The sequence below is a fragment of the Saccostrea cucullata genome, unplaced genomic scaffold (genome assembly GCF_032062105.1).
Source record: "Saccostrea cucullata isolate Sc308-1 unplaced genomic scaffold, CSIRO_AGI_Scuc_v1 ctg2402, whole genome shotgun sequence".
Taxonomy (NCBI): Eukaryota; Metazoa; Mollusca; class Bivalvia; order Ostreida; family Ostreidae; genus Saccostrea; species Saccostrea cuccullata.
Genome location: NW_026941647.1, coordinates 1 through 60,366, shown reverse-complemented (window position 1 = coordinate 60,366; position 60,366 = coordinate 1). Strand labels below are relative to the sequence as shown.

The window sequence follows — 60,366 nt, the reverse complement described above, 5'->3', positions numbered from 1 at the left end:
CTCTGTACTGGCCTCTACGGGCTACTGTAAAAATATCACAAAGACTGAAATTATTAGCCGACTAAAAAACATGCTCACACTAAAAATGACAAAAAAGATTGTTTTCTCATATGCAAAATTTTTCAATATAAGTGGGTCTTTGCTCCATTTTTTAAAAAAGATAATCCTAAAAGTTTTGATAAAATATACAGTCTCTGTTTTACAAAAATATGGAGCAAGGACCTACTATACCTTAAAAGATCACATTTATGACAAAACATTTGCATCTTTCCGAGAAATACTTAAAGTCTCTTAAGTCTAGGGTCATATCACAAACATGACTTAAGGTAGGATTCTTCTCTGGTTTCTGACTAGATGAAACATTTAAAGTATATTTGCTTATTTGTCTTATATATTTAGGTCTAAGGGATTTAAAAGACCATTTTTTTCTTTCCTCATCACAATTGTACTACAATAGAAATGGTAAATTGCGTTTGAAAAATAGCAGGGACCATATTTTTGGCGGAATGGTGGCGTATGAAAATACCTTCTTTTCTGCCTCTCAGAATTATAATAGAACAATGAATTTAGTTATACATGTAATTTTTAGATAATTAAAGACTAGCAGAAATTTTCAAATGTAAGTTAGATTAATAATAAGGGACTAAACTTTCACAATATATCAAATAAATATGATTTTTCAAACAAACTAGTACTATATTAGCTTTTAAACACTTCCAATCAAAATACAAATTTTAACTAAAAATCAATAGAAAGTATTTTTTCTCTCTTAGTAAACGATCAAGACTTTTTGTTTTTGTATCATTTTGTACATTTATAAGACTACTTTATTAAATGTGAAAATATGAAAAAGTTAAATATAGGAAGCATATGAAAATAACTAATATATCCTTAAAAAAAAATCAAGAAAAACAGAGAAAATTCGGATTAGCCAATATCCAGTTTAGTTAGATTATTTATGTAAATTTGGTAATATCATGCTATAGACCCGATATAGTAATATCTTTCAATGCAAAAAGAACAACCTTTAAACCCTTGAAATAGAAGTAAGCAACACATGATTGGCAACAGTATTTTTTATTCATAATGTCAAGGAAAAAGATAATGACCTTGACCTGACCTTGCCTCTTATATAATACCGTCAAATTTAATCCCACTGATGCTATCACTTACTGATATTGTCTTCTTGATTCTGTGAAAATTTCATTAATATTTAAATACAACAAATATGAGAAGAATCCTACCTTTTAAATGATCCGACCAGTTCTTCATAAACTGTGTATCGTAGTGGCTAGTACGTTAATCTGTCTGCTAAATGTTGTGTGACGCGTCTAGTGTGTTGGTGTTGGTGTCTGTGTGCTTGTCACCTCTCGCTTTCAGCCCTCACCGCTGGCTAGCAGCAATGCGAAAAGGGAAGCAATTTGTAAGTCTTCCCCCGCCAGTACATAGCCTCTCCACAACAAGTCCTATGCGATGCCTCCACGTGGAAGCAGACGGATACTGGGCACCTTTCGGCCCCAGGCTAACTTCGCAAGGACGCACGGGAAGATGAGGCTCGAGAGCCTTGGTCGGCAACTCATCTAGGAGAGAAAACTCTGATTACAATCCGGATTAGTAGGAGACCGTTAACAACTACTATGTTGGCCCCCAGATTTAAATTTGGAGGTCAGACTTGAGGCTAATCACCTCCTACAAAATAAAAATTGATTTCGGAAACCGTTACAACAATTAGTACCACTTAAGAAAGGACAAGCGCGACATGCGAGATTCCGGATGAGGATTACCTTCATTGGGAATTCGAGAGAATGACGGCAATTAGGAAAAGCCGAGAGGACCCTAACGGCCTGAAAGGAACGCAGATGCCATCCATAACAACACCTAAAAACATCATTTAGATCGGATGTTGGAATGTAAGAACAATGTTCCAGACTGGAAAAACAGCGAACATCATAAGAGAATTTAGCAGATATCAGTTGGACATAATGGGACTGAGCGAGGTAAGATGGACAGGCTTTGGTGAGCTTAAAACAATGTCTGGAGAGACCATATTGTACTAGGGAGCTGAAGAGCATCATAGAGGAGTAGGACTTATACTTAGCAGGAAAAGTCGACAAAGCTTGATGGAATGGAATCCTGTTAATGACAGAATCATCAGCGCACGCTTTTTCTCCCGCTTTGCTAAGCTAACAATAATACAATTATACAGCCCAACAAACGAAGCAGACGAAGCGGATAAGGACACCTTCTACGAACAGCTTCAAAGAGAGATTGCAAAAGTGCCAAAACATGACATACTGATGGTAATGGGAGATGCAAATGCAAAAGTGGGAAAGTCAAATGAAGGATGGGAAAGAGTCATGGGACAAGAGGGCATTGGGATTATGAATGAAAACGGCATGAGGTTAGCAGAAATGTGCGCTCTTAATAACTTAATCATCTGCGGAACCCTCTTTAAGCACCTTGACATACACAAGCTTACATGGGAGTCACCTAATGGAAGAGATAGGAACCAAACTGACCATTTAATAGTGAATTGCAGATACAGGAACTCTGTATGTGATGTAAAAGTTATGCGTGGTACGGATGCCAATTCAGATCACCATTTAGTACTGGCTAAAGTAAGATGAAGCTCTGCAGAAAATTAAAACAAAAAGAAAGCAACAGGAAGATGTATGATGTAAACAAGCTGAAGGATCCAAAAGTAAGCAAAGGATTCCAACTTGAACGAAGGAATAGGTTTCAACAGCTGGTCGATGACGAAAGCACAATTAATGAAAAATGGACTCTTGTAAAAGAAGCATACAATGAAACAGCAGAAAAGATCCTGGGCCAGAAGAAAAGGAAGCACAAAGACTGGCTAACTGCTGAAACTTACAGAGCCATAGATGAAAGGAGAAAACTAAAGGAAGAAATAGGACGATCAAATTCAGAGAGAATAAAGGAAATTAAGAGAGAAGAATATAAGACCAAAGACAAAGAAGTGAAAAGAAGAGCAAGAGCTGATAAAAGGAAAAATCTGGAAGATGTAGCCAATCAAGCAGAGAATGCAGCAAACACAAACCGTCTGAGTGAAGTTTACCAACTGACCAAGCAGCTTTGTGGAAGAAAAAGAAACAGGACAAGCGGCATAAGGTCCAAGGATGGTGAACTTATCATTGAGGATGGAAAAATATTAGAGAGGTGGAAAGAGCATTTTGAAGTGGTCCTTAATGTCCCAACAGAAACAACAGATCTACCGGAAGGATGCGCCATCCAAGAGAATGAAATAGAGGAAATAGACACAACACCAATTAGAGAGGAAGAGGTGAAAAAGGCAATCCAAAAGATGAGGAGGGGAAAGAGTCCTGGCATAGATAACACTAATGCGGAGCTACTAATGGAAAGCATAGCACTTTCAACATCAGAGCTAACACATTTATTCAACAGAGTCATCAGTGAGCAAGAAATACCATCAGACTGGAAGAGATCACTCATTGTCAAAATACCCAAGAAAGGAGATCTAACAATATGTGACAACTATAGAGGAATATCACTACTGTCAGTGCCATCTAAAGTATTTTGCAGAGTAGTGATTGACATAATTAGAGATGGATTAGAGGACAGACTAAGACCAGAGCAAGCTGCATATAGAAGAGGAAGAGTAACATCAGAACAGATTTACATTCTAAGAAATATTCTAGAACAAACTATAGAGTGGCAAGCACCATTGTACATCAGTTTCATAGACTTTAAAAAAGCCTTTGACAGCATAATAAGAGAGAAACTGTGGGATATACTTAGGTAGTATGGAATTCCGGGCGTGTACGTGGATATCATCAGGAAGTTATACGATGGTAGTTCTAGTTGTGTCATAGAGAATGGAAGAACAACAGATTGGTTTAAAGTACAGACAGGAGTAAGACTAGGTTGTGTTATGTCTGGGTTCCTGTTCATCATTGTGGTAGACTGGATCATGAGAAATACCAACAATAAGAAGAGAGGTATACGCTGGAAATTTATGTCCACTTTAGAAGATCTGGATTATGCAGACGACCTTGCACTTATTTCCAGCAAAGACAGCGACATGCAGGAGAAGATCAGGAGATTACATGCTGTTGCAGGATATACAGGGCTAAAAATTAACGTTGATAAAACAAAAAGCATGATAATAAATGTGAAGAAGAAGGATGCCATCAGGTTGAATGATAAGGAAATAGAAGAGGTTTGAACATTTCTCTACTTAGGTGCCACAATGGACAAGACCGGGGGAACCGAGGCAGACATTGGGAGAAGGCTAGGCCTAGCCAGGACCACCTTTGCATCCCTCACCAAGGTATGGAAGTCAGCGCAATACAGCACAAAACCAAACTTAAGATCTTCAACACGAACGTTCTATCTGTGTTGCTGTATTGCGCTGAACTATGGAGAACAACAGAAAAAGATGACGAAAAGCTTGATACATTCCACCGAAAATGCCTTAGGAGGATCCTTAAAATACACTGGCCTGAAAAGATTACTAACCAGCAACTATATGAAAGAACAAGATCAATACCTCTATCAAGCACTATCAAAAGAAAAAGATGGAGATGGATAGGCCACATCCTCCGAAGGGAAGAGAATTCTCACATTAGAACAGCGCTCACATGGGCCCCTGAGAGAAAGAGACGTAGAGGACGGCCAAAGAACACCTGGCGACGCTCTGTCGAGAGAGATAGGGAAGAACTGGGCTGGAACAGTTGGAAAGAGGGCCAAGTTGTTGCCAGTGACCGCCGTAAGTGGCGTTCGTTGTTGAACGGCCTCATGCGTCCTCAGGGGCACGGAGAGGATAAGTAAGTAAGTAAGTACGTTAATCTCAAAGTAAAATGATACTCCGAATTTTTATTGGCAGACTTCGAATTCCACAAAAACTTACTTATATTTTAATAAAAGAATAATTTTTTCCGAGAATTTTTTTCTCGAAAAGGTTTGTTTTTCTTAAATTTCAATAATGCAACCTTAATTTAAATACTTAATATACAAAATGAATAATATTTCCTAAATATCTGAAGCTATAGGCATTCTGCATGCCTTGTTCCCCCATCTTCTTTAATTTAATTTCTATATTCGTTTATTGGCATATGTAAGGTTGTATTTATATTTTTTTTTATACAAATTCCATCGATTGATAAGACTTTCTTCCTACCTTCTGAAGTAGAGATGATTAATATGAAAGCGTACAGTACAATCATAATAGCGTCCTACCTCTCTCAGAAGTGATATCTTTATGTTAGACAAGTTTTCATATCTTACTTATAAAGTAAATAACATGTACACGTTTAATCATGAGTCATTGCTCTTTTCAAATAATATTTCAGCATATTGCGTTTTAATCAATTTATATTAAAAACCTACTTTGTTTCTGTCATACTGACCCATCTTACACAGGTGTTAACAATGACTGTTAGAGAAATCTACTGAATTTCTTTCTTTTTTTAATTTCAAAATGTCTCTTTTTCAAAATTTCAAAATTACCTCTTTTTTTAATATTCAATTAAAAAAAACCTTACAATTTTATCACGTGTGGAATGTTTTTTTAAACGGTCTGATATTGAAGTCTCAGGTTGATATGGGGTGTGATACAGAATTTGTTATGTATTATTCTTTATAAAACATAGCATTTTTAAGCGGTTAGCTAGCTAACCGCTTTATGGCATGGGTGCTCCAAAACCGGAAACTTCCATAAGGTGCTACCTATCGACATCGCTTTATGGCACGTAACCTTATCCTTCTGCAACCAAAACCGGAAACTTCCACAAGGTGCTACCTATCGACAACGGTAACTTCAGCAAAGCGCTTCCTATGATTTGTATACTGTTGGCGTAATACGCCCCCTGGTGAGAGATTGACAATATGCTGTGTACGAAGATTGGCTTTTATAACTATCATATCGAATTCTTATTAGTATTTACCAAAGCATTGACAATACTTAGAACACTAACTTCAAAGAACTGAGAATTTGGTCCTTATTACATGTACATCGTGCGATCGCAATTTATAGCAACTGTCAGTTTATTTTTGAAAGTTGAACGATACGGTTAATTTTACAGCAGGTTGAAGGTTATTACAGACTGCAAAAACATCAGCAAATCTCTTGATCGAGTTTGATTTTCCTTGCCAAAGTATTAAGAAACACCATTTATTAAGTTAAGTAATACCTGAAAAACGTTTTTATAAAAACAACGAATACATTTTTACACTTTTTGTAATGTTTTTATGGAAACAATAGGATTACCTCCACAATGAAACGTTTGTTTTCTTCTCTTTTCTTCTCTGTCTAATAAACAGATTATAAAAGCTCTGCTCCCAGGGGTAAATTCTCTACTCCGTCTTTAATAATTTATTACATGTACAAACGATCATAAGGGATCACTTACTTTTAGTTTAAAAAAAAATAATGGGGCACTTAAAGTAGTAAAATTAATTTTGAAAAAAATGGATAAATATATATTAAATTTAATCGGCATTGTGATCCTCTTCTAAAAATCAACCGATATTATTATTCACAGAAGAATGAGGTATGAAAAATCTTGGCAATTAGCAAAAATTTAAAATATATACTTAATGCTTATTTATAAGTTTTGAACATTTGATCAATTCCTAGGGAACGTATTATTAGCTGTGAAAATACTTTTTAAATTTGAATTTGTCCAATTTGTCGATTATTATTTTGAGCGTTTGAGTAGAATTAAATTAAAATACAGGTGTTTAGAGGCACATTGATAGAAAAGAAATCAGTGTATATTGTTTAACCGACATACTGAAGACAGTAACACTGATAACTTCCTAAGTTACACTGACTTTTAGTGTACATTTGAATTTTTAAATACACATGTACTAGTATTGATTGATTAGACAACTTTCCTTTTCACATGTTTTATTTGAGAACAATATTGCATGAAAAGTATATGGCAAATACACAGTATATGTCCTTATCTAGACATATTGTGCAAGACTTCTTTTAAATGATTCTCATATACCATTTTCTTTATTCGAACATTTACTTGTTTGAAAAGTCAATAAAGTACATTTCATAAAGCTTGATAATCTTGTTTACTCGCCAGTCTGCCCGTAGAAGTAGTATTTCATAATATTACTAAACGGAAGTATTCAGTATCTGTATCAAAATACAGAATGATCAATGATCGATTTAAGAAGAAAAGCTGACTCCTGAAAGTTCAAGAGGTAGGATCCGTTGCCTAGAAGAAGTAAGCATCCCTCGTTGACAGGTTATACCCGCGATGAGCCTACACAACTGGAGTTCTCTGATATCAATTCATTTACAAAGTCTCTGCTCAGTCATCCTTTTTCCTCTGACTAGCCAGCTGTAGATCTACACTACTCCAAATCCATTAACCTAAAGAATTTAATTTGTCATTTTTTTTAGTTGTTTGCTATAGTAGGCTTTACAATTACCTAACTTCAGATTCAACAGAGCATAAAAGACAATTAAATTTTCAACATCAACATAATTGTTTTCATCCAGAGAACGATTGGATGCCACCAAGACAGAACTTTTAAAAATGCACTTCCTGTCTTTCAAACTGAAGAAATCTCATGTTTAAATTTTGAAACATGCATTTCAATCTAATTAAAATTTATTTAAATGTTCCAAATCCGCTACTGCTTCTCAAACATCTAACATCCCATTCGGGGTCACATCAGAGAGACCTTTCGATTATGAATACATGTACTAGTAAACACAAACACTTTGGCCATGTAGATTCAAGCCTCGGTAAACAATTCTCAAATTAATTCCACGGCTACATATCATCATTATTGATACTGTCTTACGTTGAATTAAAGTAATTTTGGAATCAGTTTCATGTATAGTCTGCAGTCTGGCATCTGAACGTGAATAATGCAAACGAAAGAGCACAAACTATACAAGATACCCACACGTCATACATAACACAGCTTATGCAATGCATACATGTATTTTGTTTACTACAAAACTCCTCTGGTGTTTTGGTTCGGTGGTGAAAACAAGAAACCCATCTGAACTATATAAGCCAAGATTTCGGAGGAACCATTTTCTTTGGCTAATCGAAGATTCACTCTTACATGACCCCAAATAGGATGTTGTTAGATGCTTGAGAAGCAGTAGCGGATTCGGAACATCTAATTTTAATTAGATTGCATCCATCTGTGACATCAGTTTGGAATGTTATTGGTTTTACTATTAAGTAAAGTATTACAAAAACAGAATGTCTGTTTTTTTTTCTCTGATGACATTGGACAAAGATATGCATACTTAAATATCATCATTTCATGCACTTTTTTCGGTACATATTAGATGAAAGCATGCTAACCGCTTTTCAGTACTTTCAGTACTTTGATTGATATCACATCCTGTATCATCCTCTTGGCTGATATTGGTGTTTATGACTTATACAGGATGTGATATGGAAAAGGGTGTGTTTTCTCTATGCATTCTCTAAATGATGAAATCAAAAGTTATAAATCGACATTTAAATGTTAAATTTAATGGATCAGATATTGACAACACTATTACAGATACTAAAACATTAACTATATATCCCCTCCTCCTTTGTTAATTCACTACAATGCGTTAGTTGAGAAGTTAATTAAGATCTTCATAGAATTAAGCAAAAGACACGTCTCTGAAATCTTAACATACACGTAAATGATATCGATGTGTCTTTTCTGATTCGTATACTTGTTAAATTTCACACAATAATATCAGGACTCTATTTGAGCCTCTAAAATTTAGACGCCAACTGGCTCCTAATCAAAAAAAAACAGCCGATAGTTAATTTTTTTCTCAGGCATCGATTCAAAAAAATGATATTAGTCAATATATAGGGACATGTCCATTGCTTCCTTTTAAGCCTTTTTTCTGCCCTTTATGAAAATTGAAAATGTTTATTGTTCAGTAACATGATGATCATCTATGCAATTTTAAAATGGTCGCAAATTTGGCGATTATGAAAAAAATATTAGGCATCAATCATTATTTTTAGGCGACATAGAGACCAAAATAACCTACAGTGTATTAGAGCCCTACACATAATATTAAAGCAATTGAATGGTTTTAAAGGAAATTCCAAATATGAATGCATCTTTTAAAATTCAATTTGATTTTCTTTAATTTTGTTATGATTTTTTTTCTTATAAATTGATTTGATAGTTTGAATTTTCAGTCGATATTTTCAAAACATTAACTTTTGTAATCAACTATAATGGTATGTTAGATAGAAACTTTAACAAGAAAGAATTTGGTTTTATAAAATTTAAAAATATCTATATAGATTCATTTTTAACGTAGACAATTGATATGGACTTTAAAATAATTAAATACTTTGAACCACATCCAAATAATTCATCACTGCAAGTGTTGTGAAGACCAAAGGAACATCTTACAAAGACTAAGAAGTGCAGTTGATAAGAAATTCCAAAACCTCTTAGTTAAAGAATTTATTGAACTGCTCAGGCAATTGCAATTCTCGGGTGCTACTGAATCAAATTCAAATAAATCTTATAAGGAATGTCCTCATAATTAAACGCATGATTGAGGAATGTCCTCATAATTAAATGCATGATTAAGGAATGTCCTAATAATTAAACACATGATTTAAATCAGATCTTGATATTAGAAATGACAATATAATCCCTGGACATATATTTTCAAAGATAGGTATAGTTTGTATAACCTGCGGAATATAAATTATAACGTCATGAATAAGAAGAAGGTTAAAAGCACTAGTAAGCTCTCCGTTTTTACTTGAACTTGTGATTAGTAGTTAAGGACTGTCATTCAGTTAACTCTGACATAAATCCGTGCTTTTAATTTTTGCTAAAGGTCAGAACAAAACAACTTGTCGTGAAGTTTTCAAGGCTAGACATATCAGTTTTTTGGAAAAATTATTTTATAATCTGTTTTCAAATTTGTTTTGTTAAAGGATGGAAGTCAAGATTTTTGTGGCAGGATGAAGTGAAGAAACAATCAATTGTTCCTGGATATTTCTTACCTATATAGCAATACCTGAAATTGTCGACAATGACCCAAACTATTACTAAACTAAATCTTTTCACAATGCTTAACTAACCCTTTTTTGAGGAAGCGGATCCCGGTTGTAGCATAAAAAAATAAAGTAGTTGTAAGTAAAGTTTGAAAACGTAAACCTCGTCTACGTTTCAAAAGATTTAAATAATTATTTAAAAATAGGTAAAAACTGGTCTAAACCGAAAATTATGTTCTTAATTCGGGGTTCATGTACAGCGAAACGCATTGATTAAGAAACCCCTTAAAGGAAAATAATTAGATATGCAACTATGATTACATAATGATCACTAACCAATTAGATTTGTGGAATACTAGTCGTGATAATTATAATAATTAATTTTTTTTATAAAATCATTTCTAATCGTTATCTTTCTTTATATACATGTATTTGACACTTAATGTTATATTATAATAAATAACATGATATTTAATATTATATTAAGTATGATACTAAACATGCTAAAATGTAATTAAACATTTCAGACACAGAAACACGTATCTATGAACTTAAAAATCAACTAGTACATAATAAATTGCATTGTCCTGACCAAGCAAACCATCTGAATTTATTCAAATATGTGAACTTTTCACAAATTATAATTTAAAGAATTTAATGCAAATAAGATTTAAAGATCATATTTAATCATTTTTAAATTATTTGAAAACAATATTGGTGAAATTACACAACAATTGCAATGACCTAATGACCATGTCTACTACTAAAACCCCAGTCACATTTCCAAAAACGACCAACGGCCGACGGGTTTTGAAGCAAAAATGAGATTCTTCGGGTGACAGTCGTCAGTTCATCGGCCGTTGTCTTGGCCGATTTTGACCTATTTTTTTGTCGGCCGACCAATTTTGTGTCCATCGGTCCAAGTTATAATTTTTCATGCGTTGGTGGTCGATTTCTTCAACCGCAGTTATCCGTCGACCAACCCTCGATCATCGTCCGACCATCCGGTGTCAGTTTATTAAGTCGGTCGTCCGTCGTTGGACAATAAGGGTGTTGAAAATTTCGGCCGACGATTAAAATCATACTGTAGCTCAGAGCTCGATGATCGGGCGACGATTGGCCGACTTGTGAATATTTAACCTATTAAGGATACATAACACAAACAAATTTTTTATGCATGGACTGATATAAATTTTTTGAACGGAAATAACATAAATAGTTAATCCGTAAGATCTAAAGAAATCTTAAGTATTCTTTGTCGTTTTTATGCAATTCCTTGCAAATTTTGCACACATTTTCAACATTGAGTCACAATTTTATAAGATTCTGCCACTTTGCCTTGCAAACATTACTCACGTCACCTATCTGAATATAGATCTATGAAAAAAATATTGCTGACTTCTAAAGAAAAAGATTTTTTGTGCTATATTCAAGTCGTCGGTGTCCCTAGGAAATAATGTGACTGCTCCGTGTCGCCCGATACTGTGTCGGCCGATCCTGTTCTTTCAGCCGACAAGACCAGAAAAATTTAGTCGCCCGACCATCGGCTTAAATGTGACCTAGGCATTAAGACCTGCTGACCATTACCTACCAAAGACCTGACCAACCATATGTTTAATTGAATGACCTGACCGACCATTTCTACTAAAGACCTGACCACCCATGTCTATACTGAAGACCTGACCAGTATATTCTTACGTCCTGATCAAAAATATACAACTTTATTCAAATTATATCTTTTTCTTAAATTTTGCAGGCAGAGTGCAATAATCTAAGTTTAATATGATATTTTATATACTAGTAAATATTATTTTCAACCTTTTTCACATATTCCAACGTTTTAAAAATAAGGAGTATTAAGATTGAAATTCATGTAATTAAAATTACTATTAAAAGTGTCAGATACACTTTGATATATCATCACATTACTTATCAATTTTTATTAAAAGAATTACAACATTTATAAATGCTACTTATTTGGCGGGTGTGACCGATCAGCGGGGATGCTCACTCCTCCATGGCACCTGATCCCACCTCTGATGTTTCGGAGGTGTTTGCTCTGCTCCAATTTTGTATTATTCGGAGATGTTTGCTCTACTCCAATTTTGTATTGTTTTATGGACTTTGATGTTGAATACTGTTCGTTATCTCCATATCCTTCTTGGCAAGGTCATTTCTAGTCATATGTGTTCAGGTCATCAAAATTTCGTGATATGCACTAATAAATTTGGTAAAACTGTTTCTAAGTCATTTTTTTTTAAATATTGACCATTTTCATGAAGAATATCTTCTGGAATGTATCTTATAATTAAAAAAAGATAACTATTATTTCATGATTTCTATTTGGTCAGGTCATTTCATATTTGGTCAGGTCATTTCTAGTTATATTTTGGCCAGGTCATTAAAATTTCATGAGATGTACTAATAACTTTGGTAAAACTGTGTCTAAAACCGTTTGTATTTTTAAAAAGTTTTAGATATCATAATGAAAAAGATCTAAAATGTGTCTTACATTAAAAAAAGCGATGATTAATTATTTCTATTTGGTCAGGTCATTTCATATTTGGTCAGCTAATTACATTTTAAAGAAATGAACAGATAAAAAACGATAAATTTTGCTTAAATGTGTACATTAATATTTATTCAACTTAATTTTATATTATTATCGACAAAGTAACCTAAAGAATACGATAATTGATCATAAAATATTGATTTTAAACGAATTTCATGTTGGTCAGGTCAGTCAGGTCTTTAGTATCTTCTAAATTAAGGTGATGAAGGAGATTCATAAATAAAAGATGGCCAGTTTTAAAATCATGCATTCGTTCAAATGTTGATATCTTCATTAAAACTGCATTAAAACTACCGATTGAAATATCGTATGATGAGAACAGTCAAACTTGAACACTTTTCTACTTAAAAGCGTCTGTATCACTAAGACATTGAATGTTTACATTATAGTTACAATGTATCAGATGTTTGTTCAAATGTAAGAGTAATGACACAGGAGGAACCTATACATTTTATCCATTTTGTCATTTGAATTTGATCTCTTATCTAACATTACAGTTCTGAAATCGAATGTTAACACTTGTTGTCAATTGAATTGCTATTATTATGTTAATACGCTCAAAGAAATGCAATAGAAGAATGACAACAAATTATAATAAATGCCTATATTTTATTGACTTTGATAAAAAGGTAATGGTTTTCTTTGGCAAGATGGTGATGATTCTAGTTTTCATATTGATTGTCTTTTCATTGGGATGTGGACCGACGCTCAAGTTTTTTACAAGATGTTACTTTAAAATTCAATAGCATTTGTCATGGCGTGCTTCATGAAATACATGAATGCCTACGTGACAAGTCTGCAATTCACATAAAAACTTTCAAAATTTTAATTCCATTTATCAAACCAATGCTCTGTTACCCATTTTTGCATATACTAAAACACATATAGAAACAGGATGTGAAACTTTAATATTTAGGTGCTATATTGCAAAAATGACTACATATACTATGTTTAAAATTAATTCAAAAAAGAATTGTCCCTGAATATTTAAGTAATATTGAACCAAACAAGCATGAAAATGTTTCAAAATACAATACCCGCAATAAGGAGCAGTTTATTATTCCAAGATGTAGATTAGAATTATTCAAAAGGTCATTTGTGCCAGACGCTGTGAAAAAAATGATCTTATTAAAATTAGAAACAAAAGAAGCCATTTTAATTAATTCATTATGTAAAAAAGTTAAGAGCTTGTGCAACTTATTTTTTTTTCTTTTGGCAAACGCAATATTATCAGCAGTCCTCTTTGTTCACGTGGAAAGTAAAAAAAAAATTTTTTTGGCTTGTAAAAATTATGCAGGTACTAGTGCTAGAAACAATTTTTTCAATAAACTGTTTATGTTTCAAGAACTGATTACAATTGACACAAACCTGTTATTATGGGGTTATAAAGATTTGCCTGTATCAACTAATAATATTTTTGCTACAGTCCATAATTTTTTTGATAAAACACATAGATTTTAAATTGACTTGTTATTCACTCATAACACTTCAAAATATTTTTTGGGTATTATTTGCATGACATTTTGTTACATATAAGGAGAGTAAGTTGTAAGAACTTATTCCAATCCTTTTGATTTATTTAATGAAATACGTTTAAAACAAAAAACTTTCAAAAACTACACAAAAATCTCTTCTAATTAACTATAGTAAAAATTTTAATACTTAGATTATTGTAGTATATACTCGCCTTTAAGTCGGTCCGCCTATAAGTCGGTTGTATTTTTGACTTTTTTTTTGGTGGAATTTGCTATTGACCCGCTTATAAGTCGGTACAATTTTTTGCTAAAATCTGGTGACAGTTTCAAGTAATTCCATTGATGTTTTAATGTGGTTTTAATGAATATTTTTCGAAATGACACTGTTTTTAATCTTAAATTATGAAAAAGGGGCAATGCTCACTTAACATACAAATAAAATTTTTAAAATATGTAAATACCTGTACTTTATGTATTTAATCTAAGAATACATAAATTATCTTATATATCCAGACATTTTCTTTGATAATCGCCGGACATGCCAATAAGATACTACCTTTTCACCTCTGGAAAAATATCAATATCTTTATGACTCGCCTATAAGTCGGACATGGAGTTTTAGACCAATAAATAACTCCCAAAATACCGACTTATAGGCGAGTATATACGGTACCCAGCTTTAAATAAATATTATCTTATCTTTATCTTACTCTTTAGTATATTTTTCATCAACATACCTACACAAAAAATTTCAAAAGTTCAGAATCAAACAAATTATGAGATTTTATGTTATGTGTTGTATAACCTTACGGTTCACGGATGGTAACGTCAGTGCCTGTTGCAATGCCCTATGCGTTTCTCTTTAATTAAAAAAACCTTGGATAGGTTCAACTTCAATTTAGGAATTTCATTAATGCACATACTTGTGTTTCCCTTTATTCCTCCATAAACAGTCGAGGAACCAATCTCGCACTCACAAGGGACCTTCAGAAGATTTATAAGTAAGTTATGAACAGTATAATCATATATAATATTTTTGAAGAAGTTTTCCCATAATATCACAAATATAATATTTTTATCCATATGCCCCGAAAAACTGCCGAATCACGCCGGATACAGTTATGTTCCCCGGAAACAGTTATGTTGCCCTCCCGAACACAGTTATGTTCCCTCGCGTGCAATCATTCTGCATATTAATTACGTCGGGTTCGAAATTAACAGAGGCAGTTGCTAAGCAAACGTAAACAGTTCCGCGAAAGTTAAAAAGTCGAGACAACGTCTGCGATTTCTTTATTTGAATTCAGAGGAATTAAATAATTTATTTGAGGAGAAAAATTCTTTAAATACAACAAAGGTTATCAACACAAGTGCCAGCATACTGAAAACATTCTGCCATGAAACAGGACGGGATATTTCGGAATATTATACTCAACGTAAATATGTGTACATAGTGTTAAAAATATGTTCGATGATCGATTTGGTTTCAATGCTTAAAAATGTTATATACCATATATTACATGGCTTAATTCTCGGGCAGCAATACCAGAATATTTGCACCTCGGTGACAGGAAAGCCCTGGAGTGTTATGTCGCCCTCTGCCTGCGGCATCGGGCGACATAACACTCCAGGGCTTTCCTATCACCTTGGGGCAAATATTCTGGTATGCTGCCCTCGAAGCCATGTAATATATGTATAATAGACATCTAATATCGACGGTCTAGTCAAAGCGTCATTCGCTATAACAGTAGCTGTTAGTCCGCTTCTTTTTTCTACCTGGGGGCTTAGTCAAATAAGTTTGTATGTATCCCTCTCGAGAATTTTTCTAGTTAAATAAGATTTCGCTAATAAAACTCCCATAAAAAAATTTCACATGTATACTATAGATCTGTTTATATTTTTTTCTTCTGTACTATTTAACTTCTCTAGGGCGTCATTACTACGTCTAAATCAAACTTAATCTTTCTTAAAACATTGCTGTGACGTCAAGCCTTTGTTCTTGCAGTCTCAAAATTTACCTGTAACCGTCCGATAATAATAATCACCAGTCTGATAATATATTATCGGACGGCAATGATAACAAAATCGGACGGTATTTAAAAAACAAAAAGAAGAGTGAAATTAAGATTAAATATGTCCAGAAACCCCAAATAAAAATGTTAGGAAAAAAATTCAGGGAAACCAAACGCAAGGAAATTAAGTTGATCACAATACAAAAAGCAAATCCATGAAAAGAAATCCGAGTTTAAACCTTCCAAAACATTAATTTTCACTCTTTAAAAGAGTTTTTGATTCAGCACTTTGAATAAGCGAATTTAAATCCATTTCTGAAAAAAGATTCTGCAATCTCTTTTTATGTTTGTTCCCCGATGGCCACACTTTCAAAACATGAGAATTTCCATTATATAAGCTAAAAATTCAGCTAGGGTAAAAATCCGCATTTTACTTGCCATGGTGATGATTAAAATATCACCCAAAATTATGTCAGTATCAGTGTCAATTTATGTACATCATAAATAAAAATGTTCCCCCAAAAAATCTTTCACCACCGTACCCCTGTCCTGCTAAACGAAACGACTGCCATTGAATATGAATGAAATTAATGAAACAATAGTTCACTCACTTTTTTACCGTTCACTCATTTCTTTTATCTACTTATCAGACGGGTAGAAAACAATGGATGCTTGAACTCCCATTGTGTTATTATCGGACTCCTCTAGGTAACTTTTGGACATTTAAAAGGCAATGTTTTAAGTAAGATATATGCCTCATACTATTCTATATGTAAAATTATCAGACAGTTTTCGGCCCTTACAGGCCTCAAACAGTCTGATAATTTTACATAATAGAACAGTATTCGGCATATATCCATAACGTACATTGTGCTAATCATTTTCACATATGGAATGCTTAGAAACTGACGAAAATTAAGCAACTATCTTGAAATTTCCAAAAGACGACACAATAAAAAGTGGATTCAAAATTCTATGATTTTTATCCCAATCTTGTCTAGTTAATACTTTTATTTCTGAAAAACAATCGCGTTTTATCTGATGAAACCTTCTTTTTTTATCGTGCGAGGTAGGACAGTATACTCCTCACATTCAAGTATAATAAAATATTATTATTTGTATGTTTTATTTTTAAAAAGGGTGCATTTGATTTTGATGTACTGTAGCATAAACATTTGCTAAAAATGTTAAATTAGTGCACCCATTATATATATTGAGAAAGACCCTTTGTCTACGATTTTTCCGGTCAAACCTTGAACAAGTACAAGTCTGTCATTTACTGTTTAACTCAAAAATAGAAATTTAATCTTAGCCATTCTTGTTCCATTGTTGAATTGCTTAAATCATTTGATTCTTACGGTATGCAAAATCAATATGCAAAGTTCTTAGATGTGTCTGTTTAAGGTTTTCATTCTTCATCTGATGCCACCATTGAAACAATCTTTCGGCTACTACAAGGTTTATTAAGAAATCTTTAATTTTGTTGGCTTTCTGTTCCTAAATAGAATAGATTTGAAAAAAAAAGAAATTTCAGAGGTTCTTTATCCGTTATTGAAATGGTTATGATAGTAAATTTAAATAAAGATAGTAAATAAATTTAAAAAAAAGCATACCAACAGAAAATGTCTCTAATAAAAAAAAATGCTTGCATTTCAATTGCCATTTTTTTCAATATCAAACACCTACTCACTTTATGACAATATATTAGTGGAAAAATCCATCGTCAGCATCTGTTGTGTAGAAATGACATTTCAGAAACATATAATTCTTACATATCAATATTAAAATGTAATATGTTGAAATGATATATGATATAACTATGACTCATGATAAACGTGTACATTTTCTTACCTTTATAAGTCAAATTTGAAGTATTACTAGCATAAAGGTATCCTAACTGTCAGGGGTAGGCGGTTCCTATGATGATCCTACTGTACGTTTTCATATTAATGGTCTCTTCTTCAGAAGGTAGGAAAAAAGTCCTATCAATCGATGACATTTTTAAAGAATAGACATGCATCTTTCAAGAGAAAGCGAAAATAAATTTTATTCAATGATTGTGCCAAATTTGATTTTATTTGAAAATTTTATTTATTCATAAATTTTAATGATTTTTTTTTAAACTATTAAATTTTTAATTTGCAAAGCCGTCAAACGAGAATGGGCTTCCGAAGTTTTAGCATTTTCATCAGAGTACAGCTCAACAAGGTATATTCGTGTAAATTTCACAATCTTATCACTGTTGTAATCTAAATTGAAATAATCACTGTATTTTTTTTACAAGATCACATCCATAGTTTAATGCAAATTTTCTAGCTACTCAGCAAAACAGATATTGGGGAAACCAAATGTTTATCCTAAATATGGTGCTAGTTCAAAGGCATGGACACAGGGGTATGGACAGACGAATGCAAAGCAATACGTAGAGGTAAACTATTATATATAAAAACATAAGTAAATTCTGAAGAGTGTGTCTTCTTTCACTAGATATTGATTGAATTTTTTTTTTAAACATAGACATAAATTAAAAAAAAAAATCTTCCGCACATTATATTAAAATAATCTGATTCCATACTTTTGGAGACTGATAACAATTCAGTCTTAATCTTGACATTTTCATTACATAATTGTTCAAGATTATGTTTTTCAAATTCTTGATTTTATCATCATTTTCATATTGAGTATCTTTTCCATCATCAGTTGAAATTTCCGGAAAAGATTTGGTTAGCTCATGTTAACATATATGAAGTTTATAACGCTGGAGCTGTGACGAGAATATTGGCGAAAAATGGAGAACATGGATGGGTTGAAATAGCTAGAGCTCCATATGCACATTTAATCAAAAGGGCTAGAATATTTTCCCCCGAAATTAAAGTGAGTATTTTTCAAAGAATTGAGTGCACCGGGTATTTCTTATAAAGTTTCTGTTTGGAAAACATTCGCATTAAATTTTAACCTTTTAACTAATCGTATTTTTTTTAAGACGAAAGATCTTTCAACAATATCATTTTTGATAGTCATTAAATAAAGATAAACTTTTGAATACATACACATAACGAATCGAAAGCTGGAAAATTACTAGTATATTCTGTCACTAAATAATACAATTTTAAATGTTTCATATGATTTTTAAAGTAAAAATAATCACTATTCTACCCAGAGAGTGGACTTTCCTGTGAACGAGCTGAGAATAGAAGTGGACTGTACTGTTTCCCGTTCATATGTATATATTGACGCAGTTGAAATCGTTGGAGGTATTATATTTATCTTAATTTTTTTTAAAAATTCATTAGATACATATTAAATTCAATATTTCAGTTCAACGATTGTACGCAGAGGATTATGTTGGACTACTTTTCAATCCCCTGAATTTCAAAGATTCGATGTTTCTCATCAGAGTTTGATAATTGACGTATATTGTTCAGCCTTTAAAAATTGTCACCTGTATAAATCTATACTTTAAAAGTCTTACATTTTCTGAGCGGTCCGTTCTGTATGACATTGGACTACGTCACACCGTGGGCGGGAATCAGCTTTTCTTTTCTTTCTTTTGGCTTTTGTTGGTGTTTTTTTACATTGTTTTAATAACTATGAAGGAATTGACCGATTTAATTGCAGTGCGGTAAAGGAACTTTTACACCATGGCAGCCAACATAAGATACATATACATAAATAAGATAATTTAAGGTATAACAAATCATTTCTTGAATGTGTTGACTGTTCTTGGGCAAATTGCGTTTTGTAGATCCTCGAACCAAACTGTTACAGTTTGGTTACAGTTTGGTACTTGTAAGCCACAAAACGCATTTTGCTCACAAACCCAGTCCAAAAATGTATAACATTTGGTAAAATAGCCTGTTGAATAAATCAATTAATCGACCATAAACGAGGCCAACCCTCACCCCCATTCAGTAAAAATTCATGGTTACTTCCGTATAAAGTATATTTAATGGTCATTTTTTTGTATATGTAAGTAGTAGGCTTCTATTGTAAAATACAACTATAAGCAGACGTTAGGATACGAGCTCCTGAAGGAAATGAAGATTTGGTAACTTGTGAAAGATTACTCAAGTCTTAATTATTCTTTAAAGTAGATGAAAATGGAAATTGAGTATAAAATTTTATAATTTGACTATTTGTATTAATTGTATTAACGCCCAATCCAAAACATTTAAAATGTACCACTTTTCAACACTTTATACAACCATTCCACAAGATAAGGTTCAAACTCTTTAACATCAAAGACAATTACTTCTTCGGTTAAATTTTTGAGCTCGTAAATTTAAAAGCCTTGTCACTGGTCGTCTTTAAATTGTAACCCCCCCCCCCCCCCCACAAAAAAAAAACAAACAAAAAAAACCAAAAAAAAAACCAGAGGTCTGTGTTTACTCTGTTTATAATTTGAATTGATAACTGTACTTTGAGAATGGTAACAGTTCGTAATCTCCACATTTCACATAATTTTTCTAGCATTTCTAAATAACCATCACAAATATTTCAGAATTCTTACTTGGTAAATCTCAGCATTAGAAATTTATGCTTTGTTATCTTGCATTACTCAAAATAAATAAATAAATAAATATATATATATATATATATATATATATATATATATATATATATATATATATATATATATATATATATATAATTTAATTTTATTTGTATTCTTGCCTCTCATTGGTTGATTTCCAAAAAGGAACGCATAACATTTTGTATAATCTGGTTTGGTATGGGGACACACCCCCTTGACGACCAGCTTAATCATCATATCCATGCAATCCCCTCATTTCCAGTCCTCGGAATCCATGGAAAATTCCAGATTTAATAAATGTACCTTCAACTTTAAACAATTACTCGTTCTTACCTCATGTAAACAAACATCATGGCTGCAAGATCTATGTATCAGTTATTACCTCCCCTCGCTTCAAATCACTTCCGTTACTACGGTTGTATTATTGCGCGGTAAATTTGAACTTATAAAAAGCAACACAATTTTACATCAAAAGTTGTTTAATTATTTTAAAATTAAATTATAAGGAATGACTTTAATTCTTAGCCATATTATCGAGTATAATCTGGTTTGGGTCAGTTTACGCTTTTTTATAATCCGCTTCGCGGATTATAAAGCGTAAACTGACCCAAACCAGATTATACTCGATAATATGGCCAAGAATTAGAGTCATTCCTTAAATATATATATATATATATATATATATATATATATATATATATATATATATATATATATATATATATATATATATATATATATAAAATCATTATGAACTTTGCTAAAGCGCGACTAAGTATTAGCGCTTTATGACGTCACAATATAAATGTTGATTTTGTGTAACTTAGCATTGTATTGTCAAACTCCTGAAGATTGGAAATGAAACCGGTTGAGTTTATTTCGGTGTTGTGATTTTTTTATTATATATTTATATATATATATTTATATACACCGGGGTATAATTCCGGTTTTTGAATTTTAGTTTGAACCCCCCTGTTAAGTTTTACTTAACTTTAAAACATGAAAGACTTTAATCATGATATGCTTGCAGAATTATTTGGTTGAGATACATTAGTGCTGTTGCTAGATTTAATTAGTTTTGATGATTTAGAATTTCCCAAACGCGGACTTTGAGCCCTGTCACACCAAGCTGCATTCACACGGAGTCATTACGGTGTTGTTAATTTTTTAAAATTGCCGTGGAATCGCAGGAAAATTGCACAAATTTCTGTAAAATTTTCACAATATGAAGATGTGACGGCGTCCCTACGGCGACGGATGCAATTCTATGGCGATCTCATGGCGTTCTACTGCGTTCCCACGGAGATCTCTCGGCGATTGACTGCGCTTCCGCGGAGTTTTCACGTCGCGTTAGGAGTTTTCATCTTGTGTTCACGGCGTTCTCACTGCGCTGGCTGCGTTCACAATACGTTCACAATGCGTTCTATACTCATTGATATATAATCAGAAGGAATGTAAAACATTTTTGTTTAAAAATTCAAGTTACGCGATGAAAAGACTTCTAATCATGCCAAGAAAAATTCTAGATAATTAAAAATGCTCTTTTTGAATACTTTAGTTCTAAATTATTAGTATTTTATAGTTTTATGATTAAACTCCTTTTTTTCAATTTTATCGGTTCAGATGTGTTGTTAGATTTTCTTTGATTTTATTATGAATGTAAAAAAATAAACACACTGAAAAGTTTTCTACAAAATTTAAGTGAAACAGAACAAGTTCTGTTGTGATTTTCTCTGAAATTATTGCTGATAAAATATAATCCCATTGCTCTTGTTTTGTGAGTTGGCTGACAACGCCCTAACAACGCCGTGAAAGCACATTGTGATCGCCAACGGACGCTGTAGAAACGCCATGGGAGCGCAATGATCGCAGTGTCAACTCCGTGCTGTCGCTTGTAATCGCAGTCGAAAAAATCACAAGACGATAAATCTCATTAGAAGCGCCGTAAAAACGCGATAGAAACGCAGTGACATCTCCAAGGACTCCGCGACATCTCCGTGAGGTCTCCGTGGAAGCGCAGTCTACTATCATTGCGTTCGTGCCGCGATCATGTGCGTCTTCACGGCGTTCGTACAGAGCTCTCACTACGTTGTTGGAGATCTCACCGCGCTGCTACGGCGATCATACTACGTTTCTACTGCGTTCTTATAAGTGATCGCCGTCCCCTGGCGTTCTATGAGACCCTACGCGACCCTACGGCGTTCAGTAGAGATCTCGCCGCGTTGTCACGGCGCTGTAGGAGACTCTACTGCGATCACCTCGGCGTTTTGCATTTTTTGAGGACGCCGTGCAGTCGCCGTGAGGACGCAGCCCCGGTGTGACGGGGTTTTACTTCTTTTTTTTAAACAAAGGCGGTTGTCCTAGAGGGTTTAGAAAACTTTGGGATTCATGTTATCTCATCAGGAAAGCTAGAGTGTCAGCAGACACGGCATTTGTAAGTAAACACTGATTGAAAAAATGAATGTTTTGAAATGAAAGTATATAAACAACAATTTGTTTTGATCACATTTTAACTGCTTCTTTACGCCTTACATCCTTAAGGTCAACTGTTTAAATGCTGGAGGGTATCTGGCCAACTTTGAAACTCTCGAGGAGGCATTGCGGATGAAAAAAAAATTAGAAGGAATGCATACAAGTAATAATTGAAAATTATTGGTGTATCTTTTAAAATTCTTAATGTTTCTTGTATTCAAGTTTCAATTATAAATATATATTTTTGAACATTTAAAATCCACCATATTAAAATCTATTCCAATATTTTGGATATATATATATATATATATATATATATATATATATATATATATATATATAACGACAATGTTATATATATATATATAATATCAGGTACCAGCTTCTATGTTGGGGGAAGAAACATAAACAGAAGAAAACCAGGAGGGGACTGGAGGTGGATCAAGCATGGACAAGTGACCAAGATGGCGTATTACGCCTTTGGTGCCAGAGAACCCAATGGATCGGACCGTTCTCCCCAGGACTGTATGTTCTTTTATTCAGGAGAGGGCTTTGCCTTTCACAGTGTCCCTTGTCGTAGTGCTAGATCTGATGGTGGCTATATTTGCGAAGCATGAATATTAGAACATGTACTGTCAAATGGATAATGATGCAATAAAGTAAAAAATTTAACTATTGTTCTGTTTTCAATTGTGTTCTTTTCAAATATGAAGTCTCTATCTCTTGCTGTTCAAAATTATGGCGAGGGTTAAAGTTGACAACAAACAAACACACGTACAACCAGATAAGCAGACAAACAGAAAGACAGTACAAAAACAACATACGCCACGGATCTATCGATCCGGACGCATAAAAATGTTTCCCTTCTTATGTTTGAATGTTTTATTTGATAATGCCAATATCTTTTACTCCAAAATGTTTTCCAACCTTCATAAAACGCAAATATTACATTACAAATTATCACCTCTATAATTAGACTAAGTATTGGTATCGTAATTCGTTCTTATTTTCTCTCAAAATACATGAACAATTGAAAGAAATGTAAAGATAAGGAACACTGACCATGTCCTAAAGTCCATTTAAGCAACATAAATTGTGATCAGAGTAATCACAAACCCCTAAAATCAGAGATGGGATCAGGCTTCAGGGAGTAGTTAGCATACCTTGCCGACTTGTCAGGATTTGTTGTATTGATAGATCAGTTCATTGTTATGAAAGATGTTTGTAAACGTTCAGTTTAACGACGGCATTGTATTTGCAAACAAGGTCATTGCATTGACTTTACGAGAACTCGTAACTCTGTACAGTGTAATGTTTTGGGTTTCAAGACCGCCATCCTGTACCAAGTATATAAAGACATAATTGCATAAATTAACATTGTATTAAAATTGAAGAATAACAAAGTTATATAATGTTTCGAAAAAAAAATTGGTTAATACGTGTGATAAGATGACAAATGAAAATGTGTTGTGAAGCCAAGTTTCTTCATCTTCGCTGCGCCACACTCGCTATCGTCGCTGCAATGTAATTTACAATATTAAAAGATTTTTCGTTTTATCTCTTGTAACAGTTTGAACAAGTCGCATGTTTGGTTTCAGAAACATGCAATAAGTCCTTCAAAAGCACGTTTAGCTTTAAACTTAATTGATTTTATCCTAGTTTATCAATTTATTTGTCAATAGTCTGAATACTTCAAGATATTGTTTGTTCGTAGATCATAGTTTTGCGCATTGAAACAACTGGGAAACATAAACCAAATAAGCAGGTACATAGTAATACAAAAATAACGGAAAATATAGTTCTCGCAGATAAAAAAAAGTGATTTACAGTACCACTTGTAAAAATAAGACCAAAATCCTCTTTAATGTAATATTTGTCTTTAAGTCGATTTTAGATATCGTTAAGTTTCATTCCATTATCACTAAACTTTGCATAACACTGACGATGAAACGAAAAAATATTTTAAGTGGTTTTAATTTTAAAATTTACACAATTATCATTTAAATCCTATTGTTTTGTTCGGTATATGCTGTGCACAGAGGTAACAAAACAGTGACAGAATAACTTAAATATTTGAAAATAAAGGTAAAGATTAAAAATCTTAGAAAACTGCAGAATGCTGTTAGATAAGATAAGAGAGCATAAAGCGCAGCATTTACAAAGAAAAAAGGAACTATATAATTAAAGAAAAAAAATATTGAGCTACATTCCATATTGGACACTGGAAAGTTACACAATGTTCTTTCTAAAGCTTGTGATAGTGACTGTTGCTGTTGTTGATACCTTATTACTTATATTTACATTTGTAATTTATTTTTAATTTGCCTGATTATGACTTTAAATGCGTGAAATGTTTTATTTTTTAAAGTCAACGGCATATGTTTAATCCATTAAATGCGTGTTGACCTGAGAAATTATGTCAAACGTGTATGACGTTCGAGGAACCTTTATTTATACGATAATAGAGACGCATTGCTTTCAGTAGTGCTATATAAAGGAAAACATTTGCAAAAGTAAATATCACTTTAAAACAGTGAAAATGTAAATAAATTAAGAATAAAATACTGAAAATAGTTTGTTGTACTTCAACATATTTATCTATGCACCAGAATTCTGGTATTTCGACAATTTATTTTGTCTGAATTTTGGAAAGAAAAATGGATAATTGTCTCTTTATGTGCAAACCTTTACTTAATATTGGCTGGTTTGTAAAACGTGGTTTGAAAAATTATAAAATGTTAAACAATTTTTTTTCAGAAATATTGTGGAAACATGACACACTTATTAAAAAGAAATATGAGAGGAAATTTGACTCACGAAAATCGAATTTATTTATTGATCAACTTTAAAAACTAGCCTAACATCAGACGCCATTGTTTTTGTGGTAGGGAACTATGGCGATTCTACTGTGCATTTTCATGTTGGTTGTCTCTCTTCAAAAGGTAGGCTTGAAGTGCCACCATTCAAATAAACTTGCGCACAAGAGAAGAAACTTGAATGTTTTTAATTCATTCTGATGCAATCAGTATATTTGCGAGACTTAAATTTTAAACAAATGATTACATTCAACATTTATACAAAAAATTTACCTTTTAAAAAATGAAGAAATTACTGTAAAATCACATACTAGTATTTTCATGGGGTCAAATTTTCGAGGTTTGAGGAAAAATCTTGGTTTGAGGGGTTTTGAATTCGTGATTGTAAAAAGTTTCGTAGTAATGTAAATGAAATTTTACATTTCGTGGTGGTCATAAATTCATGGGTCTCTACATACCTCGAAAACAACGAAAATTAACCGCCCACGAAAATACCTGATTTCACAGTATATAATTTCATTGAATAAGTATTTGTGTGAAGGAAAAAGAAAACAATTCATTAAATTTAATAATCATAACTGATTTTTTTTTACGTGAATGGAAAGCCATCAAACACCAATGGGCCTCAGAAGTTACAGCATTTTCGTCACAGTACAACACAGGCTCGTAAGATCCTTGCATTCTTATTCAGCTTCTATTTTATTTCCTGTGTAACTAATATATTAAGTTTAATATTATTAGTTTAAGGCAACACCAATAAAATTTTTTGTTCGTCGGACCCGCGCTCTCGTATTTAAACAAAACTATGAAAATAATATTAATTCAAATTTCCCGCACCATGGGGATTTCTGTGCTATTTTCTGTTTAATTTCCGCTCTATTTATTGTATTTTTAATCTGTTTACTCTGTATATCAGAAAAAATATAATTGTCCGCTCAAATTTTTTTTACGATCCGCCTAAAAATTTCGCCTTCAAAAAGTAATAACATTATTATTTAACCGCTTGCCCGCTCGTACTTTTTTTCATCAAATGTCCGACGAACAAGAAATTAAATTGGTGTGGCCTAATTTGAATTCAATATTCCATTCATAAATTCTGCATTTTTTACAGATACTCAGCAAAACAGATATTGGGGAAACCCAATGTTTATCCTCGCTATGGTGATTTCTCAGGGACATGGACACAGGCAAGTGGACAACTGAACGAGAACCAGTTTATACAGGTAATATGTCATCTCAAGAAAAAAAAGTTAACAATGGCCAAGAATTAATCTAGCGATTGTCTTTTTTCCGGCATAACAATGTTTCTTATGGCTTCTTATGCCATGTTTTTTTTCTTAATTTAGCTTCCGCGTGCACCTTTTGACCCTCCATACCAGAAAACGCAAAATATTTTAAGTCCTGAAATTGATTACTTGGTCGAAATTAATAAAATTTTCTCAATGTCTTTAAATAAATCTGTAGAGAATGTCACTTGATATGTAATTTAAGCATTTAATGCTTTGATTTTGATAAAGAATTGATATTTCTTTCAGGAAAATGGTTCAATGAGATAAAAATACTTTGAATATAGCGTCATTTTTATTACCTTTTAGTCTGTATTTTATGTTTTGGTTTGGTTTTTCCGAAGAGGTATAGGTAGGTTTTGAACAAATGTTGGTCTCTAAACAGAGGGGAAAAAAACTTGGAATTGTCATATAACAAGATTTTAAAAAGTAATGCACCGTGATAAACAAAGGTGGTCAATACAGTTGAAAGATTTTTTTACTGCAAAGAAATTCTCTTTTTTTAAAAAAAAAAAGGAAAAAGAAACAAACAAATTCAAAGCTAAAATAAAAGCGGACTTTGCAAAGTAATATTTAAGGTATGCTTTTGTTTCGTTTCCAGGTTAGATTTCCAGAAAAGGTTTGGCTAACTGAGGTTAATATTTATGAAACATATAATGCCGGGACTGTCAAGAGAATACTGGCGAAGAATAAAGAAAACCAGTGGACTGAAATTTTTAAGGTTTCCCAAGAACACCCAATTAGGAACTTCCTAAGGAAGGCTAGGAAATTCTCACCTAAATTAAAAGTGAGATGTTTTCTTAAAAAATTGTAGTATCTGTCAAAGTACTATGTTCATGGCGAGGTACGTTGCCATGTATAAGCATTTTTTGAAGTCTACTACTAGTACTCAAGAATTACTGGACAAGAAGAGTAGAAATTTGCATGGAAGCGTTTTTACATTGTGTAAATTCAAATTCAAGAGCAATGTTTCATTAGGACCTTTATTGGCCATTTAAATTTCTGTAATACCAAAACTGCTCAGTTTTAATTTACAATGCATTAAAAATAGCACATGGCTCTTTGTGACTGCATATCTACTGAAAATGACGTAATGTTCTCGCTAGTACATGTATTACGATGTCATGAATTTGATATTTTTTCCAAACTCTGAACATTTCTTAAAAAACGGCCAGTGTTGAACATGAAACATTTTGTATATATCTTTGATTGAAAAACGCAACTATATATGAGAAAAGATTTTATAAAAGATAGTTAAACATCATAAACATGATTTTCATATTTTAGATCGAGAGATGGGTTCATATTTTAATTTCTTGCTGAAGGCTCTATCAGTTGAAACTTTGTTACGAAAAACGGAAGCACTATAAGTCTATAACTTATATTGTTGTTTCAAATGAGACACTGGGTCTTGACTAAGTAATTGGTGCATAGACAGGACCATTTTATGCATAGACCAAACCCTTTGCTTATTCCACACGTGACCCCCAGGGTAAGGTGAAGCAATGATAGGAGAACAAAGTTATTAACAGAAATTTATTGGAATCTTTGAAAATCTTCTCAACATCAGAAAAGGCATTGTAAGTCCAATATATATGTAGGACTCCAAAGTGCGATTGGACTCCAAAGTCCGATGGACACGCCAGAGTCCCATGGTTTGCGTCAAACCCCGATGGTTTGACATCCCGAAGTCCGATAGTACGAAAAACAATTAACGTTCATGATGCCATAGTAATACTGCACAAAATGCGATGCTGCACCATGCCAAGTTCCAAATAATTTAAATAATTTAAAAAGGTTAAATGTCACTACTGGACCTGTTGCATACTCCCGTAGAAACAGAGTGATGATCTTTGTTCATTCTGCCGAATTTGAAACAAAAATGTTTTTTTTAAAGAAACATGATTGTATTCATGTGGCACAATCAATGATTTTTGTTAGTTACATTTATGAAGTCAGGAAAGGTGTAACGGGGATCATTCACTAACTGCAGTAAATTGTTGTACACTGGGATTGTATGCACATGTACATGTGTTAAAGGTTTGAGTACCTCCTTTTTACCTTCCATGGTAAAAATGCCAGTCTGGGTTAAGTTTTATAGGATCAGCTTGAATAATTGAAATTGAACTAAAACATTAATCTGAACTCTCCAAAGACCCTATCAGGCCCCAAACTACCCCTCGCGGCCACAGACTAGAATCTACACTATGTAATGAAGCTCTGACTTAAGTTTCATTTTTTCTGGTCCAGTGGTTCCTTCAGAAGAAGAAGAATTTTGAAAAATGCCATTAATTTTTCACTTATTATTGATTAGTTCTTTGCAACAATTGGTTGAAAATGGCCCAGTTGCTCTCAAGAAGAAGCTGAAGATGGTAAAGAAATGTTTATGACGATAACGACACCAAAAATATATTGTGCACCTTTTTTTTTGATTACGAATAAATCTTTCAAAAACATGTCAGTTATAAAATATATGTTCGTCAATCGTATTATGAAAAGAAATTGTAATAAAATTGAGAAATTTTAGAGAATGATATTGATTTTTATTTTCAAAAAACCGATCCCCATCGAAGTTAAAAAGATTCCAATCAAAATCTTCAATACAAAAATAAATAGACACCGATGTGCTGCGTCTAAGCTCTTGCTGCTGCCAAATCTATTAGAATGTTAAGTTCAATAACTTTGTAAACGATATTACACCCAAGAACCTAATAGTCTTGTGAATTTTTTTATCTGAAGTACTGTGTGTGTTCGAAATTATCAAATTTTGACTATTGTCTAGTAAAAAGTGTTAGTTATACTGAATATTGAGATATGTCCAGAACAGTTTAGATATATCAGGATGTAATACAAGAGATGCAATTTATCTATTTAATTTTTCAGTTAAACTGGTGTCTAACCTGACCTCTCTTAAATCGAATCTTTACATCTATTGTGTAATATATTCCTATTATTCAGAAAATGCGCTCATAGACATGTAACATTAGAATGGCAATGACTCATAATATACATATATGTTTACAGACTTTATAAATCAATGTTTAATAACAAAACTTTGTGTTGGTAGGTGGCTATGATGTTTCTAGAGTCATTTCATATTGATCATCTTTTCTTTGAGAGATAGACTGAAGCTCAAGTTACTCACGATATGCTGTTTCAATAACAATTGTCATGTCGCGCTTCATGAAATACATTTATGTGCAACTTAAAATAACGAAATACCTGTATTATATCTTTTATATAACAGTTAATTTTTTTGCAATGAATATACGAGGGTTGTCCCAAAATTTCGTAGACTGAGCTCATATCTTTTAAAGAAATTAATGTATCTTTATAAAATTTTCAGGGTGGATAAAGCATGTTCTTGGCAGATAAATTACAAAGTTTTATCATGTTTACTTGAAATCTTTTCGAGTAATAACATTTAAAGTGATATAGTTCTCTAACACCCGGAGCAATCTGCAACGTCAAAAAATACAAATATCAACAGTTCAAATTTTTGGAGAAAATATTTCAATTACCAGAATCAAATTCTTAAATTAAACGAAACGGTTATATTTATAAATGTTAAATATCTTAATTACTATGATGTGATCAAACATTAAAATATGTAAACAAAGTATATGCATGAACAGGTATGAAATAATAATAATTTTAAAACGCTATATTTCTACGGGCTTTTCGTCTATTTTCTCTAATGGATTTGCACAATGGAACTCTTGCCCATTTCTTAGCCCTGTCTTTTATTTTAATTACTGTTATTGACATATACATAGAGAAACCCTTTTAGTCATCTTAAATACTAAGGAGGAGAAAAAGTTTCGTAGCCTTACAAACATTTATGACTGGTACATTTCTGTAAGAGTGAATTCAGGATCAAAACACTTGATCATAGTCCAGTGCGCCGCCTTGGCCAACGCAGCCGCCATTTTTCAAAAATTCGGATTTTAACCCCATGTATATAAAACGTTATAAAATTCATATTTATCAAATAATACACACAAAATTTGAGGAAATATAGTTAATAAAACAATATTAAGAATTTTCTTTTCCATTAAATAAAATATGGGGTATTAATTACTTTTCCGTAGGATTTTAAATATAATATACCAAATTTTAATTACAACTTTTGGGTATTGCGCCGCCTTCCCACACCAGACAATGTAATGTGTCTTTTAAATTGGAATAATTTGTGTAGTTACTCTTTATTTGTCCATAAATTTATTAGATAGTATTTGTTTAATCTATATACGAAGTTTCATTCATATATGACGTAGGGTTCCTACAAAACAACGCTTGTCTACGGAATTTTGGGACAACCCTCGTATATACAATGTACATGTATTACTGATTCATTTTCAGTAGACCCTCCACACATGATGATTTATTACATAGACAATTATATTGATATTTAAGAAAACATTTTGTTAAAAGACATTCTGATTGTACACACAGTAAAGTGGCGTTGATATTAAAAAGATGATTGAGTTTCTCACTGACACTGCTTATGTAGTTTTTGGAGATCAGGTCTTCAAACAAGAGAATTTGTATGGGTACCAATTGTGTTTCCTTATTAGCATACCTATTTTTGTAATCAAATGAAGCAGAATGTATTCAGCAAATACCCTATGAGAAGAAGAAAACACTTGCCTGAGAAAAAGAAAACACTTGCTTGCGGCGGTTACTTCAACTCAACATTTCAATTTATCGACGACGTAGTATCAATTTGAATTAACAATAGTTACTTCAATTCATATCTCGACTTGACGTATTCCAGTGAACTTCTGTATTTGATCTGCTCCCAATTTGTATTGTTTAAATGGACTTTAATCTTGAATACTGTTCGTTATTACCATATTTTGTGCAGGAAAAGACAGCCAGAATACCCAGTAATAGCAGGCCTTCGGAGAAATTCCTCCAGAGAAGATATGTATTTAGAACTGGGAACCATTAAGTAAGAGAAGTGAAAGACAGAAACTTTAAATATTGTACAAAGTAGTTTAATGCATACCCCCTCTTTCTCTTCAAGAAATGGTCAATTTTTTAATCAAGTATTTTTAAAAAACGACAAGCAAAAGATTAGAAAAAAACTTATATTTCGTTACCTTAATGAAACTCTAGTAAATTCTAAACATACCAACTATACAAATCTGTGAACAGGGTATAGAACACAATCGTAGCCAGAAAATTCCAATGATGGAATCAGGTGACTAGGATGATTAAGCATGAACGTAGCCAGGAAATTCCAATGGTTGGATCAGGTACCTCCCCTGTTGGCCGACCCAAACATAACCTGCGTGAGCTCGTTGTTTTGATCAGTTAAGTAATTTTTTTGAGTATCGAATATGTAATATCGAATAGGTAAGAAATATCAAGTAACAACTGATCGTTTCTTCACCTGATCCTGCCACAAAAATCTTGACTTCCATCCTTTCACAAAACAAATTTGAAAACAGGTTATATAAGTGCTGTTTTCTCCAAATTGTTTTGTCTTTAGCGGTGGGCACATCATGACAAGTTGTTTTGTTCTGACCTTTAGCAAAAAAGGCACGGATTTATGCCACAAAGTTAAATGAAAGACAGTCCTTGACTACTAATCACAAGTTCAAGTAGAAACTGACAGCTTACTAGTGCTTTTAACCTTGTTATTATTGATGACATTATAATTATCCAGCAGATTACAAACTATGCTTATCTTTGAAAATATATGTCCAGGGACTATAATGTAATTTCTAAAATAAAAATCCAATTTAAATCATGCGTGTAATTATCAGGACATTTCTTAAAAGATATTATTTAAATTTTGATTTAGTAGCACCCGAGAATTGCAATTGCCTGAGCAGTTTAATCCTTTTACTAAGAGATTTTGCAATTTCCTAGCATCTGCAATTCCCAGTTTGCGTAAGAAAATGTCCCTGTCTTTACAATACTTGCAATGATGCATTATTTGGATATGGTTTAAAGTTTTTAATTATTTTAAAGTCCATATTTACTGTCTGTTGAAAAGGAACCTATATTTTAAAAAAAAAATTAGCTTCAAATTTTATGAAACGAAATCAATTTTTGTTAAAGACGCTTAATCCGATTCCAATCGCGAAAAAGTATATTCCTTTTTCTTCTTGAAAAATAATTGTCCATAAATTGTTTCAACTTTTGTCAAATTATATCCCCAAAGTCTTTTTCTTTTAAAAGATATCAGAATTCAAAAGTTAAAAAAATAATTTTTGTTACAAAAAATAATCCTTTGTTGCTTTCGCGTGAAATCACCTTTGAAAAATTAAATTTATCGCTTATATGTCATGAAGAACAAACCCGAGCATTTTTTTTTCCACAACGAACTTTTACCTGTACACGGACAATATTTTAGCTTTCGTTATTAAACTTCCTCGAAAAAAAATCTTGAAAAATGTCTGATTTTCTTTTATTCTTTAAATATGCATATTAATATAAAAATTACTATGGACTATATTCTATTAATTTCTTAATTTTTAAAAGTTATGACTTAGGCTTTTACTAATGGAAAAAAAGACTCGTGTTTGAATTACTGAGTATCTTCATAATTAGATATAAACGATAAATTTATTTTTTTTCTAAGGTGACTTCACAACAGGTCTTAACTTCCCGTCAGGAACTTCTGTTGGTCAATAAGGTTTTTGATCTATGTTTTCCATGTAAGGATTGTTGTAATAAACTATTAAATCTATTTCATGATTTATTTTTTATAATTTTATCTTTGTAATGACGTACTTTTATTGTGTAAAATAATATGTGCGTGTTTAGGATTAAGCGGCTTTAAAGTTTCTACCTAATTTACCATAATAGTTGATTACAAAAGTTAATGTTTTGAAAATATGGCTTAAAAATCTAACTATTAAATAAATTTAAAAGAAAAACAAAAAGAAATCATAAAAAAAATAAAGAAAATCGAATTGCGTTTTAAAAGATACATTCATATTTGGAATTTCATTTAAAACCATACAATTGCTTTATTATTATGCGTAGGGCTCTAATTGGCGACTATTTTGGTCGGCGTGGCGCTAGAAATAATGAATGGTGCCTAATTTTGTTATATAAATCGCCAAATTGGCGAACATTTTAAAATTGACTTGGTGATCGCCATATTACTGAACTATAAACATTTTCAATTTAATTTTTTATAAAGAGCAGAAAAAGGTTTAAAATTTAACAATGGACACGTCCCTATATATACACGTAGACTAATATCAGTTTTTAAATCGATGCCTAAGAAAAAAAAATTAACAAGCGACTAATTTTTTTTAATTAGGAACCAGTTGGCGCCTAAATTATAGAGGTCACATAGAGGCTTATTGTGTGATATTAAACTAGTATACGAATCAGATTAGACGCATTCAGAGAATATTCTTTTGCTTAATTTAATTGATAACTTAATAAACTTCTCAACTAACGCCTTGAAGTGAATTAAGCACAAAAGGAGAAGGAGATATTTTTAATTTTTTAGCATCTGTTATGTTGTTGTCAATATCTGATCCATTAAACAAATTTAAAATCTAAATGTCAATTTATAATAACTTTTGATTTGACCACTTTAATGTATAGAGAAAACATACCCTTTTCCATATCACATCCAGTATATTAAAGTCATAAAACCAACATCAGCGAAGGGGCTGATACAGGATGTGATATGAAAAACGGTATGTTTTATAGAGAGGAATACATAACAAATTCTGTATCACACCCCATATATCAACATGAGACCCCAATATCAGCCCGAGGGTCTGTTTAAAAATTTCATTCTACATGTGATGAAATTATAAGATTTTTAAAAAGAACTGTAAGATTTTTAAATAGAACTAAAAAATTTTTTGAAAAATGAAAATTAAAAAAAGAGACATATTTTTTAAATTAAAAAAATCAGTAGATTTCTCTAACCGTCATTGTTATAATAATGATGATGATAGTAAATAAAAATTAGCATTCATTTAATGACATTTTCTATACTAAACAGACTTACTGTAATAGTGTGTTGGAAAAAATTCAAACGTTAACACCTGTGTGAGAAGGGTCAGTATTACAGAAACAGTTTTTTTTTTAAAATAAATTGATTAAAATGCAATATGCTGAAATGTTGTTTGAAAAGAGCAATGACTCATGATTAAACGTGTACATTTTATTTCCTTTATAAGTAAAATGCAAAATTTGTGTAACATAAAGATATCGCTTCTGAGAGGGGTGGAACGCTATGATCATTCTACTGTGCGCTTTCATTTTAATCTTTTCTACTTCAGAAGGTTAGAAAAAAAATCTTATCAATCAATGAAATTTTTAAAAATGATACATACATCTTTACATATGCCAATAAACGAATATGAAAATTAAATTTTATTCAATGAATTATTTAAGAAAAATGTTTATTACAATTTACGATATTAATTTTCTTTTATTTGAAAAAAAAAAAGCTGTCAAACGAGAATGGGCTTCGGAAGTTACAGCATTTTCTTCACAGTACGGCTCAGGAAGGTAAACTAGTTAAAACTTTAATATTTCTTACTACAGTTGTAATCTACATTAATCTAACGATTAATTATTGGTGATTTATTACAAATTACTTATAGTTAATGCAAATTTTCTAGCCAGTCAGCAAAACAGATATTGGGGAAACCAAACGCTTATCCTAAATATGGTACCAATTCAAAGGCATGGGCACAGGGGTATAGAAAATGGAATGCAAATCAGTACATTGAGGTAAACTAATAAAAAACTGACCTTTGAAAGGGGTGTCTCCTTTCACTAGATAATAATTGAATTCTTTAAAAAACACAGACATAAATTTAAAAAAAAAAAATCTGCATATTATCCTCTCAAAATAGTCTTATTCTTTACTTATTGAGAAGGATTACAGTTCGTAATCTTGGCATTTTTATCATTTCTTTCATGAATATCCTTTGAATTATCAGCTGAGATTTCCGGAAAAAATTACAGTTCGGAACCTTGGCATTTTTATCATTTCTTTCATGAATATCCTTTTAATTATCAGCTGAGATTTCCGGAAAAAATTTGGTTAACTCATGTTAACATATACGAAGTTTATAATGGTGGAGCTGTCACGAGAATATTGGCGAAAAACGAAGAAAAACGATGGATTGAAATATTTAGGGCTCCATATGCACATTTAGTCAAGAAGTCAAGGATATTTTCCCCCCAAATTAAAGTGAGTATTTTTCAAAGAATTTAGTATAGAATATAATTTATTAAATAATGTTTCTGACTAGTAAACATTTGCATTGATTTTTAGACTCTTTAAGTAATCGTATTTTTAAAGATGAAGGATCTCTCAACAACAACATCATTTTCTAATTCATTGAGTAGAAATAAGTTTTGGAAACACACAAATTTTCTAATTAAAAATCGTATTTAGTTACAAGAAGGATATGGAGATAACGAACAGTATTCAATATCAAAGTCCATAAAACAATACAAAATAGGCGAAGAGCAAACACGGACCTCCAGAACATCAGAGGTGGGATCAGGTGCCATGGAGGAGTGAGAATTCCCTGCTGACCGGTCACAACCGTCTTGTGCCTATTGTCATGATCGGGAAATAACGGACAAATCCGTCGTCAATTCAGTGTATAAATAATGGACTAACAATTAGTATGAAAAACTTTGTATTTGCTGACAAGGTCATTGTATCGACCATAGAAGTTACGAAATGAAGACTTTAAACGAGACTGTTGATATTCTTGTTTCATTAACTTGCTTGTCAATAATTTACTTCGTTTTAGAAATTGTTCATACGTAGAGCATGCTCTTGCATATCAAATCAACAGAGATATATATACACTCCGTATGCAGGTGATGAAGGTATATTGCTGCATAAGTAAACGAAGTTGACGATAGAAAAGTTAAAGTCATCACGTTTATCATACAGCTTGGTTGTTAGATTACCATTAACGTCTTTTTCAAATAAAATATCCAAGTATGAAACAGATGTTTCAGACTCTGTGGTATCTTTTATCTCAAGCTCACCAGGATATATCGTATCGACGTACGAATGGAAATTACCATTGTTAATTGACAATAAGTCGTCAATATATCTAAATGCCGAGTTGAAGACCACAGCAAGTGTTTTCTTCTTTTCACGCATAAGATTTTGTACAGATTCTGTTTCATACGAAAACAAAAATAGGTCTGCTAATAACGGAGCGCAATTGGTACCCATTGGAATTCCAATAGGTTGTTGGAAGACCTGGTCTCCAAAAACCATATAGATATTGTCAATCAGAAACTCAAGCATCTTTTTGATGTCGACTTCAGAGTACTTGTGTGTACAATCAGAATGTTTTTAACAAAATAATTTTGCAAATGACCAATAATCAGGTAAGGAAATTTACGAGTTCCATATTTATTGAAAAAGCAGCTGTCAATGATATCAAAAAGCATGGACTTTAATTTATCGTGGGGAATGGTTGTGTATAAAGTTGAAAAGTCGTACGCTGTTGATTATAAATTCTTGTGATTTTGATAAATTCTTGTGATTTCAAAATTGTCCAAAAGTTCTTTGGAATTATTGAGTATATAAGTACTGATCATTTAATCTATCTGATTCTTTTTTCACTTCTTGATCATTGAACACAGAAGGATAGATTGTTTTCATATTGCCCCTCAATATTTTAATACGCGACTTTAACATGGATCTGATACATTTAATCCATTCTGACAAGGTGTCAAAGTCTTCTTTTTCATATCTGGCCCGTCGTTTGGCGTAATTTTCAACAGAATCATAATATTTATGAAATTCCGACGCCAGTTGAAGGGTCGGGGTTCCCTATATTTAGGACCTTTTAAAGTAAGTGATCTAAGGTCCTCATTATCAACTATATTTACGTCACATGTAATAACGTGTCCGGCAGGACTATAGTTGTAGGGCGAAGAAGAACATGAACACGATGGAGGAATATGTTTCAGATACTCGGTATCCAGGCCATGTTAAGTTTTTTTTTGTAATTGAAAAGTTTGGAAGCAATGGTCGATGTATATTTGTAGGAAATACAAGATGTAGTCTTTAACTTGAATTATGGTGGAATACAAGAACGGACCCGTTTGTGATTAAGAATATTACTTATATTAACCGCGTCAATTCCTTTATTGGCATATTGAAATTTAAGGCAAAAACGGATTGTTTTAGCTGCATTCTAAAGAATGCAGCTAAATGATTTGTAGATAATGGCATCCTTAATACCTAAATATTTTGTATAATTAAAAAAAAATTAAATTAAACTATTAACATATTTTTCTACTCAGAGAGTGGATTTCCCTGTAAATGAGCTGAGAATAGAAGTTGATTGTACTGTCTCAGGGACATATGTATCCATTGACGCAGTTGAAATCGTTGGAGGTATTTATTCTCATCTTAATATTTCGCTTGTATTAGAATGTATTAGGAACAAATCAATTCAAGTTAAATATTTCAATCAAACGAAATTAAATGAAAGGTTTAACCTCGGTTTATTTGTCTCTGTCTCAAATATATTGCGACTGATTGAGATTATTGTTAATCACCAGAAATTGGTAAATTATATTGTTTCATGAAATTCTTTACAGTTTTATGAAATATTAAAACCCTAAAGGATATGGACATTTTTTGGTTGCTTGGAAAATATCATACAAGAGGAATTGCTTTTTGAATGGAGAGGAGCATTAGAAATGAGAATAGAATTTCCTTTTTTTAAATTGTATTCTGGGTCTCTGATCAAGACATCCCTTCCCAGATGTTTTAGCAGTTTTGTTATGTTCTTATTTAATTCCATACCCGAAGCTTATTTAGTCTTTTTCAAAACAAAGGTGGTTGTCCTAGGCGGTTTAAAAAACTCGGCGATTCTTGTTATCTCATCAGGAAAGCTAGAGTGTCGGCAGACACGGCGTTCGTAAGTAGATAAAAAGCTGGAAATGATTTTATTGAAATGATTGCGTAAAAACTGCAATTTCTTTTGATCATCTGTTATTTGCTTCTCTGTGCATTTCATCATTAAGGTCAACTGTTTAGAAGCCGGTGGGTATTTGGCCAACTTTGAAACTCTAGAGGAGGCGATGCGAATGAAAAAAATTCTAAAGAAAATGGGCAGAGGTAATAATGGAAACTTTTGGGAGTCCTTTTAAAATTCTTCGAGGTTTCATTTATGCATTTTTGTATCAGTTTAAGACCATTTTTCATAAAAATCTAATTCATTCTTTTCTAATTCAATTTGTCTTCAAATTTTATTTCGCATACGGGCATTAAATGACCCGATGAATGATCTTTTCTAAATTCCTAAGGTTTCTTCTATAATAACACTTACTCATATTTTTTGAATCTATTAAGATCAACTTAGTGAAATATATTCTATTTTTCAAACTTAAAATATCAGGATTTAACTTCTACGTTGGAGGAAGAAATATTAACAGAAGAAAGCCCGGGGGAGATTGGAGATGGATCAAGCATGGACAAATGAATAAGATGAAATATTATGCCTTTGCTGCCAACGAACCTAATGGGTCTGACAAGTCGCCTCAAGACTGCATGTTCTTTTATGCCAGAAGCCGCTACTCGTTCCACAATATCTATTGTGACAATGGTTCACATCTTAGTGGCTATATCTGCGAAGCCTGAAAATTGTCAATTGATTTATAATGCAATAAATTGAAAGCATCGTATCATTTTTCTGTTTTTTACTAATATTTATAGAATTATGAATGTAACCTGACTATAGCTAGAATTACAGATCGATCGACCTTCCCGTTGTTTGAATCTTTATACTTAGTGAGATTACATGTAATTTTACTGGACAGAGCTTCTGTACCAAAACTTGGGAAAATCTTAACTGCACATCTTCTAATGTTGTTTGTGGAATGGAATGTAATTTGTGCGGACTTTTTTATGTTGGTGAAACCAAGGGATCATACAATAAAAGAGTATCAGGTCATCGATTTCAAATAAATCATGGGGGTCAGCAGCTTTTATACAAACATTTTAATTTACCTTATCATTCTGTTTTATCAATAAAAGTAAGAATTCTCGAAAAGATATATCACCACAAAAATAGCCCTTTACTGAGTGCACCTTTCCGTAGACAACGAAAGGAATTTTGGATTAGAAAACTAGGGACAGCCTTTCCCTATGGATGAAATGACAGTGTCGAGAGTGTTTGAAATCTTTCCAGTCCACAGTGTAATAATGTAAATGTGATGGGACTTTTTAACCATATACAGAGACGTAAGCGTAGTCATGGGCATCGGTCTTACAATAAACCTCTATTACACGATGTTTCTTTTGATTCATTACAACCTTATGTTAATCAACAGTTATGTCTGCATCATATTCGCACCAAACTTTACTCTGTCCCTTTGAAACTTATAAGTAGTCCTCTTGAAAGGTCAAGGAAAGCCTTGGATTCCTCGACACCACAATATAGGCTCGGATCTGTGGTTATGGATATTGCAATCCATAGGCTTTTTAAACCCGTGTGTTTTACTGAAGAAAATGCAGCTAAATAGTCCTTCTTTTCTTTAAACTTCAATATGCCAATAAAGGAATTAACGCGGTTAATATAAGTAATATTCTTAATCTCAAAAGGGTCCGTTCTTGTATTCCACCATATTTCAAGTTAAAGACTACACCTTGTATTTCCTACATATATACATCGCCCATTGCTTCCAAACTTTTTAATTACAAAAAAACTTTACATGGCCTGGATACCGAGTATCTGAAACATATTCCTCCATCGTGTTCATGTTCTTCTTCGCCCTACAATAATAGTTCCACTGGGCACGTTATTACATGTGACGTAAATATAGTCGATAATGAGGACCTTAGATCACTTATTTTAAAAGTTCCTAAAAATATAGTTTTATGGTTTAGTTCAACTTTTCCACTCGGCGAGTGGAGTTTTGACGCTATTTACGGAGATTAAAGAAAACAAAGACAAGCAAGCCATATATGGTTGTGTAGATAAATTATCATAGTTGACATAGGTATAAACAGTTTGCCACTGCCTTTTCTCTGAAAGTGTAAATGAGCGGGATTCTAAGAGAGAGGGGTACTCCGTGTAATTTGGAGTTAGATACCTTGTGATTATTATACTATGGGTCAAAAATTTATTACAGAAACAAGTGCCTGTGTCATAGTTCCCTTTCTAAGGAAGAAATTCTTCAAAATCATATGTTAGTTTTGAATATTTTAATATCCTGAGGAACCAAAATGAATTTGAACTACCATATAGATATTGGATTTCAAAACTTCATGAGAATCCTTACAAATATAGATACATATGTAGTGGGTTCCAGTAAATGTTCAACCAAACCTCTTTCTTTACTCCTCACTAACATGTTAACAGTAGTAACGGGAAACTTCAAGAGTACTGTGCAACATATTCAAGAAGTGTTGTGAATCAGATGTGGATACTCAATAATTCCATAGAACTTTTGGACATTTTGAAATCACAAAATTTTACCAAAATCGACAGCTTAACAAACTTACGACTTTTCAGCTTTATACACAACCATTCCCCACGATAAATTAAAATCCAGGCTTTTTGATATCATTGACAGCTGCTTTTTCAATGAAAATGGAACTCGTAAATTTCCTTACCTGGTCATTGGTCATTTGCAAAATTATTTTGTTAAAAACATTCTGATTGTACACACAAGTACTCTGAAGTCGACATCAAAAAGATGCTTGAGTTTATGATTGGCAATATCTATGTGGTTTTTGGAAACCAGGTCTTCCAACAATCTATTGGAATTCCAATGGGTACCAATTGCGCTCCGTTATTAGTAGACCTATTTTTGTATTCGTATGAAGCGGAATTTGTGCAAAATCTTATGCATGAAAAGAAGAAACACTTGCATTTGCCTTCAACTCGGCATTTAGATATATCGACTACGGACTGTCAATTAACAATGGTAATTTCCATTCTTATGTCGATACGATATATCCTGAAGAGCTCGAGATATATCGTATGTGCTCAAGGGCGCTTTACTGTATTGAGCGTGCGTTCGCGTACCAAAAACACATGCAAGTTCTCAAGGGTGTCGGTAAATAAAAATTGTTCATGTTAATATATATGTATTTTTTAAAAATACAACATTATACAAATATTGCATGGCTACGAGGGCAACATACCAGAATATTTGCCCTCGAGGTGATAGGAAAGCCCTGGAGTGTTCTGTCTCTCTCTGCCTTCGGCATCGGCGCAGCTGTTGGCGGTCTTCGTGATTGGGAACTACCAGGTTCAATTCACATTCCCAGCACTTTAACGTAAACTTTAATTAACTTGAGGTAGAGATTGTCCCTTTGCCAAGTGCCCAGCACTATACAAGTGAAACTCACGAGACTTTCAGATGAGACCTTAAAAACCGAGGTCCCGTGTCACGATAGAGTCTGAGAAACCTCACTACTCAATTACTTAAGGAGGCAAGTAAAGGTTTAAGTTTGAAGCCATCCTAAAATCAGAACGTTTCTTGCCTGAGAAACTTTTGAAAAACATAAACAATGACCCAAACTATTACTAAACTGAATCTTTTCACAGTTTTACAAGTGTCTCGGTGTAGCGTTTGAAATATAATACTCAACGACTAACCCTTTTTGAGAAAGCAGATCTCGGTTGCAGTTACAAAAATTTAAAGTAGTGGTAAGTAAAGCCTGAAAAGGTAAACCTCGTCTACGTGACAACAGAGATTTAAATACTTATATAAAAATAGGTAAAAACGTACCTAAACCGTAATGTATGTTCTGAATTCGGGGTTCATGTACAGTAAGCAGCATTGATTAAGAGGACCCATAAAAAAATAAGTAAAAACTAAAGTTTTAATTATTATAAACCAATTTATTAAATACTAATGACAATTATAATAGTTATGGTGGTGATGGAGATTCATAAATAAAAGATGTATACTTATTATGTCCAGTTTGAAACTGAACCATAAAAATATTGCATTCATTCAAATGTAAATATCTTTATTAAAACTACCGAGATGAGAACAGTCAAACTTGAATACTTGTCTACTGAAAAATGTCTATGTCACTGAGACATTGAATTCTTCGATAATAGTTACAATGTATCATATGTTTGTTCAAATGTAATGTAAGAGGAGTAATGACACGCGAGAAACCTATACATTTTATCCATTTTGTCAGTTAAATTTGAACTCTTATCTAACATTACAGTTCCGAAATCGAATGTCAAAACCTGTTGTGTAATATTTTGTTATCATTCGGTAAATGCGCTCATAGAAATGTAACAGAAGAATGGCAATGAGTAATAAGAAATGTATATACTTTATTGACTATGATGAAATGCTAACTGTTTTCCGTGGGTAGATGGTTATTGTGATTATCGCTTTTTTCATTGCGAGATGGTCTGAAGCTCAAGTTTCTCACAGGATGTTATTTAAATTTTAGTAACATTTGTCATGAAATATGCCTACGTGACAAGTCTGCCGTTCACAACAAACCATTCAAAAACAAAACGAAAAGAAAGAAATTGACAATCTAATGGTTTATGCTCAGACAGTCCAAAAAAATTGCTGAGTCATGTGGGGATCAAACTTCTCTCCAGTGCGACGAAAGGTTTCGGGACTGGAGACAGAAGAATCCAACTACATGTCCCTGTCAAAAAAAAAAAAAAAACAAAAAAAAACGTAGATATATCAAGAAGCTCTGGTTTTGGGTTTGGATTATAAATTAAATTCAAAAAAGCAACAGCCCTTTCATGCCCCTCCCCCCAAACACAGATACTGTTACGCATACAACAACCATAGCACATGCTCCAAAGATAACGCATTCCCCAACCCGCACGTTTGTCAAATCATTGTCGCGAACTCTGCCCAAAATTCAAACAAAATAAACCAAAGCAAATTTGTCAACAGCACAAGTTCCTCAAAGCCCCCCCCCCCCCAACTCCAATTAAAAAGTAAAATAATAATCTATAAACCTATAAACCACACCATTCTATAGCTTACCATTCAGAAAAGTGCAACCATACTTTGGCAAACGTTTTAATTGAGGGCTTTAAATTTAGGTTTAGAATCCCATCTCAAGGGCCTAGACAATTTCGCCTCTCTCCAAATTTCCCTTATATTAAAGAATCTATTTTGGAAGAGAGAATTCAACAGGAATTGCAAAATACTCGCACAGCATTTCCTTTGACCTTTAAAAATAACTTTTGATTGGATCACTGTAAAACATTTATATACGTGCATACAAGTAGAGTCTTAATCATTCGCTGTTTACCTCAAAATTAAAAATTCATTTAAGAAAGTCTTGTCTTGCTAGATCCATTGCCGAATTGCTTAAATTATCTGATTTATATGGAATGCGAAATCAATATGCAATTTTTGATTAGTAAATAATATCAAATTTAAAAACACACACACAAATAACCCCAGACATTGGTTTCTTGAATTTCTTAAAATTTCTTGCATTTAAAAAGTCATTTATCATATCAAACCTACTATTTTATGAAAATATATTGGGGGGAAAATCCATCATCAGCATCTGTGGCAAAAAAGGTCTTTAGAGAAATATACAATTCTTACATATCAATTAAACTGCAAGATGTTGAAATGTTATATGAGAAAAACTATGACTCATGATAAACGTGTACATTTTCTTACCTTTATAATTCAAATTCGAAAACTTACTAACGTAAATGTATCATTACTGTCAGGGAAAGGTGGTTCCTAAGATGATCCTACTGTACGTTTTCATATTAATGGTCTCTTTTTCAGAAGGTAGGTAGAAAGTCGTACCCTTCGATAAAATTTTTAAAGAATAAATACGCGTCTTTACATTTGTCAAGAAGAGAAAGTGAAAATAGATTCTGTTCAATGAATTTTTCTGCCAAATATAAATTTGTTTATAAATAAATGTGAATTTGAGTTTTAAAAAAAAAATTTAATTTTAATTTGAAAATTTAAAGCCGTCAAGCGAGAATGGGCCTCCGAAGTTACAGCATTTTCGTCACAGTCAGGGTAAACTCGAATAAAATTTCACATTCTAATGACTGTCGTAATCTACATTAATCTAACTACTAATAATTGTTTTCTAACAATATTCCAACCATAATTTAATGCAAATTTTCTAGCTACTCAGCAAAACAGATATTGGGGAAACCAAATGTTTATCCTAAATATAGTACTAGTTCATCAGCATGGAGACAGGCGTACGGACAGTGGAATGCAAATCAGTACATAGAGGTAAAATTATACATAATAAAGTGTGTTTTCTTTCACTAGATGACGACTGAATTCTTGAAGAAGAAAAATCACATACACACAGACATAAATTCAAGAAAAAAAATCTTCCACACATTATCTTCTCAAAGTAGCATTGTTTTATACTTATGAGATTGATCGCAGTTCTTGAGTTCCATCGTTTTCATTACAAATTCAAGAGAATATTTTTTTAAATACTTGGTTTTATCATCATTTTCATGCTGAGTATTTATCTTTTTCATATCAGTTGAAATTTCCGGAAAAGATTTGGTTGACTCATGTTCACATATACGAAGTTTACAATGCTGGAGCTGTCACGAGAATATTGGCGAAAAACGAAGAAAATCGATGGATTGAAATATTTAGGGCTCCATATGCACATTTAATCAAAAGGGCTAGGATATTTTCCCCCGAAATAAAAGTGAGTATTTTTCAAAAAATTTAGTGCACCGGGTATTTCTTATAAATTTCTGATTGGAAAACATTCGCATTAAATTTTAACTCTTTAACTAATCGTATCTTTTTTTACGAAGGATCTTTCAACAATAATAACATTTTTGAAAGTCATTAAATAGAGATAAAGTTTTGGAAACATGCACATAACGAATCGAATCAAAGCTGGAAAATTATTTTCTGTCCCTTAGTAATCTAAATTTAAATATTTCATATAATTTTTTAAAATTAAAATAATCACTATTGTACTCAGAGAGTGGACTTTCCTGTGAACGAGCTGAGAATAGAAGTTGATTGTACTGTCTCCGGTTCATATGTATATATTGACGCAGTTGAAATCGTTGGAGGTATTTTTAATCTTGATATTTTTAAAGTTCATTAGATATAGTTTATATTATTTCAATTCAACGAAATTGTACGCAGAGGATTATCTTGGACTACTTTTTATTCCCCTCAATTTCAAAGATTCGATGTTAGTCATCAGGGTTTGATAATTCATATTCTTAAACCTTTAAAGATTGTTACTTATATAGATTTATATTATTTTTTCTCATTTATTCCAAGCTCTCTAATTGGCTCAAACTTGATCCCATGATCAAGTATATAACAGCATAAAGACTACTACATGTATTTACTATTTATAGATTCTGAAATGCATATCGATTTGATGTTTCTAAAAGATGGAAATAATTTTCTGTTAGCAATAGCTAATGCAGTGTATGACTTGATGTTTCTGAAAAACAAACAACTTAAACTCCTATTTATAATTCTGATGTTCTGTAACACAGTTTGTAAGATGTAACAGTGCCTTGAATAAGGATCTACCTTATATTAAAACATATTAAAGATGTTTTTCAAAAATCAATACAAAAAATAATAAAACAAGTCTACCTTTTTGAATTATTAAATTCCCTAAATTACTCTATCAATATAAAGGAAAAACAATTACATTAAACAGCCCAAATTAATTGTGATCTATAGTATCTAAGTGTTAAAAAGGACAAGAGAAAATCATGACTTCTTCTAATTATCTTCAAATTTTGTTCTGTAAATCCCCGTAAAAAATAATATAATAAATGTAGCCCTTTTATTCGGTCAATCCATAGATAAATTGACTTCACAGAAAAGCATATCGACCTCGCACGAAGTGCGATATGCTTTTCTGTGAAGTCGATATATCTTTGGATCGACCTCATCAAAGGGCTATATTTATATTATATACTTTTTAAAAGTCTTACATTTCCAGTGTTTTCTGAGTGGTCCGTAATTCTATAAGACATTGGACCATACGTCACACTGAATGTCATTCAATGAAATGTCACGACAGTTATTTCCCCGGCTTCGAGTTAGTAAACATAATTTTGGACACACACACAATGACTATTCACACAGGAGCCCCCAGAAAGGCAGCTCTATACAAGTCAACAAATACAAAATAAATTATCAACAAAAAATGTGACAGGAGGCAAGGTCTGTGTTGGCTCTGCTTATAGGTTTTATTGTTAAAATGGACTTTAAGAATGGTTGCTGTTCGTTCATGTCACTTTTCACATAATTATACTAGTATGTCTTAATTACCATCACAACTATTTAAGAATTCTTACTTGGTAAAACTCAGCATTAGAAAATTTATGCTTTGATATCTTATATTACCCAAAATAAACCTATATGTAACACCTGCCTTGTAGAGTAGGCTTTCCCCTATAAAATCCTTCACCCCGGAAAACTGGCTCTAGAGTAGGATCCCCTCGGAAAATAGGCTCTAGAGTAGGATTTTCCGGCACGAAAAAATTACTCTAGAGTAGGATCCCCCCACGGAAATCCCACACCAGATTCATTTTTTTCCGGGGGAAATCCTACTCTGTGTAGTAGTTAAAGAGTACGATTTCCCTCAAAGCCAATTTTAATCTTTAAACTTTAAATAGCCTTGATATACTGCACATTAAAAATATGTGACACATACAATTACCACTGACTGTGCTATTAGAGATGTTAAGACATCTGAGGAGTTTAAAATTTCTTTTGAAAGCTAAATATTCGGGTTTGAGATTCCATGATTTGAACTATATGCTTAGAAAATTCTTAATTAATTGAAAACATTCATTTACCATTGAAAAAGTTTCTCGTTTTTTTTTATTTTTTCACAAAAATGATGCGGTATGTGGCTTATATTGACTCTATAACGAGGAGGGGAATTCTACCCTGAGAAAGAAAGAAGGGGATTTGGCTCTGGTGTGAGATTTCCCCTTGGGGGAAATCCTACCCTTGAGTATAATTTCCGGGGGGGGGGGGGAGCTGGCAATGGGGGAAATCCTACTCTACAACACCGGTATTTGAATTTTAGTTTGAACCCCCTGTTCGTAAAATTTACTTAACTTAGAAAAATTTTAATCATGATATGCATGCAGAATTATTTGGCTGAGATACATTAGTGTTGTTGCTAGAGTATTTGGTAATTAGTTCAAATGATTTAGAATTTCCCAAACGCGGACTTTACTTAAATAGGGAGATCCTCAAACCCTATGAATTCAAAAACTTAACAAGCTTTATGCCAGTTCAATTTCCTTCTATGGTTTACTTCGTCTTTTTTTAAACAAAGGCGGTTGTCCTAGAGGGTTTAGAAAACTCTGGGATTCTTGTTACCTGATCAAGAAAGATAGAGTGTCAGCAGACACAGCATTTGTAAGTAAACAATGACAAAAATGTTTTGAAATGAAAGTATATAAACAACAATTTGTTTTGATCACCTAATACTATAGCAACTGATTCTTTATGTCTTACATTCTAAAGGCCAATTGTTTAAAAGCTGGTGGGTATTTGGCCAACTTTGAAACTCTCGAGGAGGCTTTGCGGATGAAAAAAATTCTAAAGAAAATGCATACAGGTAATAATGGAAAATTTGTTGGTGTATCTTTTAAAATTCTTAATGTTTCTAGTATTCAAGTTTCAATTATGAATATTTTTAACAGTTAAAAACCACCATAATAAAATCTATTCCATTATTTTGGATATACATAATACGTTATATATATATATATATATATACTATCAGCAACCAGCTTCTTTGTTGGGGGAAGAAATATAAACAGAAGAAAACCAGGAGGGGATTGGAGGTGGATCAAACACGGACAAATGACCAAGATGGCGTATCATGCCTTTGGTGCCGGAGAACCCGATGGATCAGACCGTTCTCCCGAGGACTGCATGCTCTTTTATTCAGGAGAACGCTTTGCGTTCCACAATGTCCCTTGTGATACTGGCAGATATCATGGTGGCTATATTTGCGAAGCATAAATATTAGTACATGTACTGCTAAATGGATTATGATGCAATAAATTAAAAGCATTTAACTATTGTTCTGTTTTCTATGTCAAAAGACCAAGTGACTGTTTTTCTTAACATTTCACGAGTTACAGGTAAAATATGTCTTAACAAGATGTGTTTGTGAAATACTCTGCGCCCGGCGGCAAGTTTGGAAAAAAATATTTTAAGCATATAGGTCACAGTCAAGGTCACAAGTTGATTGATCTTGGTGCCGTTTGAAAGAGCTAAATTAGTGGAGCATGCGTACCAAATATGAAGTCTCTATCTCTCGCTGCTCAAAAATTATGGCGAAAGTTAAAGTTGACAACAGACAGGCACACAGACAAACAGATGAGCAGACAGACAGTACAAAAACAATATACGCCACGGATATATCGATCCGGTGTAAAGACGAATAATGACCCCCATCGAATAATGACCGGGGGTCATTTTTCACCGACAAAAAATGACCCCCTACCCGTAGAAAAAAAATCATTTTTTGTAGAAAAAGTGTCCTAGGGGGTCATTATTTTATATGTTAGTACTATAAAAAAATTAACCCCCATTGAAAAATGACCCCCTTTAAAGTGAAAAGAGATTCTTTAATTGTCAAGTAAATAAAATTTCTTTTTAATATTCCTCCTTATAGTGTTTGCTTAAAGAATGATATTCCACTTGTTTTTAGAAACCAAACCATACAATCAGGTTCCAATACCCTTTAATAGAAAAATTAATTTTTCCTTCATTTCAACTTTTAGCTTGTATAAGTTTCGCAAATCCTATTTGACAATGAAAGAGTAGGAAATCCCCCCCCCCCCAAAAATTACGTTAAAGTCGCTTCACCCGAAACAGGTACATATTATTTTAAACAATTAAAGTATGTCATTATATACAACAATCCTTATATGGAAAACATAGTCCAAAAACCTTGTTGACAAACAGCAGTTCCTGACGGGAAGTGAAGATCTGTTTTGAAGTTACCTTTGAAAAAAATACTTTTATCGGTTATATCTAATTATGAAGAGATTTCAAACCCGAGTATTTTTTCCATTAATAGAATCCTAAGTCATGATATATAAAAATTAAGAAATTAACTGAATATAATCCATAGTTATTTTTATATTAATATGCATATTTACAGAATAAAGGAAAATCAGATATTTTTAAAGATTTTTTAAAAAGGGAGTTTAGTAAAGACTTTTAAGAGGGCTAGAATATTGCCCGTGTACACATTGTTGTGGAAAAAATGCTCGGGTTTGTTCTTCATAAGTTATACATGTAAGCGATAAATTTAATTTTCTGAAGGCGATTTCACGCAATGTAAACAAAGGATTATTTTTTTGTGTGACCTAACAAAAATTATTTTTTTAACTTTTGAATTTTGATATCTTTAAAAAGAAAAAGACTTTGGGGATATAATTTGACAAAAGTTGAAATAATTTTTGGACAATTATTTTTCAAGAAGAAAAACAAATATATTTTTTAGCGATTAGAATCGGACCAAGCGGCTTTAAATCAAAACAAACAAAAATTAAATTAAAAGCAGAAATATAAATAAAACTCTGTACCTTTCAATAATACTGAAAGAGGCTCTAGATAAAATATTGAAATGAAGTTAAGCCTTCACCCAAGTTCAGTCATATCATAATTTACTTCGCCATGATTAAATCATACTTTAAATGTTGGTGGGGGTATACTTGAAAGTATTGTGGCAGAGTTACAGTTGAAAATTAATAGAAAAGATTATTTTAAGCTTATTTTTATTCCCTCCTTATAGAAAAATAAAGGTAGGGTAGTTTTTTTGTTGCTTTTGTTGATAATCAACTTCCTCCTAAATAAGTAAGGGGGTGGGGTGGGTATAACACCTAGAAATATACTCTGTAAAGCTATTGGCTAGTGTAAAATACACATTCTAATGCAAAAACTATACATGTAGACATAACCTTTTGATTTAGCACACAGTATTCATTACATTTCTTAATTCTTGTTTTACTCCACAATTTTACCCAGTTCTGAGTATATTTTTCAGAGAATTTAATATGAAAATCAGAACAAACATTTTCATTTTTGTAACGTCTTCTTTATACTGTATCGTAATATGAAAAGTTAATTGAAGACCATTTCTTTTTATGTCCCTGTAATCGAAGATTTGGGGGTATATACTAGTAGTTTTATCGTGTCCGTCTGTATGTCTGTCTGTCTATCTGGCGGTCTGTTTCTCCGCAAAAACTTTAAACTTTACCATAACTTTTCATTTATTGTAGCTATGTCTTTCATATTCAATATGTGTGCATTCCTTGTGATAAGACCTTACTTTGGGTACCACCAAATTTGACTTTTTGACCTTTACCTTGGAGTTTGTCCCATTTTACACAAAATACCAAATTTTTAATTAATTTACTTTGGCTATAACTTTTAAACGGTAGATACTAGTACTCTCATATTTCACAAATGGAATCCTTGTTACATTAAACCTTTCTTAAGAAACCATCAACTTTGACCCTATGACCTTTGAGTTTGACCTACCTTTCAAAAACTTATCCTTAGCCATTAATTTTGAACAAGTGGTGCTAGGGCTTTCCTATTTTGCAATTGTATTTCTTGTGAGAAGACCCTACTTTGGGTACCATTATATTTAAATTGCCTTTAAGAAAAGTTTAATCTTCGCTATGTTGCAATACAGGGGCTTAGCTTTTTTACAAATACATCTTTTTATATATAAGAGGAGTTGCGGATAACAGATGGATACCCCAAAGCGTAACAGACGGACGGACACCCTAATCACTATATACCCTCCCGCTTTTCAAGCGGAGAATAAAATTATATATGATACTGCTGATTTTTTCTGTCAGTACGATGATTCCCACAATCGAAAAACAATGTTTACCTAACCCTTCTCGATAAATCTTTACTCCTTTATATTCTGAATCACCGCATTGACCTTAAAATATAGCTATAATCGTATGTTATGAGATCAACATATCATCAATTTATTCCAAATAAGCTCAGGTGAGCATTTTGGCCAATATGCTTCTTTTTCTATTTTTTTTTTTTTTTTTTTGCCCCCTAAAAGTTTCATCTTAAATCCACAGGGAGTCATTTTTCTACGTGGGTCATTTTTCTTCACGTGGGTTCTGCAAATTTTTAGGGTGGTGACACTTTTTCTACGGGCAAAAGGGTCATTTTTCTACGTCGAATAATGACCCCTGGTCATTATTCGATGGGGGTCATTATTCGTCTTTACACCGGGCGCATAAAAATGTTTCCCTTCTTATGTTTGAATGTTTTATTTAATAATGCCAATATCTTTTACTCCAAAATGTTTTCCAACTTTTATAAAACTCAAATATTACATTACAAATTATCACCTCTATAAAAAGAACTAAGTATTGGTATCGTAATTCGTCCTTATTTTCTCTCAAAATACAAGGGATGTTCAATAAATAATGTCATCAGTTCGATAACATGCAACATAGAAATCATATGCCATTAGGATTGACTTTCTCTAGTTATTGAATCTTTAATGAGTTGATAACAGTTTATGTGACCACTTTTCATCACATAGTTCAATTATGAGAAGCTGGAAAACGAGGGCTACTCGAGACACTGCATTTAAAATGAATCGTCAAGAATCAGTAAACTAGAGTGAAATTAAACGCTTCATTAAAGCTGCTGTAAAACTTGTTAAGAATCCCAAAGATATATTAACTGAAACATGTGAAATTTACAGAAACCAATGTCTGTTTTATACACAAAGGAGAAGGTGGATTTCAATGAACAAAAATGATATAATGTGCATCGAAAATGGGTACCATCCTTAGTGATAAGGACTTACAACAACCATTGTATATTTGCAAAAATTCAACAAATTATCACTGAGTATGTTTAATTGACATTAAGACATATAGCAAATTTGATGGACATCTTTTTGGGGGTAGTTCACACTGTTTTAAAGAAACATTTGATGGTGAAAAGGTTTAATACTCAAAGGTCACCAAATATTTTGAAAAATGAGTGAAAACGACAGCGTGTAGGAATATCTAAACAATTATTTAAAAAGAAAATACTTATCCATGTTTGTCTGAAATTCAAACAGATAATGAAACTTGATTCCATTTTGGTTTAAACCCTCAAAACCAAACAAATTTATAATGAGATACACTTGACAAAGCAGCAAAGGCCTAAAAAGAGCAAAGAATTGTAAGAGCACAAAGACAATTTTATATACTACTTTCTTAAATATTGTTGGTCTTGTTGTTTAAATTCTTATTAGGGGAGTAATTTCAACTTCTGGAAGAGTCTAGAAAGCAAATATTTTTTTTTGCAAAAAAGTGAAAGGTTTATGAGAGGAAGAAGCCAGAATGAAGAATTCACTAAATTAAATTTCTTCATGCCAGCGTCCAAACCTACAGGCCATGAAGTGTAAAGAAGTTCTGGGGATGAAAATAAAGTTAATGTTTGGTCACACCAACAATGTTGGCCAGCACTTTCAACCTTTGACTTGTTTCATTTCCCAAACTTAAAAAAAACACCTTTCGGAAAGAAAAAAAAACAAGTACAGGAAATCATTGGATCTGCCATATTCCAGTATACGAAGGGTAATCATTAGAAATTAAATAAAAATGTTACGGCCCGTGTGTTTTAATCAATAGACAATATTTTAGTTTAATCATTAAGACTAAATCATAGAAAGTCGTTTCTTGTTTCTTTCCGAGCACCGATGATATTATTTATTGAACGTCCCCGTACATGTACAATTGAAAGAGATGTAAAGATAACGAACTGACCATGTCCTGAAGTCCATTTAAGTAATATAAATTGTGATCAGAGTAATCACAAACCCCTAAAATCAGAGGTGGGATCAGGCTTCACGGAGGAGTTAGCATCCCTTGCCGACTTGTCATGATTTGTTGAATTGATAAATCAAGTCATTGTTGTGAAACATGTTTGTGAACGTTCAATTTAACGACGGGATTGTATTTGCAAACAAGGTCATTGTATTGACTATACGAGTTTACATTTAGGACTCGTAACTCTGTACAATGTAATGTTTTGGGTTTCCAAGACCGCCATCCTGTATCAAGTATATAAAGAAAAACTTGCATGAATTATCATTGTATTAAAATTGAAAAATAACAAAGTTATATAATGTTTCGAAAAAAAAAATTGGTTAATACGTGTGATAAGATGACAAATTAAAATGTGTTGTGAAGCCAAGTGTCTTCATCTTCGCTTCGCCACACTCGCTATCGTCGCTGCAATGTAATTTACAATATTAAAAGATTTTTCGTTTTATCTCTTGTAACAGTTTGAGCAAGTCGCATGTTTGGTTTCAGAAACATGCAATAAGTCCTTCAAAAGCACGTTTAGCTTTAAACTTAATTGATTTTATCCTAGTTTATCAACTTATTTGTCAATAGTCTGAATACTTCAAGATATTGTTTGTTCATAGAACATATACTTTTGCGCACTGAAACAACTGGGAAACATAAACCAAATAAGCAGGTACATAGTAATACAAAAATTACGGAAAATATAGTTCTCGCAGATAAAAAAGTGATTTACAATACCACTTGTAAAAATAAGACCAAAATCCTCTTTAATGTAATATTTGTCTTTAAGTCGATTTTAGATATCGTTAAGTTTTCATTCCATTAGCACTAAACTTTGCATAACACTGACGATGAAACGAAAAAATATTTTAAGTGGTTTTAATTTTAAAATTTACACAATTATCATTTAGATCCTATTGTTTTGTTCGGTATATGCTGTGCACAGAGGTAACAAAACAATGACAGAATAACTTAAATATTTGAAAATAAAGGTAAAGATTAAAAATCTTAGAAAACTGCAGAATGTTAGATAAGATAAGAGAACAGAAAGCGCAGCATTTACAAAGAAAAAAGGAACTATATAGTTAAAGAAAAAAAAATATTGAGCTACATTCCATATTGGACACTGGAAAGTTACACAATGTTCTTTCTAAAGCTTGTGATAGTGACTATTGCTGTTGTTGATACCTTATTACTTATATTTACATTTGTAATTTATTTTAATTTGCCTGATTATGACTTTAAATGCGTGAAATGTTTTATTTTTTAAACTCAACGGCATATGTTTAATCCATTGAATGTGTGTTGACCTGAGAAATTATGTCAAACGTGTATGACGTTCGAGGAACCTTTATTTATACGATTATAGATACGCATTCCTTTCAGTAGTGCTATATAAAGGAAAACATTTGCAAAAGTAAATATCACTTTAAAACAGTGAAAATGTAAATAAATTAAGAATAAAATACTGAAAATAGTTTGTTGTACTTCAACATATTTATCTATGCACCAGAATTCTGGTATTTTGGCAATATATTTTGTCTGAATTTTGGAAAGAAAAATGGATAATTGTCTCTTTATGTGCAAACCTTTACTTGATATTGGCTGGTTTGTAAAACGTGGTTTGAAAAATTTTAAAATGTTTTCACAATTTTTTTTCAGAAATATTGTGGAAACATGACACACTTATTAAAAAGAAATATGAGATGAAATTTGACTCACGAAAATCGAATTTATTTATTGATCAACTTTAAAAACTAGCCTAACATCAGACGCCATTGTTATTTGTGGTAGGGAACTATGGCGATTCTACTGTGCATTTTCATGTTGGTTGTCTCTCTTCAAAAGGTAGGCTTGAAGTGCAACCATTCAAATAAACTTGCGCACAAGAGAAGAAACTTGAATGTTTTTAATCTATTTTGATGCAATCAGTATATTTGCGAGACTTAAATTTTTAACAAATGACTACATTCAACATAAATACAAAAAATTTACCTTTTAAAAATGAAGAAATTACTGTAAAAATAACATACTAGTATTTTCGTGGGGTCACATTTTCGAGGTTTGAGGAAAAATATTCATTTGTGAGGATTTGAATTCATGGATGGAAAATATTCAGTAGAAATGCATATGAAAATTTACATTTCGTGGTGGTCATAAATTCGTTGGTCTCTCCATACCTCGAAAACAACAAAAATTAACCCCCACGAAAATTAGTGATTTCACAGTATATAATATTATTTAATAAGTATTTGTGTTCAGGAAAAAGAAAACAATTCATTAAATTTAATAATCATAACTGATTTTTTTTTACGTGAATGGAAAGCCATCAAACACCAATGGGCCTCAGAAGTTACAGCGTTTTCGTCACAGCACAACGCTGGCGGGTAAGATCCTTGCATTCTTATTTAGCTTCTATTTTATTTCCTGTGTAACTAATATAAGTTTAATATTATTAGTTTTATTTAAATTCATTATTCCATTCATAAATTCTACATTTTTTACAGATTCTCGGCAAAACAGATATTGGGGAAACCTAATGTTTATCCTCGCTATGTTAATTCCGAAGGGACATGGACCCAGGCACATGGACAACTGAACGAGAACCAGTTTATACAGGTACAAAACCATCTCAAGAAAAAAGTTAAGGATGGCCATGAATTAATCTAGCAATTGTCAGTTTTCTTCCTTATGTAATGTCGTCCTATACCCATGTTTTTCTTCTCAGTTTTGCGTCCGCGTGTGCCTGGTTTTGACCCTCCATACCATTCCCTCCAACACACACACACGTATTTTCTCTCTCTCTCTCTCTTACACACACCCACACTCTCACACACACTCACAGCATCACACACACAAAATTGATTACTTGATCGAAAAAATCTAATTAAAATTAGATCCTTTGCACACGGCTCCTGTATTTTGTTACGTCCTTGTAATTTATTAATTTTTGTCAATTATGTATAGTGTGTCAAATAAGCTACATATTTTAAGCATCTAATGCTTTGATTTTGATAAAGAATAATATTTCTTTTAGGAAAACAGTTCAGTGAGAGAAAATGCTTTGAACAGTGCCATTTTTATTACTTTTAGTCCGTGTTTTATGTTTTGGTCTGTGTGTTTTTTGCGAAGGGGTATTGGTAGGTTTTTGAAAAATCATGGGCCCTAAACAGATAGAAGAAACTTGGAATGATCAGAACAGATTTTTAAAAGTCAATACACAGTGATGAACAAAGATGATCAATTTAGCTGAAAGATTTCTTACTATGAAGAAAGTCTCTTTTGAAAAAAAGTAGAGAAAGAAACAAACTGAAAGCTAATATAATTGTAATTTCCATTCTTATGTCGATACGATAATAAGATTCTGGTGAACTTGAGATATAAGATATTAGAGTCTGACACACCTGTTTTATATTTGGATACTTATCTTGAATAAGACGATAATGGCACTTACAGTCAAGCTCTATGATAAACGTGATGATTTTAACTTTTCTATCGTAAACTTCCCTTACATACGAGGGCTGTTCAATAAATAATGTCCTGATCTGTATGACATACAATACAGATATCATATGACATTAAAATTGGCTTTCTCTCATAATTGAATCTTTAATGAATTTATAACAGTTCATGTGACCACTTTTCATCATATATTTTCATTGTGAGAAGCTGGGAAACAAGGGCTTTTCGAGACACTGCATTATAAATGAATGGTAAAGAATCGGTAAACTAGAGTGAAAATTAAAGCTTAAACAAAGCTGCTGTAAAACTTATTAAAAATCCCAAAGAAATATTCACTAAAATATGTGACTTTTACAGCAACCAATATCTGTTTTATAGACAAATGAGCAGGTGGATTTCAATGATCAAAAAATATATAATGGGCCTCAAAAATGGGTACCGTCCTTGCCAACAAAAAATTATAACACTTATGTACTGTTTGCCAAATTTCAACAAAAAATACTTGATGATGTAGGATTGACTTTAAGACAAATAGCAAATTTGATAGACATCACATCGGGGGTAGTTTACACTGTTTGTTTTTAAGAAACGTTTGACGGTAAAAAAAAAAAGCTTAGTACTCAAAGGTCACCCTATATTTTGAAAAATGAGTGAAAACGACAGCGTGTACGAATGGCTTAACATTTATTTTAAAATATCAGTAATTGGAGTTATCCACGTTTTTTGGATATTCAAACAGATAATGAAACTTGAATGTATTGCTTAAAATCCTCAAAACAAAATTTACCATAAGATGTTCTTGACAAAAACAGGGAATGTCTGGCGAGAGCAAAGAAATGCAAGAGCACAAAGACAGATTTATATGCAATGTTCTTAAATATTAGTAGTATTGTTGTTCAAATTCGTATTCGGGGAGACAGTTTAATTTCTGGATGAGTCTAGAAAACAATTTTTTTGCAAAAGAATTGAAAGGTTTATTAGAGGAAGGACCCAGAATCAGGAATCCACTACATTAAATTTCTTCATGATAGCGTTCAAATCCGCACACCCTGAAGGGTAAAGGGGTTTTCGGGATACACAGATAGTTAATATTTTTTCACATTAACAATATTCGCGAGATCTTTGACCTTTTGACTGATTTATATTTCCAAACTTGAAAAAAAAACACCTTTGATAAGGAAGAAACAAGTCAAGGAAATCATTGGATCTGCCATTTTCTAGTATACCAAGGGTCATACCCAAAAATGAGTTCTAAAATCAATCGGAAATTGGATAAAAAAGGTTGCGGACATGTGTTGTAATTAAAAGAGATTAATAAGTAAAATAATGAAGACAAAATCATTGAAAAGCGTCTTTTGCTTCTTTCCAAGCACCGAGGACATTATTTATTGAACAGCCCTCGTATGCAGCAATATACTAGTACCTTCATCACCTGTATACGAAGTTTACATATCCGTTGATTTGATACGTAAGAGCATGTTCTACGTATGCACAATTTCTAAAACGAAGAAAATTATTGACAAACAAGTTGATGAAACAAGAATATCAGAAGTCTCGTTTAAAGTCACCATTTCGTCAGTTTTCTGGTCGATACAATGACCTTGTCAGCAAATACAATTTATCCTTGAGTCAAATGTTGACTGACGTTTACATACTAACTGTTAGTCCATTATTTATACATTGAATTGACGACGGATTTTTTTTAATCTTTTTTCGATCATGACAAGGAGTGCATGGCGGGTGTGACCGGTCGGCAGGAAATGCTCACTCCTCCATGGCACCTGATCCCACCTCTGATGTTTTGGAGGTCCGCGTTTGCTCTGCTTCTGTTTTGTATTGTTTTATGGGCTTTAATATTGAATACTGTTCGTTATCTTTATATGTTTCCTAAAAGCGAACTTTGCAAAGTAATATTTAAGGTATGCTTTTGTTTCATTTCCAGGTTAGATTTCCAGAAAAGGTTTGGCTAACTAAAGTAAATATTTATGAAACATATAATGCTGGAACTGTCAAGAGAATACTGGCGAAGGATAAAAAAAACCAATGGATTGAAATTTTTGAGGTTTCCCATGTACACCCAATCAGAATGGCTAGGAAATTCTCAACCAAATTAAAAGTGAGTTTTTTAAAAACAAAATTGTATTTTTATCAAAGTACTACTAGTACTTTAGTACAAACTCATTGTCCGTTTTTTAAATTCATGGTTTATATATCGCAATGATTTTTTTTTTAAATTTCTCTCTTAGTTACTAAGCATTTGTCTTGTGTTAGGGTAAGAAAGAATCTTAAGGAAAATGTTTGGAAATTTACACAAAGGACTACTAAGTATGATAAAGACCTGAAAATATAGTGATATATGCTCTTCTTCACTCTTCCTAATCGACAATAAATGATCTGAATATCATAATATCGTAATCATTTAAAAAGTTTTTAATTGCTCCTCAACAAATTCAGATAGTGAATTTTCCTGTGAACGAGGTGAGAATAGAAGTTGATTGTTCTGTTTCTCCATTTTGGGTGGAAATCGATGCAGTGGAAATCGTTGGAGGTATTTAGTTTAATCTAAGTAAAGAAGAATTTTTTCTGGGATTTTTCTCTTAATGCCCTGCACAGTATAAAAAGATGTGGGATTCTTGTTACCTGACCAAGAAGGATAAGGTGTCAGCCGACACAGCGTTTGTACATGTAAGTAGAAACGGATGTGGGAATGAGTATATACAAATGATAGTAGATAAACAATATTCACTTTTGAAAAAAAATACATATATTATCATTCAATGTTTTTTTATATCCTAAAGGCCAAGTGTTTAGACACTGGTAGCTACCTGGCTAACTTTGAAACTATATAGAAGAGGCTTTGCGAATGAAAAGGGTTCTAAAGAAAATGAATAAAGGTATGAATTTAACATTAATGAAAAAAAGA

The 60,366-nt window shown here is 32.4% G+C and overlaps 3 protein-coding genes across 6 annotated transcripts; all 3 read left to right on the top strand.

Moving 5' to 3' along the window:
• The first annotated feature begins 17,897 nt into the window (after positions 1-17,897).
• LOC134258201 (uncharacterized) lies at positions 17,898-39,839 on the top strand. 4 transcript variants are annotated; one of them, XM_062740746.1, is made up of 8 exons: positions 17,898-18,022; positions 35,601-35,661; positions 35,775-35,886; positions 36,179-36,352; positions 38,446-38,539; positions 38,986-39,068; positions 39,175-39,268; positions 39,549-39,839. In XM_062740746.1, the coding sequence occupies exons 1-8, from the start codon at positions 17,974-17,976 to the stop codon at positions 39,788-39,790; spliced, it is 909 nt and encodes a 302-aa protein (XP_062596730.1). In that variant the 5' UTR covers positions 17,898-17,973; the 3' UTR covers positions 39,791-39,839. The 4 variants fall into 4 exon arrangements, with proteins under 4 accessions (XP_062596730.1, XP_062596729.1, XP_062596727.1 ...); XM_062740745.1 differs by lacking the exons at positions 35,601-35,661; positions 35,775-35,886; positions 36,179-36,352; ... (2 more) ...; positions 39,175-39,268; positions 39,549-39,839 and adding exons at positions 18,202-18,262; positions 18,371-18,482; positions 18,755-18,928; ... (2 more) ...; positions 23,130-23,223; positions 23,436-23,732 and having other exon boundaries at positions 17,912-18,022; XM_062740743.1 differs by lacking the exons at positions 35,601-35,661; positions 35,775-35,886; positions 36,179-36,352; positions 38,446-38,539 and adding exons at positions 18,202-18,262; positions 18,371-18,482; positions 18,755-18,928; positions 19,215-19,308 and having other exon boundaries at positions 17,914-18,022.
• Positions 39,840-44,812: 4,973 nt separating this feature from the next.
• On the top strand, positions 44,813-49,196 carry LOC134258200 (uncharacterized). The gene is made up of 8 exons (XM_062740742.1): positions 44,813-44,910; positions 45,099-45,150; positions 45,264-45,375; positions 45,641-45,814; positions 46,100-46,193; positions 48,446-48,528; positions 48,637-48,730; positions 48,899-49,196. Exons 1-8 carry the CDS (start codon positions 44,829-44,831, stop codon positions 49,138-49,140), a joined length of 933 nt encoding a protein of 310 aa, XP_062596726.1. The 5' UTR covers positions 44,813-44,828; the 3' UTR covers positions 49,141-49,196.
• A 7,296-nt stretch (positions 49,197-56,492) lies between these two features.
• On the top strand, positions 56,493-59,999 carry LOC134258199 (uncharacterized; the record flags this gene model as incomplete). The annotated part of the gene is made up of 3 exons (XM_062740741.1): positions 56,493-56,600; positions 59,386-59,559; positions 59,898-59,999. Coding segments are annotated over 3 exons (384 nt in total), but the record flags the coding sequence as incomplete, so codon positions are not given.
• Between the last annotated feature and the right edge of the window lie 367 nt (positions 60,000-60,366).

Bases quoted from the DNA above. Each gene is read 5' to 3' on its own strand.
- LOC134258201 (XM_062740746.1), top strand. From the start codon at position 17,974: ATGATGATCCTACTGTACGTTTTCATATTAATGGTCTCTTCTTCAGAA. The intron at 36,353-38,445 runs GTGAGTATTTTT...TTTTCTACTCAG, and splicing joins TATTTTCCCCCCAAATTAAA to AGAGTGGATTTCCCTGTAAA. The intron at 39,269-39,548 runs GTAATAATGGAA...TTAAAATATCAG, and splicing joins TCTAAAGAAAATGGGCAGAG to GATTTAACTTCTACGTTGGA.
- LOC134258200 (XM_062740742.1), top strand. From the start codon at position 44,829: ATGTATCATTACTGTCAGGGAAAGGTGGTTCCTAAGATGATCCTACTG. The intron at 46,194-48,445 runs GTATTTTTAATC...TTTTAAACAAAG, and splicing joins CGCAGTTGAAATCGTTGGAG to GCGGTTGTCCTAGAGGGTTT. The intron at 48,731-48,898 runs GTAATAATGGAA...ATATACTATCAG, and splicing joins TCTAAAGAAAATGCATACAG to CAACCAGCTTCTTTGTTGGG.